At 45.3% G+C, this 72,089-nt stretch overlaps 3 protein-coding genes and 1 pseudogene across 3 annotated transcripts in view; 2 read left to right on the top strand and 2 right to left on the bottom strand.

Annotated features, from left to right (window-relative positions):
- LOC125535236 (ruBisCO large subunit-binding protein subunit alpha, chloroplastic) overlaps positions 1-199 on the bottom strand; it is a 4,492-nt gene extending 4,293 nt beyond the window's left edge. The window contains exon 1 of the mRNA XM_048698289.2: positions 1-199. This exon is cut by the window's left edge and continues 2 nt beyond it. Coding sequence (XP_048554246.1) covers positions 1-55 — 55 coding nt within the window. The 5' untranslated portion in view covers positions 56-199.
- Positions 200-901: 702 nt separating this feature from the next.
- On the bottom strand, positions 902-2,133 carry LOC147983156 (uncharacterized). The gene is made up of 2 exons (XM_087540661.1): positions 1,285-2,133; positions 902-1,216 (listed from the first exon to the last, which is right to left on the bottom strand). The coding sequence occupies exons 1-2, from the start codon at positions 2,131-2,133 to the stop codon at positions 902-904; spliced, it is 1,164 nt and encodes a 387-aa protein (XP_087396787.1).
- Positions 2,134-29,716: 27,583 nt separating this feature from the next.
- LOC125540721 (mitogen-activated protein kinase 4-like) lies at positions 29,717-32,093 on the top strand (annotated as a pseudogene).
- A 5,184-nt stretch (positions 32,094-37,277) lies between these two features.
- Positions 37,278-38,078, top strand: LOC125521203 (transcription factor PCF1-like). Its single transcript, XM_048686263.2, has one exon. It carries the CDS (start codon positions 37,278-37,280, stop codon positions 37,767-37,769), a length of 492 nt encoding a protein of 163 aa, XP_048542220.2. The 3' UTR covers positions 37,770-38,078.
- Positions 38,079-72,089: the final 34,011 nt, after the last annotated feature.

Raw genomic sequence — 72,089 nt, 5'->3', positions numbered from 1 at the left:
GGGAGGAGAAGGAGCGGAGGAGGGAGGCGGTGGAGATGGCGTTGGCCGACGCCATTGGAGGCGGGGGCGCGGGAGCGGGAGCGGGTGCCGCGCTGAGGATAAGGTGGAGGCAGGGGGGAGGGGAGGGGCTTGATGAGGCAGAAGGGTGAGGCGGGTTTAGGGATGAGGTTGGTTGTGTGGCTTTATATGGAGTTCCAACGGAGGGAGGGGTTTGGGTTGGACTTTGGAGGGAGGGAAGAGGGGTTGAGGCGTCTCCAGAGTCTTCACCATGTTTTGTTAGATTGTTAGAGCATTTTCGGCCGTTCGGCCCATCAGGGCGTTAAAAAATAGTGGTCTGAGGGCGAACCGGCGCTAGTTCGGCCTCTGGAGGCGAACTAGCTCCCAGTCATGCCCCCAGGCGCCGTCCTCGGGACGCGGAAAATTCGAACTTGATCGTTCCCGCTCACAAAAGACGTCACACAAGTCCGACGATTGCAAGTCACAGTTCGGCGATGGGACAGGCGTACAAAAAATAGAGCGGCGGAAGTTCGCGTTCGCATCACTCGGCGGGCTCTGCCCCAGGCGTCGGCGGAGTTGGTGTGCGCGGGCTTGACGGTGTCAGAGCTGCTTCTGCGCTGGGTGGTGTCAGCGCGGCATCGGTGCTGCTGGGCGTCGTGGAGGAGTCATCACGCGGGCTTGGCGGCGGCGGCGGCGTGGGCGTTGGCGTCGGCAGCGGTGTCGAGGGAAGCTGGTTCAGGATGAGGCCGCGCTCCGCCAAGTACCACGCCTTGCCCGCCTCGTCGGTGCTCTGGAGCATGTCCGCCCCGCCCAGCGGGAAAGCTAGGTCGGTGTTTCTCTTCTTCACGGCGACGTTGGTCCGGAGCAGGTCGAGCTTGACGGCGCTGCTCGACATCAACGCCGATCACCGCGCGTCGGTCTTCTCTTCACGAAGGACGGCCAGGGCCTGCACGTCGGCGAGGCAGTGCTTGATGGACTCGTGCACTCGAGCGGTAGCCGCGTCAGCGTGTTTCCCCTTCTTGGCACCTTTGTTGCCGTCCGGCCACCCTTCCGATGCGCCAGGAGTCGGCGCATCCGGCTTGTAGGTCTCCTTGGCCTTGTCGAGGGTGCGCCGAACTTCCGCCCACTTCTCGCACTTGTCAATACGCTTGTAAACGTGGAGGTACTTGAATTCGGCGTTGCTGTTGCTTTGCCGGTACAGGGCGAACATGCGCAGCAACTGCGCGGAGGAACAAACAGTTGGCAGGCGTACACGGCGAAAAGAGGCGGGAGACCGGCGTGGCATACCTGATCCTCAACGCCGGCGCCGCTCTCCGGGCGAGCCGCGACCTCCTCGACGACCCCATGCCATTTGTTGCACGCCCCCTGGATACGCCCCCAATAGTTCGCCATCGCCTTCGAGCCGCGCTGCATGTAGACGCCTTTGAAGTAGGGGTCGACGAGGTTGCGCTCGTCGAACTCGGCCTTAATGCGGTCCCAGTACGTCTCGATGCTCTGGTTCGTGTCGGTGGTCGGGTCGAGGCAGACGACTTTCCATGCTTCGGCGAGGCATTCCTCCTCCTTGGACGCCCACTTGATGCGCGGCTCGCCTGACCTGGCCGCCCGCTTCTTCTTCTTGCGCCCCTTCACCGGAACAGGCGTCGGCTCCTCCTCCTCCTCCTTGTCCTCCTCCTCCTGCTCCTGCTCCTCCTGCTTGTCCTCGCCGTAGACGTAGCCGAACTCGCCGTCCATGCCGCCGCTGAGATCCATCGTCTTGTCCTGGGTGACAAATCCGAGAGACGCGGCGGCCACGGCCGAACCTGCCGTGATGATGTCGTCCATGTCGCCCTCGGTCTCGTCGGTGTCGTCGAGGTGCGAGAAGGGCAGCGCGCAACGGCGTAGATGGGGCGTCGGGGAGGACGCGTAGGCGGGCGGCGAGTAGTTGTATGAAGGGTACTGCACGCCGGCGAAGGCGGGCGAGGGCGTGTGCTGGGCCGGGTGTCCATGGGGAAAGGTGATGTTTGGGTTGAACCCACCGTGCGCGTCCCCGTCGGCGTAGCTCGGCGAGGGCGATCCCCATGGCTGCAGCGACGGAGAGCCGACGCTTTGCTGGCCCCAGGGAGCGTACCGGGCGTGGCTGCCGGGTGGGTTCATCATCCCCGCGCGAGTCGCCTTGGCCTCGGCTTGGTCTGCCGAAGCGGCAGCCGTAGCCGCGCGCGCCGCGTTGTCGCGGGCATTCTTGGTGATGGCCCTGTTGTGCTGGTTGGTGGTGACAGCCTCCCGTCGCTAAACTTCCGCCCTCCACTCGGCATTTGTCATGCCCGGTGGCTTGGACGGCGGCGCCCTTGGCTTCCTCTGCTTCGGCTGGGTGACAGAGGCGGTCGCGGTTACCGCCGCGCGGGGGGGCGACGTACTTCTTCGGTGGCATGGCGGTCGGCTGGGAGGCGAGCAGGAGGGAGATTGGCGGGAGGAAAGGAGAAAATGGGAGGGAAGTGAGGGAAAAGCGGGAAGAAACGGCGGGAATAGGCGCTGGACTCGCCGACAGGGCGGACCCACGCGCCCTTTTCGCTTGTGTCGGTGCCCCAGGCGCCCCCCAGGGCGCCGGGTTCTGCCTGGGTCCGCCGGCACCAGTTTCGGCCCGAGCCGGCGAAAAACGGACTTCTGGGGGTGACTGGGTCGTTTTTTCGGCGCCGGCACGGCAAGAACGCCTGGGGAGGGCCTATTGGGGGCGCGGCTGGAGATGCTCTTAGAGGGGGTATTTTTTGTCATGTGTGCAGATGAAAATGGTGCGGATTTAGAATTTGTTTTTGAACTAGTAAGATGTTCGTGTATTGCACGGAACACCAAGATTGAGGGTGGACGGTGCCGGCAGCGGCCATCACACCAGATTGTTCCATGGCTTTCTGGATGTGGTGGGAAAGAGATAAGGTTGATTGTGAGAGACAAGGAGTTGTTTGTAAATATGAAAACGGGCTTGGACATCTTTTGCAAAACTACAACAGTTTGCTTTTTATGCGTCGGATTTAGATCCGACGGCTATTGGTGAAAGATAGAAGGCACACCATCATCACCAACTCAGATTTTTATAGAATATTTTTGAAAATGATTTTTGTCATGAATATGGACATGTAAATTTGTATCCGCAAAGAAGATGATGCAGAGCTCTCCCTTTTTTTGAACAAAAATGATAGGGAACCCCCCCCCCCCCTCCTACCGTGTCATTTTCATTTATAACCAGATATGGTAATGCACAATAGGGTTGATAGTTTAAAGTGTTCCAAACCAGCTACTCATACATCGTCTATCCAGGACAACATGCCCTTCTTGGGATTAGGCTTAGCTCTAAGCATAGCCAAATTAAAATTATGCTTGAAGACGTCGTCTCTCACACAGACGTGAGATTTGTGAAGTCGCCCGCGAGGGTTTCATGAGCAGAAGTAACCGCCGCCCCCACCGTCATCCACCAGGGAACTTTGGGTCCCCTCATCGCCAGCTGCCATCTAGGCTTTAAGAGGTGGTGTGACCTAGGGTCTTCACGAGTTCTACGTTCTTTGTCAACATCTAGTGATTATCGTATTTTGCGAGAATAAAATTACTCTCGTTCTATTGACAGTGACTTGAGGTCGGAGAGTTTTCTGTCCTCGCAAATCCAATTATTTGGATCTGATGAGTTTATGTTGGTGTGTGAAGCTTTTTTTTTGTTGGTTTGATTCTTTGTGGAGGTGAAATCTTTCATCGATATCATGGTGAAAATATTGTGATTCGATGACATGCATTTCTAGGGGATCATCCTAACTCAAGTACGTTCATCAACATCATTGCTCCGGTCCAATTGTAGCCTCTTTACCGAAGTCTTTGTAGTATTTCTTCTAGCAAAGATTAGTTCCGCGAAGATGTTTTCAAGAGATTTCATTGTAATTCTTAGTCATAGGAATTACTTTGTATTTTCTTGGTTCTTATATCCAAATCTGTGTACATGTAATTGCCATGAATATGAATAAAACTACAGGTGTTTCTCAAAAAACAAATGCTTGAAGACATGCATACATGTCTGAATGGATGCATACATGTCTGAATGGTGCATGGGATGTGCTCAAAAAGCAAACCGTTCCTTTGATTCCAGATACTCCAACAACCAATATTCATAATTTTCATTAAAAAAAATCAAAATGGATATCTATTCTTGGCATCAATGATCATGTCATAAATATTGATATTAAGCCAATACCCACCAAAAGCCTTGAGTGAATGGGTAGTCAAAGAAAAGATGCATTATGTCTTCCATATGGCAGTCATGGCAAAGGACACATATTGTGGAATCAAGATGAATCTTTTCCTGATTAATAGCTCGCATTTGTTGACTCTGTCATTGAAGAGCAGACAACAAAAATATTTGTGCTTGGGAAGACAACATGTTTGCATATCCACTTAATAGACTGGGGAGTAGCAATCAGAGTAGAGTATACCTTTTTAGTGCATTATTTTTCATCTCCCCACAAGAATCTTCATGCATCATAATTATAATTATCCAGTGATCTCACATTGTCCAAGAGGGCTGAAAGGTTATGGAATTGCTGCTGGGCAGTGATGGACAAGGTTATAGTAATCCTTGAATATTTCTACCATTACAGCTGGACAAAATTATCAACCAATGCAAAAGAATGTAGTTTAGGTAAAGATCTCAGTATGATGTCACCCTTCTTATCTTTCCAGAGCAGAACAATATCTCCTTTTCCCATAATACAAGAGATAAGCCCACTGTATAATTCAGTCAAACTGAGGCAATACCACCACCAGAAGGATCCTCTAGGGCTACAACATGTGACATACAACTGTGGAGTAATGAGCCTACCAGATTAATTTAACCCAAGGGACGCTAGTAGGAAAATGCATTTCCGGACGGTTGGCGCTATTCTGGGTGTTGGTGCTATTCTGGAAAAATAGCACCGACGTGGAAAGTACGTGATGTGTCGCTGACGTGAGCACATTACAGGCGTGCGAGTTGCATCAGACGTCAGTAGTCTGTGGACCCTAGCAGACATAAATAGTACTAACATTGGAGCACGCCAATGTCATTAACATACCAAGAGGACCGTGTGATGCCCATGATCAAAGAGCGCATTATTAATCTTGTGGGAGGGATTGCATACCTGTGTTGGATCTGGTGGCTAGAGATAGGTTGTCGAATGGTACAAGGAGAATGTTATAGAGGTAGTTATGAACTTATGGTACTACCATCCTTTTTTTGTTCAGTGTGTTACAGTTACAAGAATTCTTTTGGTTTTCCATATGTTGCATTGCCAGTAATGCATTACTTGAATAGATACGACCTTTGACAATTAGAAAATTGCAATTCCAAAAGGAGGCTCAAACTGCCTGCCTCAATTAAATAGATTCAATGATTTATACCTTTGTTTGGTAATTCACAAATGCAAGCGCTTCTGACCGGTGAAGTTCGCAATTCAGAGAAAGAGGGAGCAAAGCACTCCTTAATTAGTTGTAGTTCAGATCATAGGCTTGCTATGATTCTCTTTTATGATTCAAAATTTTAGTCGAGGAATCCTTGGCTTCTTGTTGGGTCTCTACCGTTATGTTCAGTGGTTATTATTCACCCTCCTCGCGTGATGATTTCATTTTATGGATGCTTGAGTTTACAAAATTTAGTGAGTGCTGTTCATATAAGCCTATTAATTATAGGACTTTTATAACTACCAGACATTCGGATTTTAGCAATAGGCAAGAATGGTCCTTACTTCACACTAATTACATACATGCATACATTAGAATGACCAATTTTCCTTCCACGTGCACTTCTTCCTCCAATTACATGCATATATGCACTAAAGAACGAAAGCTGGTGTCATCCTAGATTCTTTTTTTTCAAACTTCAAAATGTTTTGTAGCTCAAACCGTCGCTCCGATTGAAAATCCATTTTCACATAAAAAAATCGTCGCGACGAGATCTTCGAAACGAGATCATATGTTGGTATGTTTCGGCGATATTTTTTTTCCGGTCCAAAGTTACCACACCTGGAGTAAGTAAGCTATCACCACTGCAGTACGTAACTTATCATAGTGTTTGCGCTGAAGTTATCACAGGGACGTTTCAACTACTTTATCCATGCGTCGAAGTTATCATCGGGTCTACGGTTCATACATACCTTATTTACACATAAGTATCGGATATATTTTTTCAGCAATTCTGTCCCCTCCTCACTTTCGGTCAAAGTTCTTATTTTAAACACAATACAAACATACACACATATACTAAACCCTATAAACGCACACACAGACACACTACCCTCATGAGCATCCGAGAGACTAGGCCGACAGTTCATCTTGAGATTGACAAAAGTCACCACAGATGCCTTTGTAGTTAACACGTAGTTTTGTACTTAACAGGTCTGCGGTGTGTATATTGTCATGTTATTTACACCCAAGTTATCAGGGGTATGTTTTTCAATAATTTTTTTCTCTCGGGTCAAAGTTACCATGGTGATTGTACCTAGGTTAGAAGGTCCATGGTACGGAAGTTACCACGCTACTTACATAGAAATTATCGGAGTATGCTTCAACGGTTTTCTCTTTGGGTCAAAGTTAAACACAATGTTTGTACGTAATCTACCAGGTCCGTAGTGCGTATAGTACCATCATATACATAGAAATTACCGGTGATATGTTTTCAAACAAAAAAACTCCCGGGTCAAAAGTTACCACGGTGTTTCTAGGTAAGTTATGAGGGATGTTGTGCATAAATTACCATGCTCTTTGAAAAGAAATTATCGGGTTATGTTTCATACTTTTCCCCTTGGGTCAAAGTTACCATGCTAAGGGTATGTAAGTTATCAGGTCAGCGTGTGAAAATTACCATGATAATGGCACAAAAGTTATCGTTGTATGTTTTAACAAACTCCCCTCCCCCATGAAAGTTACCTGACCCGAGGTACATAAGTTATCAGATTTGCGGTGTGTAAATTACCATGCTATTCACACAGAAGTTACCGGTGTATATTTTATCAACTTTTTTCCTGATGAATAAAAGATTATCGCGGTGTTGGCATGTAAGTTATCAAGTATGCGATTCCTAAACTACCATGCTATCAGTAAAAAAAGGTTACCGCGGTGTTGCCCCGTAAGTTATCGGATCTTATATTTTAACGACAAAAAATCTGGGTCAAAAAAATTGTTGCGGTGTTTGTGTGTAAATTACCAGGTTTGGTGTGTACATTATCATACTATCTAACGTATATTTCAAAATGATTTTTTTCCTCGGGTTTACACATGAAGGAGTTCGAATTCTACACGAAGAGAAACATTCATTTCTCTATAATTGCTCATCGAGAGGTACAAACACAATGCATCGATTCTTGAAATAACTTGGTCCATGGGTCTGCCCTCTCGTCAAAATTATTGTTGTTTTTTCTCGCTATCAAACAGAGTATAAAAGTCGGCTAACCTGAATCAAAAACACAAAAGTAGGCTTAGGCCGGGTGGTAGCACACCTGCTCTTCAACTAGCAGGTCGCGGTTCAACTCTAAGGGGCGCTTTTTTTTTCTCCGCGAAATCTTCGCGCCCGTCAGAAGCTCATGCAATAGTGCGCGCGAGAACTGGTCGTTCGGATTTAAAGACAAAATCCAAACGTTCGGAAATTACATATGTCGTTAATTATATCGTTGATTTAAATACGGCCACCTTACCGGCATTGCAAATGCACGCCTCTCAGGATATGCTACCGCTTTCATTCCTCGTTTCAGCAAATGTATTAGACTAGAAAAACCGGCACTCATTTGGACTGTGTAAACACGTTAACAACTGCATCAGCAAGATTAGTATGCACAGTCACGCGCCTGCGCCCTTGACACCCCAACCACTAGTATATGGACAAAGTGGAATTACCTGAGTTGATCTCGGTAGCAGCCTGGTACTTATGATGGGAGAGAAGATCGATGGTCCATTAGGAACCTTTACAAGTACAACCTCCGCCGCGGACGAGCCAGGCGATTCAAGCGCTGGCCTTAAATTTTGCGCACCAGTGACAGCACCACGCCTGAACCAGTGGAGGAAACCATTACAGAATCAATTGACGTTGAATGTCGATGCTGCTTGTTCAGAGGACACAAACTTCGGGCCGTGAGGCGCCATCCTTGGGGATAACAGTGGATTATGAGCTCGTAGCAGCTTCTGACTGCAAAATTAGATCATGCCGCTGATGTTTTATCTGCTGAAGCTGCAGCCCTGGTTGAAGGCCTAAAGCTTGCAAGTACTGTGGGAGGTAATTCTCTTTTGGTGCAGTCCGATTGCTTCATTTTAGTTGAGGCTCTCAAAAACATTTCTGGACACTCAACAGTGGCAGCTCCAATTCTCCAAGAGTGTCGGTTACTTTATTTGTTTTCGGAAAGGTCGTGATAGAGCATTGTAATCGCGAATCTAATAAGGTAGCTCATGTGTTAGTGCAAAATGGACGTGTCGATCCACCAGGATGTGTTCAGTTAGAGGAATATGCTAGGATGGTTATGGGTCTGGCAGTGGAAGAGTTCCCCCTCACCCCCCCCCCCCCCGACCCCCACGTCGTCCTCCCTGGGCGACTCGGGCGAGCCAAACCCTAGCGCCGCCAGGTCCATCCCCACTTTCCTCCTCCCTCGCTGCCGCCGTCGGCCTGCTCGCGGCGGCGGCGGGGCTCCCCCGCAACCTTCGCTCCCCTTCCTCCCTCCTCACTCGAGTTTTCCCTCCCGTGGAGATGCGCCAAGATTGGATCTCGCCTTCGTCGCGACCTGCGCAGCCATGGTGTTTGCCTGATGCCGGCGTGCATCCCTGGTGCTGGAGGTGCAGGATGCGACAAGGGCGTCGTCTCCAGCCGCTCCTCGTGCTGCTGGATCGGGGTTGGGGCCCCGTGCAGCCTATCCAAGATTACATCTTGGTACAGCCGGCAAATGCTTTCTCTCTTCGCCGCCGTGGCTGGAGGCCTCTCGATGCGGTGGCTTCCCGTCGATTTCTTCTTGGGGCCCTGGCTCCTGCGACCTGATGTGGATCTGGATCAGTGCATTTCTTCTCAGGTGGTTTGACTCCAAATGTGAACAGGTTGATGGGGGAGCAGCTCGAGCGTCGTAGGTGGGGTGGCTACCTGAGCGCTTGGGGCTTGTCATCCTTGTGATGGCTGGCAAGGTTGGTCTTTGGGTGCTGGGGCGGCGGCCCCGGGCGGTGAGCGGCGTCGACTCTGCGGCGAGTGGCGTCCGTTGGTGCTGGCCAACACCTGTGGCCGTGTGGACGGCATGGGTTGCTCGGCTTGCGTGGCGCGCGGTGACAGGTTCTTCTCGCCGGACCTGGCGTCTGATCTGAAGAAACCCAACCCCACCTCCGTGCAACCTGTCTTGTCCCATCTGGTTCTTGCCGATGGGGATGGGTAAAGGAAATATGCCCTAGAGGCAATAATAAAGTTATTATTTATGTCCTTATATCATGATAAATGTTTATTATTCATGCTAGAATTGTATTAACCGGAAACATAATACATGTGTGAATACATAGACAAACAGACTGTCACTAGTATGCCTCTACTTGACTAGCTCGTTGATCAAAGATGGTTATGTTTCCTAACCATAGACATGAGTTGTCATTTGATTAATGGGGTCACATCATTAGGAGAATGATGTGATTGACTTGACCCATTCCGTTAGCATAGCACTTGATCGTTTAGTTTGTTGCTATTGCTTTCTTCATGACTTATACATGTTCATATGACTATGAGATTATGCAACTCCCGTTTACCGGAGGAACACTTTGTGTGCTACCAAACGTCACAATGTAACTGGGTGATTATAAAGGTGCTCTATAGGTGTCTCCGAAGGTACTTGTTGGGTTGGCGTATTTCGAGATTAGGATTTGTCACTCCGATTGTCGGAAAGGTATCTCTGGGCCCTCTCGGTAATGCACATCACCTAAGCCTTGCAAGCATTGCAACTAATGAGTTAGTTGCGGGATGATGTATTACGGAACGAGTAAAGAGACTTGTCGGTAACGAGATTGAACTAGGTATTGAGATGCCGACGATCGAATCTCGGGCAAATAACATACCGATGGCAAAGGGAACAACGTATGTTGTTATGCGGTTTGACCGATAAAGAACTTCGTAGAATATGTAGGAGCCAATATGAGCATCCAGGTTCCGCTATTGGTTATTGACCGGAGACATGTCTCGGTCATGTCTACATAGTTCTCGAACCCGTAGGGTCCGCACGCTTAACACTACGATGACAGTTATATTATGAGTTTATATGTTTTGATGTACCGAAGGAGTTCGGAGTCCCGGATGAGATCGGGGACATGACGAGGAGTCTCGAAATGGTCGAGAGTAAAGATCGATATATTGGACGACTATATTCGGACTTCGGAAAGGTTCCGAGTGATTCGGGTATTTTTTGGAGTACCGGAGAGTTACGGAAATTCGCCGGGGAGTATATGGGCCTTATTGGGCCATACGGGAATAGAGGAGATAGGCCAAAAGGAAGGAGGCCTGTGCCCCCCCTCTGGTCCGAATTGGACAAGGGGTGCAGCCCCCTTTTCCTTCTCCCTCTCCTCCTCTTTCCTTCTCTCCTACTCCAACAAGGAAAGGAGGAGTCCTACTCCCGGTGGGAGTAGGACTCCCCCCCTTGGCGCGCCCTCCTCCTAGGCCGGCCGCCTCCCCCCTTGCTCCTTTATATACGGGGGCAGGGGCACCTCTAGACACACAAGTTGATCAAGTTGATCGTCTCTTAGCCGTGTGCGGTGCCCCCCTCCACCATAGTCCACCTCGATCATATTGTAGTGGTGCTTAGGTGAAGCCCTGCGTGGGTAGAACATCATCATCGTCACCACGCCGTCGTGCTGATGAAACTCTCCCTCAACACTCAGCTGGATCGGAGTTCGAGGGACGACATCGAGTTGAACGTGTGCAGAACTCGGAGGTGCCGTGCGTTTGGTACTTGATCGGTCGGATCGTGAAGACGTACGACTACATCAACTGCGTTGTGCTAACGCTTCCGCTTTCGATCTACGAGGGTACGTGGACAAAACTCTCCCCTCTCGTTGCTATGCATCACCATGATCTTGCGTGTGCGTAGGAATTTTTTTGAAATTACTACGTTCCCCAACAGTGGCATCCGACCCAGGTTTTATGCGTTGATGTAATATGCACGAGTAGAACACAAGTGAGTTGTGGGCGATATAAGTTATACTGCTTACCAGCATGTCATACTTTGGTTCGGCGGTATTGTTGGATGAAGCGGCCCGGACCGACATTACGCGTACGCTTACGCGAGACTGGTTCTACCGACATGCTTTGCACACAGGTGGCTGGCGGGTGTCAGTTTCTCCAACTTTAGTTGAACCGAGTGTGTCTACGCCCGGTCCTTGCGAAGGTTAAAACAGCACCAACTTGACAAACTATCAGTGTGGTTTTGATGCGTAGGTAAGAACGGTTCTTGCTCAGCCTATAGCAGTCACGTAAAACTTGCAACAACAAAGTAGAGGACGTCTAACTTGTTTTTGCAGGGCATATTGTGATGTGATATGGTCAAGACGTGATGTGATATAAGTTGTTGTATGAGATGATCATGTTTTGTTGAAGTTATCGGCAACAGGCAAAAGCCTTATGGTTATCTCTCTATTGCATAAGATGCAAGCACCAAATAATTGCTTTACTTTATCGCTATACGATAGCAATAGTTGCAAGAGCAATTGTTGGCGAGACAACCATGTGACGACACATTGATATAGATCAAGATGATGGAGATCATGGTGTCATTGTTGGAAATATGCCCTAGAGGCAATAGTAAATTAGTTATCATTATATCATATTTCATTGTTCATGATAATCGTTTATTATCCATGCTAGAATTGTATTGATAGGAAACTCAGATACATGTGTGGATACATAGACAACACCATGTCCCTAGTAAGCCTCTAGTTAACTAGCTCGTTGATCAATAGATGGTTACGGTTTCCTGACCATGAACATTGGATGTCGTTGATAACGGGATCACATCATTAGAAGAATGATGTGATGGACAAGACCCAATCCTAAGAGTAGCACAAGATCGTGTAGTTCGTTTGCTAAAGCTTTTCTAATGTTAAGTATCATTTCCTTAGACCATGAGATTGTGCAACTCCCGGATACCGTAGGAGTGCTTTGGGTGTGCCAAACGTCACAACGTAACTGGGTGGCTATAAAGGTACACTATAGGTATCTCCAAAAGTGTCTGTTGGGTTGGCACGAATCGAGACTGGGATTTGTCACTCCGTGTAAACGGAGAGGTATCTCTGGGCCCACTCGGTAGGACATCATCATAATGTGCACAATGTGACCAAGGAGTTGATCACGGGATGATGTGTTACGAAACGAGTAAAGAGACTTGCCGGTAACGAGATTGAACAAGGTATCGGGATACCAACGATCGAATCTCGGGCAAGTACAATACCGCTGGACAAAGGGAATTGTATACGGGATTGATTGAATCATCGGCATCGTGGTTCATCCGATGAGATCATCGTGGAACATGTGGGAGCCAACATGGGTATCCAGATCCCGTTGTTGGTTATTGGCCGGAGAGTTGTCTCGGTCATGTCTGCATGGTTCCCGAACCCGTAGGGTCTACACACTTAAGGTTCGGTGACGCTAGAGTTGTTATGGGAAATAGTATGTGGTTACCGAAGGTTGTTCGAAGTCCCGGACGAGATCCCGGACATGACGAGGAGCTCCGGAATGGTCCGGAGGTGAAGATCGGTATATTGGACGAAGGGTATTGGAGTCCGGTATTGTTCCGGGGGTACCAGGTGATGACCAGCGTGTCCGAAAGGGGTTTCGGAGGCCCCGGCAAGCGTTGGGGGGCCTTATGGGCCAAGGGGAGAGGGCACATCAGCCCACTAAGGGGCTGAGCGCCCCTCCCACCCCATCTCACGTAACCAGGAGAGGTGGGGGCACCACCCCTAGGGCAGCCGCCCCTCCCGGCTTGGGGGGCAAGTTTCCTAGGGGGTGGGGGCGCCCAAACCCATTTAGGGTTTCCCCTGTGGCCGCCGCCCCTCCCCTAGGGAACCCTAGGGCGCCTCCCCCTCCTCCCTTCCCCCTATATATAGTGAGGGAGAGAGAGGGCAGCCGCACCCTTCCCTTGGTGCAGCCCTCTTCCTCCTCCAACACCTCATCCTCCTCCGTAGTGCTTGGCGAAGCCCTGCCGGAGAACCACGAGCTCCATCACCACCACGCCGTCATGCTGTCAGAGTTTTTCCTCAACTTCTCTCACCTTGCTGGATCAAGAAGGAGGAGACTGTAACACCCTCAATGCGACTATAGCTCCCACGTGTCGAGGCACGACTTAGAGACATAATCGCATTGAAGGCATATGTCGCAAGTTAGGCAATCTTCACAACATCCCATGTAATATGATAATAAAAAGGGAGATAATATAGTTGGCTTACACTCGCCACGTCAATCAAGTGCATAAATAACATTACATCATCCAAACACTCATGGCCCGACTACGGCGCCAAAATAAAAGAGAACCCAACATGCGACACGGTCCCGTTCACCGCCAACTAGGCACCACTACTGATCATCGGGAAAGGAAACATAGTAACGTTGAGAGTCTTCGTCGAACTCCCACTTGAGCTCATACGCGTCTCCTGGAGCGGAATCATCAGGCCCTACATCTGGTGTAATAGTAATCTGTGAGCCACAGGGACTCAGCAATCTCGCACCCTCGCGATCAAGACTATTTAAGCTTATAGGTATGGCAAGGTAAATATATGGAGCTGCAGCAAGCGACTAGCAAGTATGGTGGCTAACTTATTCGCAAAAGAGGGCGAGAAGAGGAGGCAAAGCACGAGCGAGAAACTAGAGAGCAACCTGCGCAAACATTACTCCAACACCGTGTCCACTTCCCGGACTCCGCCGAGAAGAGGCCATCACGGTAACACACTCGGTTGATTCATTTTAATTTAATTAAGGTTCAAGTTATCTACAATCAAACATTAACAAATTCCCATCTGCCCATAACCGCGGGCACGGCTTTCGAAAGTTCAATCCCTGCAGGGGAATCCCAACTTAGCCCATGACAAGCTCTCATGGTCAATGAAGGAATAGACCTCCTCCCTAGACGTTCTGATCAGACTCGGTATCTCGGTAACTCAAGACACTTCGACAGGTTAAAACAAGACCAGCAACACCGCCCGAATGTGCCGACAAATCCCAATAGGAGCTGCACATATCTCTTTCTCAGGGCACACTCAGATGAGCGCTCCATACAACTAAAACCAAACCTTGAGTTTCCCCGAGGGGGCGCTGCACAGGACTCTAGTTTGGACCAACACTCAGAGGAGCACTGGCCCGGGGGGTTTAAAATAAGATGACCCGCGGGCTCCGGAAACCCGAGGGAAAAAGAGGCTAGGTGGCAAAGGGTAAGACCAATGTTGGGCATTGCTGAAAAAGCTTTAATCAAGGCGAAATATCAAGGGGTTCCCATTATAACCCAACCGCGTAAGGAACGCAAAATCCGGGAACATAACACCGATATGACGGAAACTAGGGCGGCAAGAGTGGAACAAAACACTAGGAGAGAGGCCGAGCCTTCCACCCTTTACCAAGTATATAGATGCATTAAGATAACATGGAAAAATAATGATATCCCAACAAGTAAATAAATGTTCCAACAAGGAACGGCCTCCAATCATCACCTGCAACTAGCAACGCTATAAGAGGGGCTGAGCAAGGCGGTAACATAGCCAATCAACAGTTTGCTAGGACAATGGTGGGTTAGAGGTTTGACATGGCAATTTAGGAGGCTTGCAAGTAAGTGGTAGGCATCGTAGCAATGGCATAGCAAAAGAGCGAGCAAACTAGCATAGCAAAGATAGTAGTGATTTCGAGGGTGTGATCATCTTGCCTGCACAGTTGTCAGAATTGACTGGATCCTCGAAAGCAAACTCAACGGGCTCCTCGTTAGCGAACTCGTCTCCCGGCTCTACCCAAACAAGACAAACAAGCAACAAGGATACAATCAACCACGTGCAAGGATCAAGCCATATGATGCAATGATGATATGCTATGCGGGACGCGATGCGGGATGCAAAATGCAAGATATGACAGGGAATGCATGAACCTGGCCTCAACTTGAAAAACCTAGTGTGCCACTGGAAAGATGAGATGAAATCGCTTGAAAACAATATAAAGAACGCCGGAATCGGAGTTCCGGTTTGGAAATGGCAAGCGATTCAAAAATGACATCGGTCTGCGATTTACAGCAAGTAGGCATCTAAATGCAATGAAATGAACATGCTACAGCAACCAAACATGACAACAAAATACATGGCAGGGATGCACACAAGATGCTTAATAAAAGTCTAGCACTGAGCTACGGCCAATTCATCCATTAATAGGTTCAAACAAGCATGGCAAAAATGCATATGACAAACAGATCTCAGACTTAGTGAAATTAACATTTGTCTGGAATTTCAGATCAGGTAGCCCTCTTCGGAGCAACAAAACTACATGCTACAGGACCTGAACATGGAAAAGTAAAGCATGGCATGGAGCTACTCAAAGAGCTTAACAAAAGTCCCTTAGTGACCTTGAGCCAAAAGGGATCAGAAAATACAATTGCAAGCACGTGAACATAGTAAAAATATAATCAGTTTTCATACTTAGTGAAAACTGGCACATGCTGAAATATAACTCAAGTAGGCATGTTTACGAGCTCGATGCACTCACTACGGTGCAAGTCATGGCAATACAAGCATACACCCATAAAGAAGGCACAAAATGCAAGCTAGACATGGCAAGAACAATAGCATAGCATGCACGGATCAACTACAACATCACCGGCAAAATTGCAAACAAGTTGACAATCTGCCCAGATTCACAAAGTAGCAAAAGTAGAGCTCGATTGACTCAAGCTAGGGTGCTCCATAATTGCAAACAAAGACATGGATGGATAGAGCACTACAAGATAAACAAAACATCCTTACTGATCATCCTCAAAAGAGGCACGGATCACTAGGAAACAACATGAACATATGGCATCATGAGATAAACAGCTCCAGGACTTAGTGAAATCACTAAGTCCCTGAAAACAGAATTAGCAAGTGCACCACTTTGCAAGCTTGCACAAGTCACCATACACATCACAAAAATACATGGGTTGCACCTCTGGAAAGATGACAAAACCCTTAACAAAACACATGTAGAGCATCAGGTCATAGCATGCACACATTAATCATGCCAAAAATGACAAAAGTGCTAAACGGAGTAGCAGATCTGACAATTAACTCAAGTAGCCCTCTTCTAACAGCATTTCGGGCATCAAGATGAGCTCAAATGAAAATGATGCAATGGAATAAAATGATGTACTCTCTGAGATGAACATTTTGATATGCTATATGCATGAATCGGAGCTACGGATGCAAAGTTACGGCAGGTCAAAGTATGCAACATGAGCTAGGGTTTTTGAGAAAAGTCCACCTCCGAATTTCCAGATCTGAGATTTGCATGCGGATCGAGGACGGCCGGCGAGGTACTGTTCACGCCGGAGTTCGCCGGGACGAAGAGGCAGCGGCCGGCGAGAGGAGGTGGCGGCAGGATCCGGTCGGGGCCGGGGCGGAGGCGGCGATGCGGAAGCCGAGGCGGCGGGGCGGCGACCGGCGCGCGGCAGCGGGCGGCCCGCTCGGGCGGCGGCGCGGAGGACGGCGCCGGTGATGGGGCGCGACATCACCGGCCGGCGAAGGGCGGCGCTCGGGGAAGAGGAGCCGGACGCGGGCGCGACGTGGGAGGAGGGCGGCGGCCGGCGCGGGCTCGCGGGGGCCCTCCCTGGGCCTGGCGGGCCGCGACGGTGGAGGCGGTGGCGTTGCCACGTGGCACGACGGGAGTGGGCGGCGGCGACGTCCGGCGCGGTGCGGACAATGTCCGGCGCGCGGAGATGATTTTAGGGTTTCGGAGGTAGGAGGAGATCCGAAAATCGGGGGGGCCTTTAAATAGGCATAGAGGGAGCTAGGAAAGTCCAAATGAGGTGCGATTTTCGGCCACGCGATCGTGATCGAACGCTCTAGATGATGGAGCAGAGTTAGGTGGATTTTTGGGCCAAATTGGAGGGGTGTTGGGCTGCAACACACACGAGGCCTTTTCGGTCCCTCGGTTAACCGTTGGAGTATCAAACGAAGTCCAAATGATACGAAACTTGACAGGAGGTCTACGGGTAGTAAATCAAGGCCGCTTGGCAAGTCTCGGTCCAATCCAGAAATGTTTAATCCCCACACACGAAAGAAAGCCAGAAATGACCACCGGAGGAGAACGGAGCGCCGGAATGCAAAACGGACAACGGGGAAAATGCTCGAATGCATGAGACGAACACGTATGCAAATGCAATGCACATGATGACATGATATGAGATGCATGACAATTACAACAACACACGGAGACAAAAACCCGAACCCGAGAAAATAAATATAACTTAACGCCGGAAACGGCAAGAGTTGGAGTACAAATAGGGAAAGTTACATCCGGGGTGTTACAGAGACGTCTCCCAACCGTACGTGTGTTGAACACGGAGGTGCCGTCCGTTCGGTGCTAGGATCATCGGTGATTTGGATCACGACGAGTACGACTCCATCAACCCCGTTCACTTGAACGCTTCTGCTTAGCGATCTACAAGGGTATGTAGATGCACTCTCCTTCCCCTCGTTGCTAGATTACTCCATAGATTGATCTTGGTGATGCATAGAAAATTTTAAATTTCTGCTACGATCCCCAATAGTCATGCCGGTGACAATGGAGATCATGACGATACTTTGGAGATGGAGATCAAAGGCACAAGATGATGATGGCCATATCATGTCACATATTTTGATTGCATGTGATGTTTATCTTTTATACATCTTATTTTGCTTAGTTCGACGGTAGCTTTATAAGATGATCTCTCACTAATTATCAAGGTACAAGTGTTCTCCCTGAGTATGCACCGTTGCGAAAGTTCTTCGTGCTGAGACACCACGTGATGATCGGGTGTGATAGGCTCTACGTTCAAATACAACGGGTGCAAAACAGTTGCACACGCGAAATACTCAGGTTAAACTTGACGAGCCTAGAATATAACAGATATGGCCTCGGAACACGGAGACCGAAAGGTCGAGCATGAATCATATAGTAGATATGATCAACATAGTGATGTTCACCATTGAAACTACTCGATCTCACGTGATGATCAGACATGGTTTAGTTGATATGGATCACGTGATCACTTAGAAGATTAGAGGGATGTCTGTCTAAGTGGGAGTTCTTAAGTAATATGATTAATTGAACTTTAATTTATCATGAACTTAGTCCTGGTAGTATTAGCATATCTATGTTGTAGATCAATAGCTCGCGATGTTGCTCCCAATTTTTTTTATATGTTCTTAGAGAAAACTAAGTTGAAAGATGTTAGTAGCAATGATACGGATTGGATCCGTGATCTGAGGTTTATCCTCATTGCTGCACATAAGAATTATGTCCTTGATGCACCGCTAGGTGACAGACCTATTGCAGGAGCAGATACAGACATTATGAACGTTTGGCTAGCTCAATATGATGACTACTTGATAGTTTAGTGCACCATGCTTAACGCTTAGAATCAGGACTTCAAAGACATTTTGAACGTCATGGACCATATGAGATGTTCCAGGAGTTGAAGTTAATATTTCAAGTAAAATACCCGAGTTGAGAGATATGAAGTCTCCAACAAGTTCTATAGCTAAAAGATGGAGGAGAATAGCTCAAGCAGTGAGCATGTGCTCAGATTGTCTGGGTACTACAATCGCTTGAATCAAGTGGGAGTTAATCTTCCAGATAAAATAGTGATTGACAGAATTCTCTAGTCACCATCACCAAGTTAGTAGAACTTCGTGATGAACTATAATATGCAAGAGATGACGAAAGTAATTTCCAAGCTCTTCGTGATGCTGAAATCGACGAAGGTAGAAATCAAGAAAAACATCAAGTGCTGATGGTTAACAAGACCACTACTTTTAAGAAAAGGGCAAAGAGAAAGAAAGGGAACTTCAAGAAGAACGGCAAGCAAGTTGCTACTCAAGTGAAGAAGCCCAAGTCTGGACCTAAGTCTGAGACTAAGTGCTTCCACTGCAAAGGGACTGGTCACTAGAAGCGGAACTACCCCAAGTAATTGGCGGATAAGAAGGATGGCAAAGTGAACATAGGTATATTTGATATACATGTTATTGATGTGTACTTTACTAGTGTTTATAGCAACCCCTCAGTATTTGATACTAGTTCAGTTGCTAAGAATAGTAACTCGAAACAGGAGTTGCAGAATGAACAGAGACTAGTTAAGGGTGAAGTGACGATGTGTATTGAAAATGGTTCCAAGATTGATATGATCATCATCGCACAGTCCCTATACTTTCGGGATTAGTGTTGAACCTAAATGAGTGTTATTTGGTGTTTGCATTGAGAATAAATATGATTTGATCATGTTTATTGCAATACGGTTATTCATTTAAGTAAGAGAATAAATTGTTGTTCTGTTTACATATATGGGTACACATCCAATGGAAATGGTTCGTTGGATCTCGATCGTAGTGATACACATATTCATAATATTGAAACCAAAAGATGAAAAGTTAATAATGATAGTGTAACTTATTTGTGGCACTGCTGTTTAGGTCATATTGGTGTAAAGTGCATGAAAAAACTCCATGCTGATGGACTTTTGGAACCACTTGATTATGAATCAGTTGATGCTTGCGAACCATGCCTCATGGGCAAGATGACTAAGACTCCGTTCTCCGGAACAATGCAGCAAGCAACAGATTTGTTGGAAATCAAGCATACTGATGTATGTGGTCCGATGAATATTGAAGCTCGCGGCAGGTATCATTATTTTATGATCTTCACAGATGATTTGAGCAGATATGAGTATATCTACTTGATGAAACACAAGTCTGAAACATTTGAAAAGTTCAAAGAATTTCAGAGTGAAGTGGAGAATCATCGTAACAAAATAAAAGTTTCTACGATATGATCGCAGAAGTAAAATATTTGAGTTACGAGTTTGGCCTTCAGTTAAAACAATGTGAAATAGTTTCACTACTCACGCCACCCGGAACACCACAGTGTAATGGTGTGTCCGAACGTCGTAACCGTGCTTTATTAGATATGGTGCGATCTATGACGTCTCTTACTGATTTACCGCTATCATTTTGGGGTTATGCATTAGAGACAGCTACATTCACGTTAAATAGGGCACCATCTAAATCTGTTGAGACGACACCGTATGAACTATGGTTTGGCAAGAAACCTAAGCTGTCGTTTCTTAAAGTTTGAGGTTTGCAATGCTTATGTGAAAAAGTTTCAACCTGGTAAGCTCAAACCTAAATCGGAGAAGTGCATCTTCATAGAATACCCAAAAGAAAATGTTGGGTACACCTTCTATCACAGATCCGAAGGCAAGATATTCGTTGCTGAGAATGGATCCTTTCTAGAGAAGGAGTTTCTCTCGAAAGAAGTGAGTGGGAGGAAAGTAAAACTTGATGAGGTAACTGTACCTGCACCCTTATTGGAAAGTAGTTCATCACAGAAATCTGTTCCTGTGACTACTACACCAATTAGTGAGGAAGCTAATGATGATGATCATGTAACTTCAGATCAAGTTACTACCGAACCTCGTAGGTAAACCAGAGTGATATCCACACTAGAGTGGTACGGTAATCCTGTTCTAGAGGTCATGTTACTTGACCATGACGAGCCTACGAACTATGAGGAAGCGATGATGAGCCCAGATTCCGTGAAATGGCTTGAGGCCATGAAATCTGAGATGAGATCCATGTATGAGAACAAAGTATGGACTTTGGTTGACTTTCCCATTGATCGGCAAGCCATTAAGATTAAATGGATCTTCAAGAGGAAGACGGACGCTGATAGTAGTGTTACTATCTACAAAGCTAGAATTGTCGCAAAAAGGTTTTCGACAAGTTCAAGGTGTTGACCACGATGAGAATTTCTCACTCGTATCTATGCTTAAGTCTCTCCGAATCATGTTAGCAATTGCCGCATTTTATGAAATCTGGCAAATGGATAAACAAAACTGCATTCCTTAATAGGATTTATTAAAGAAGTTGTATATGATGCAACCAGAAGGTTTTGTCAATCCTAAAGGTACTAACAAAATATGCAAGCTCCAGCGATCCATCTATGGACTGGTGCAAGCATCTTGAAGTTGGAATATACACTTTGATAAGTTGATCAAAGCATATAGTTTTGTACAGACTTGCGGTGAAGCCTGTATTTATAAGAAAGTGAGTAGGAGCACTACAGCATTTCTGATAAGTATATGTGAATGACATATTGTTGATCGGAAATAATGTAGAATTATTCTGCAAAGCATAAAGGAATATTTGAAAGGAGTTTTTCAAAGAAAGACATCGGTGAAGCTGCTTACATATTGAGCATCAAGATCTATAGAGATAGATCGAGACGCTTGATAAGTTTTTCAATGAGTACATACCTTGACAAGATTTTGAAGTAGTTCAAAATGGAACAGTCAAAGAAGGAGTTCTTGCCTGTGTTACAAGGTGTGAAGTTGAGTAAGACTCAAAACCCGACCACGGTAGAAGATAGAGAGAGAATGAAAGTCATTCCCTATGCCTCAGCCATAGATTCTATAAAGTATGACATGCTGTGTACCAGACCTATTGTATACCCTGCCCTGAGTTTAGCAAGGGAGTATAATAGTGATCTAGGAGTAGATCACTAGACATTGGTCAAAATTATCCTTATGGATTAAGGATATTATTCTCGATTATGGAAGTGACAAAAGGTTCGTCGTAAAGGGTTACGTCGATGCAAATTTTGACACTGATCCAGATGACTCTAAATATTAATCTGGATACATATTGAAAGTGGGAGCAATTAGCTAGAGTAGCTCCGTGCAGAGCATTGTTGACATAGAAATTTGCAAAATACTTACGGATCTGAATGTGGCAGACCCGTTGACTAAACTTCCCTCACAAGCAAAACATGATCACACCTTAGTACTCTTTGGGTGTTAATCACATAGCGATGTGAACTAGATTATTGACTCTAGTAAACCCTTTGGGTGTTGGTCACATGTCGATGTGAACTATGAGTGTTAATCACATGGTGATGTGAACTATTGGTATTAAATCACATGGCAATGTGAACTAGATTATTGACTCTAGTGCAAGTGGGAGACTAAAGGAAATATGCCCTAGAGGCAATAATAAAGTTATTATTTATTTCCTTATATCATGATAAATATTTATTATTCATGCTAGAATTGTATTAACCGGAAACATAATACATGTGTGAATACATAGACAAACAGAGTGTCACTAGTATGCCTCTACTTGACTAGCTCGTTGATCAAAGATGGTTATGTTTCCTAACCATAGACATGAGTTGTCATTTGATTAACGGGATCACATCATTAGGAGAATGATGTGATTGACTTGACCCATTCCGTTAGCATAGCACTTGATCGTTTAGTTTGTTGCTATTGCTTTCTTCATGACTTATACATGTTCCTATGACTATGAGATTATGCAACTCCTGTTTATCGGAGGAACACTTTGTGTGCTACCAAACGTCACAACATAACTGGGTGATTATAAAGGTGCTCTACAGGTGTCTCCGAAGGTACTTGTTGGGTTGGCGTAATTCAAGATTAGGATTTTTCACTCCGATTGTCGGAGAGGTATCTCTGGGCCCTCTCGGTAATGCACATCACCTAAGCCTTGCAAGCATTGCAACTAATGAGTTAGTTGCGAGATGATGTATTACGGAACGAGTAAAGAGACTTGCCGGTAATGAGATTGAACTAGGTATTGAGATGCCGACGATCGAATCTCGGGCAAGTAACATACCGATGACAAAGGAAACAACGTATGTTGTTATGCGGTTTAACCGATAAAGATCTTCGTAGAATATGTAGGAGCCAATATGAGCATCCAGGTTCCGCTATTGGTTATTGACCGGAGACATGTCTCGGTCATGTCTACATAGTTCTCGAACCCGTAGGGTCCGCATGCTTAACACTACGATGACAGTTATATTATGAGTTTATATGTTTTGATGTACCGAAGGAGTTCGGAGACCCGGATGAGATCGGGGACATGACGAGGAGTCTCGAAATGGTCGAGATGTAAAGATCGATATATTGGACGACTATATTCGGACTTCGGAAAGGTTCCGAGTGATTCGGGTATTTTTCGGAGTACCGGAGAGTTACGGGAATTCGCCGGGGAGTATATGAGCCTTATTGGGCCATACAGGAATAGAGGAGATAGGCCAAAAGGAAGGAGGCCTGCGCCCCCCCCCCCCCCTCTGGTTCGAATTGGACAAGGGGTGCAGCCCCCTTTTCCTTCTCCCTCTCCTCCTCTTTCCTTCTCTCCTACTCCAACAAGGAAAGGAGGAGTCCTACTCCCGGTGGGAGTAGGACTCCCCCCTTGGCGCGCCCTCCTCCTAGGCCGGCCGCCTCCCCCCTTGCTCCTTTATATATGGGGGCAGGGGGCACCTCTAGACACACAAGTTGATCAAGTTGATCGTCTCTTAGCCGTGTGCGGTGCCCCCCTCCACCATAGTCCACCTCGATCATATCGTAGCGGTGCTTAGGCGAAGCCCTGCGTCGGTAGAACATCATCATCGTCACCATGCCGTCGTGCTGACGAAACTCTCCCTCAACACTCGGCTGGATCGGAGTTCGAGGGACGTCATCGAGTTGAACGTGTGTAGAACTCGGAGGTGCCGTGCGTTCGGTACTTGATCGGTCGGATCGTGAAAACGTACGACTACATCAACTGCGTTGTGCTAACGCTTCCGCTTTTAGTCTACGAGGGTACGTGGACAACACTCTCCCCTCTTGTTGCTATGCATCACCATGATCTTGCGTGTGCGTAGGAATTTTTTTGAAATTACTACGTTCCCCAACAGTGGGTGGTGTGGGGGTGAGAGCGGGGGAAACCCTTGACCGGCGAGTTGGTCACGACGATGTCGACGCCGCTGGTGCCGATCCCCTCCATGGAGGCTTCGTCGAGGTCCTTTCCGCTCACCCATTCCCTTACTTTCGGATGAAAATCCTAGTCCCCTGTTTTGGGCGACGGTGGCACTCCATGTCACTCCCCTTCTTGAAGGCGTCGCTTGGGGACTGCGAGGAGGCCTGTTGCTGTATGTGGTTGGTGGTGGTGCCATGGTTCTCTTCGTTCGCGTCCACGTTCAACCGCTCTTGTCTTGCCATGTGGTTGTTCCATGTGCGGCAGTAGTGTTCTTGGGATGACCTATGGTTGTTGTTTCCCAATCCTTTTCTGTTGTCAGCCCGATCCACTTTGGTTATCCGTGTTCTCGGGGGAACCATTCCGCCTGCCGTCAGTGCGACGCCCTTCGATCCTGGGCGAGAGGCTAGGGGCCCTCTACACAGGTGGAGACGGATGACTTGGAGATCTCGCTTGGCCTCTGAGAGTGGATAGCACATTTCCGATGGTAGTTCAAGACATTTGCTTCCTCCCTGGTGGCGGTCATGTTGGTACACAATGGCATCGGCGCTGCAAGCTGTGCTTCATTTTCCTTCGGCTGGTGTGCTTGTTTTGCTGCTGCCTGTGAGCTGTTGTAGCAGCACTTTGTATCTGCTGTTTTTTCTTTCTTGTGTGTGGTTTATTCAATGTAACTCTTGGCCGGTTGATGGCTTTATTAATTCAAAGCCGGGCTCTTCTTAAGTCTTCGGTTTAAAAAAAAAATCCCATTCAGCTGGCTAGGATAGCTATTTTTTCAGTTGACTAAATTATAGTTGGGATAACCATTTTTTTTTCATATTTTGCTATCAAAATACTCTCTTCTCGTCCTATCTCTCTAACATCAATTAGGGCATATGCAACTCCGAGCACCACGCAGCTCACGAACACATCACACACCATGTACAACATCGGCCGGCCGCGTACACCGTATACAGGAGATACAACGTCGGTCGCCCACGTACACACACAGAATACACCATGCCAAAATAAAAAACCGTACATAGAATACAGCCGCCGCCACGTACACTGCGTACAAACGTACCACCACCCTCCTGATTTATTGATCTCTTCGTTAGTGTCAAATTTTGAACACAGATTTAACTAATAAAATGATAATGCATGTCATAAAAAATCACACCATTAAAAACTATGCTAAAATACGAATCCAATAATATAATTTTTTAGACATGCATTAATATTTTATTATCAAATATATGGCTAAAATTTAACATAAATTATAAAGAAGACTAATAAACAAGAACGGAGGCAGTACACACAGAACACATCAACGGCCACCCGCGTATAGTGTACACCACGGCAGGCTGCCTACACGCATCTCACCCACACAGGGGACACGCACGCTAGCTCACTCGCACCACGTACAGGTACACGGACACCCATGCACTGCTTTCGGGGAGGTCAGTGCCCCAGCGGGAGAAACCATTTAGGCCTTCTTTGGTTCATAGGATTGAAAAATCATAGGAATATGAAAGTCATAGGAAATAAGATGACATGCATCTCAAATCCTATGCATAGGAATAGAAAAGGAGATGCCCTTTGATTCACACCATAGGATTTTTTCCATTGAGTGTAGGCTAATATTTATTTTTCTATGAAATGTGAAGGATATGAAGAATTCCTCCATAGGAATAGGATTTCATTCCTACGACCAAAGAGCTATGAAGAAATTTTTCCCATAGAAATCCTATCCTATGAAAATCCTACAAAATTCCTCCAAACCAAAGGAGGCCTTAGTTCGCGCGTGCGGCTGGATGGGCTTGTGCGCGACATTTTCACGTGCGTGCCGAGCCGGATTTTCAAGCATATGGCTATTTTTATTTTATTTTATTTTTGAGTTGTTTGGATTGCTTACCATGTGTCACGTGATGGCTATCTCTATTCTACCTCATTTTAGCTCGTCCATAAACCAAACAACTGCCATCCAATAAAAAAAAGGCTATCCCCGTCTCTTGGGTGGCTATCCCATGAACCAAATTTGTGGCGCCTTTTATTTATAAACTTTTAAAGACGATGTGAGTGTTGTTTAAATTTTAATAAAGCTAGCCATGATGGCCTTTTCCTAATCAGATGATAATACTTCCTTCATCCCATAATTCTTTTCGCAAGTGTATAGTACATTTTTTTTGCATTTTACTCCTTCTACTTTCAAAGCTCTTGCAATAAAGCCTCCGTCTCCTTCCTTCCTCCTCCCGTCGCTCGCGTTGCCACGGCCAGCCGCCCATCGCCACGGCCAGCCCCCGCAGCCAGCTGTATCCAGGAGAAGGTCTTAAGCCGCCGACAAGCAGTTCCTAAGCCGCCGCCGAGCCCGTCCACGAACATGACCTCCGCCACCCACCGGCGCCACGCCGGTCCACTTCGCCCACGGATTTTGCCGCTCACCGTCGTCGCGTTGGTCCACTTTAGCCCGTCGGCTGGTTGTGGTAGTGGTGGTGGTGGTGGCGACGCCTCTACTGTCGCCGCTGTTGGTGGTGGGCGAGGCCAACGCCCTCCGATCCCCGCCCTTGACCCCCGAGGCCTCTGCCTCTGCCTCAGGTACTCCGCTTTGATCAGCAGGGAAATAGTCAATGTATACTACGACAGTCATCTAGTTGCTAATACCAGGGCCATTATAGAAGAAATGCAATAGAAGGGAGAAAGAAATTATCGGAAGATGAATTATGTAATCCTCGTGCTCCTTGTGTAATCTTGTATGATTGTATCAAGAGGGAACAAAGAGGCCCTTATGTCATGTCCTTGTTGGAATATATTTGGATTTGTTGGAATTTATTGAAATTATTTGATTTCATTTGAACTTATTTGAATCATTTGAATTTATTTGAATTTGTTGGGATTATTTGGATTTATTTGTGTTAGTTTGGATTTTATTTGAATTAATTTGAATTTTATTAGAATTTATTTGAATTCATTGGAATTATTTGAATTTATGGGCAAATAATCCAATATGGTAAGTAGGGCATTAATCATAGTACCTCTTTTCATAGGAAGGCAAAAATTTCAGCCCCATCCCTCCCCAGCAATGAGCAATTACAATTGAGCTTCTTCTTGATCAAGTCTGGTTACAAACATATGACAAAAAGTGAGATCAAACTAAAGGGAAAAGAGATGAACTCCAGGATCCAGGCTGGTTCCCAACAACCATTTCCAGATGAAAAGGACAAGAAAGGGACATCACTCATAGCCCACACCAGCAAACTTATCAGCACCACCACATACTAGAAGCACCATGGCTGGTTCCTCTGCATATTGCAGGAATTAACACCATGGTTTTGGATTCACAGAAGAAACCAACAGGGCAAGGAACAACCGGACAGATAGACATGCCATGGAAAGGAGAAAGAGTTTTACTGCCTCTACACACACATTCAAGGTTTCAAGATTTTGAGAGCTTTTCACAGGCTCTTGGACTTGGTACAGAATTTCTGGAGATAAACTAGAGACACAATAAAACACGCATAAGCAAAAAAAAAAAAACCTAGAGACACTATATTCAGGTTTCAAGATTTTTGCACTACTTGATGGAGTACCTTAACTAGAAATGTTTACTTACTCCAATTTCTGAACATTTATAACTGAAATTTCTGTACTGCCAAACATTTGAAGTACTGCCAAAAACAAATTTGAAGTACTCTTAGTTCTATCTGTATTCCAGAAATTGGCAGTTCTTGTAGGAATTGACAACAGCAACTTCTGTAATCTACTGTAAAATTGACAGTTCTTGATACAAAAAAAAATTTGTATCAAGAGGCGAACATCATAGAGACTGTAAAATTGTATCAACAGCAACACCAATCGGACTTCTTCTTCTCCAGCAGCGGCGTCTCGGCGACCCACACGGCGCGGTCCTTGCCGGAATGCGCGAACCCGACGCTGCGCCACCACACCTCTACGCACGGCAGGTTCTACACGTACAACGGCTTCTTCTTCTCAGGCAAACGCTCGAGCCACACCACCGCGTCCGCAAGCACTCCGGCAAGCAAATCGGGTGATGGGGGAAGACTAGATTTTTAGGTCGCGGGGAAGGAGCAGAGGAGCTGCGTGGGGGCGTGGTCGGATAGGAAGGTCGCCGGAGCTGCGCGGCGCGGCGTCGTGGCGCTCAGGCGAGCAAGCAGGGAGCACGGAGCAGAAGAGCACAGCGGGGGAGTGCGGATGAAATCGGAGGGTTGTTTTGTAAAATTGCCGGTGCGACAAGAATTACGGGACAGAGGGAATATTAGGCTATTAGCCATGCTCCAATCAGATGATAATACTAATCTGCCAGATCAGACGAGTATTAGCCCCTGCCAGACCACCGCAAACTAATCTGACAGGTGTCGAGCCGGGCGGAAACTTTATGCGGTTATACAATTCGCCCAACTGGCATCACATCGCGGAACAAGACCCCTGGCGTCACTCCACCGTGCCGTTGCTGCATTCGCGTCACACATGAAAAGCAACCCAACCGCTGCCTTGATTGGGGCTAATGATCAACCTTTTCATTTGCGCGCCCTTCTGGCCCCGTTAGGCGCTGGCCACGCGTGAGGCGTTGCTAGGAAGCAACAGCGGCGCCTCCCATCTCGGTGCCGAGGAGCCATGAAGAACGTATCAGATGAAACGAACCAACTTGTGTACCCAATGCACCACACCATTTGGAACTGTTAGATGAGAAAATGATGGACAAGATTGAGGCAAACTCGGGGCTGTGAACATATTTTGCAAACAAAATATTTTATTTCGTCAAAATTAACCTGCAGTTCAGTTTGCGCCGCAATTTCCTCCATTAGGTTGATTTCGGTGAATGAGCCAGACTACTTGGTGGAGTGCGGGTTGATTTGAACAAAATGCAAGGCCTGTTTTGCGAATACGCCAACAAGTCACATGTTATCAAATCGTGTCGGTTGGTTTAACATCCAAAGGCCCAAAATCGCATGGTGCATTGGGTGCACATATTTGTTCGTTTCACCTGATACGTTCTCCATGTGAGCTGGGTGTTGGGGCTCCTATATATAGGAGCTGCTCGGGAAGGTCCTCCTCAAGCCGACGTGAGTTCTTCCTCACAATTGCCACTCCTCTGTCAGCTCAAGCGCAGTGCTGGTACTGCTGTGTTATTGACGGTTCACATCTGTTGCTTCGTCCCGAGGTGAGTGATCGATCCCCTTTGGAAGCACACGGAGCTCCATCTCCTCCTTTTTTTCCTCGTACTTTTGCGAGGCATATCAAGAGCTTGTTTTTAATAAAGGGACCTTTGTTTACGCGTTATGCCGCATCCATCGATACAAACATAACGAACACACCGTATGATAGCACAAACTTATGAGGTGGCGAATTGGGTTTGCTTCCATTTCTTGGCTTCTGACCGCTGCTAGGATGTCAATGTGGAAGTGTGGGAAATTGAGTCGGGTTCGGCGTTGGATTGCAGCTTGCAGCTTTGGATTCCGGTGAGCCGGGGTTGGGGGCGGTGGATGGCTATGCTAATTCAGAAAGGAGCACTGGATAGGCTTTCAATGAAATTCAGTATTACACACTTATAAGGTTAGGGCGAGGATAAAGTTCTAGGTTGAAAACAGAGATCTATCAAAAAAAATGTATTCCACACTTTGCTAGGGTAATGATAGAACTCCAGGACGGAAACATAGATTCGAATACCATGGAAACACGTACGTCAAGCTTAGAAGACCTCAGCAACTTTAATTGGTGAAGGCTTAATAATAAACTTGTAAACATTTTTTTTGCTGTGCTTCTACTATTATTATCAATTATGGAATGTTAACTCTATTTTTTCCTTCTTCACGGTAGAAAAAGAAAATGGCGAAGATGGTACGTCCTCCGAATGGCAAGGGAAAGCATGGCAAGCATTACTACACTATGTGCCAGACAATGTTTGAGATCGACACAAAGTACGTGCCAATCAAGCCCATCAGAAGAGGATCTTACGGGATCGTTTGCTCATCGGTGAACAAGGATACGAACGAGCAAGTCGCGATAAAAAAGATAAACAATGTCTTTGACAACCGTGTGGATGCGTTGAGGATGCTGCGAGAGATGAAGCTTCTTCGGCACTTGCGCCATGAGAATGTCATTGCTTTGAAGGATATAATGATGCCAATACAGAAGAGGAGCTTCAAAGATGTCTACTTGGTCTCTGAACTGATGGACACAGATCTGGATCGGATCATCAACTCGTCTCAAACGCTTTCGAATGACCACTGTCAATATTTCCTTTTTCAGGTATGCGACTATCACCTCTGTTTTTTATTCTTTCTTTTGCTTGATACATGTCCAGCAATATTCCATCTGTTCACCATTCTGTCATAAGTTAGTTCATTCACACCTCACGCTCTATCCGCAAGTAATGCCTACGGGTTTGCTTTGCTAGGCATAGTCAATCTGAGTTATCTGAATATAATGACGATGGCTATTCTTCTTCCCAATACGAATCAAAGTAGGTCTGATAATTTCTAGAGCTTTCATGTAAGCTAAGAAGCTATGCCTAATTATTTAACTAGACATATATTGATGAGATCTTGTTTAATCGAGTTATGATGGTTGATTATTCCTGAAAAGGTTATTTTATTAGAATATAATTTTTTTAGTTCGATACCAATTTGTAGTTAGTTCATGTAAAGTTGTCTAGTTCTAACTTGTCAAGTTACCAGAGATTGATCGGCTAATTTCTCGAGGAAGCACTTGTTAATTTCAATATGTGTAGTAGTACTGTAGTAGCTTCTATAGCTGCTCCCAAATAGTGCTTGCGGGCTTAAGAACTGTATATGTTTAAAAACAGAACAACTTAATACAAATCTGATTTGCACAGGGTATTTGCATGAACATATGTTTGAAAACAGAACAACTTGATGCAAGGAAAGCTATTTATGCACTGGACATGAGCATCTTGACCAAGACTTAACTGATAGACTTGTCTTACAAATTAGTACTTTCATTTGTTATTGTGATATCTTTGAATTTCCTGTCGACCATTTACGATCTCTCCAATATTTGTCAATCTATCAATAGTCTAAGATGTCGCCTTTTGTTGACTGTAGCTGCTCCGAGGCCTGAAGTATCTTCATTCAGCAGGGATACTCCATAGAGACCTGAAACCACTCAACCTTCTAGTTGATGGAAACTGTGACCTGAAGATCTGTGACTTTGGTCTTGCCCGAACAAATAATACTGAAGATCAGTGTATGACTGAATATGTTGTCACCCGCTGGTATAGAGCTCCAGAGCTGCTGCTCTCCAACGACAACTATGGCACCTCCATAGATGTCTGGTCTGTTGGCTGCATCTTTGCCGAGCTTCTTGGCCGCAAGCCGATCTTCCCTGGAACCGACAGCCTAAATCAGCTTCAGCTTATAGTTAATGTTCTTGGCACCATGAACAATGCTGACCTTGAGTTTATTGATAATCCGAGAGTCCACAGTTACATCAAATCCCTTTCATACACCGCTGGGATTCCCCTCACCGGAATGTACCCACAAGCGCACCCGCTTGCCATTGACCTGTTGCAGAAGATGCTGGTCTTTAATCCTTCCAAAAGGATTAGTGTCACTGAGGCTCTGGAGCACCCCTATATGTCTAGGTTGTATGATCCGAGCGTAAGTCGTCCTGCTCAGGCGCCCATCAATCTTGATATAGATGAAAACCTCAGCGTGGAGATGCTCCGAGAAATGATGTGGCAGGAGATGCTCCAGTACCACTGAGGCTGCCATGATGGTGAATATGTGACAAGCATGAATGGACATGTGAAGAGCTATTTGCCACACACCCACAGTAGGGTCCTCGCATGTTCGTTTTTATATAAAGCTTACAGTGATTATTGCAGCTATAAAGTACTCAAGTTACAGTGAAAGTCTGGTGACCTGTTATGAATAGGTGCCGCAATATATAAGACTGCCTATGGATTTTTCTGGCTATGGGTTACTACTTGTATATATGGACTACTGTGTTTGTAGAATCTGAGTTTGGTTTATAAGGACTCAGTTAAGAAGACGCTTGTATAAAATGCAATCCTACTTTCTTACCTGATTTTAAGTTGTAATCTTAATTAGATGTTGATCTATGTATGGAGGTCTCAACTTTCAAGTGGCATTGGTTTTCGTCTGTTTGCTTGAGAGTGATTACCTTTAAGATCTGACTTTGTTTTCTTCAAGAGCTATAAATTGCAGTGTTTCTATGTTGCCAAAAACGTATGAATTCTAAAGCTCTCTGTAAATTGCAATGCAGTACAAGCATGTTAATGTACATGGTGAACGTGTTTATACTATGGCGGTCAAAGATATTAGTCCCATTACCATGGGCGTGTCTCTCTCCAGTAATCCACTCCACACTCGGTTGACGTTGGCCGGCGACATACCCAACAACGGGAGCCCGTATCAGCACGCGCTCCTCCCGTTGCAATTAGTTCAGCTAATTAGTTGAATGCATTGTGACCGGGGACGGCGTGTTTGCACGTCTGTGATAAGGGCCAACCAAATTTAGGTTTTGTGTTTTCTTTTATGAGAAAACTAGCAATGTGGCCGGCGTATTTGCACGTCTGGACTTACTATATGTTTTAATACCTTTTCATGATAATATGTGTATCTTTTGTATCATCATAAGAATCATCTTACAAGTCACGTACACATCCACCTGACAAAACTGAAAAGATAGCAGAACGCTAGTCTTTACACAAAGGAACAGTAGCCACGAAGGGAAATATACAATCAAGACCGAAGAACCCTCTGAACGTGACACCAACGCCCGTCACCTGCATCTAGCACCACCACAGCAGCCACCAAACAAAAAAATAATGGATCACCGCTGAACGAATCAGACCCGGGCAACACCCCAGACATACCATCAAACTCCAGATCTGGCACCCTCGCACGATTAAGACGTTGGGGTAGGAAACCATACCTGCCATCCATAAGCCACAAACCAAGCACACCGTCTTTTATATGTCGTCGATGAAGAGCACAATCCGCATCCGCAACAACGGAGCCCGAGGACACAGGTCCACCACGAGAAAGCCGCCGCCACGCCATCCTTACTTGAACAGACTAGTTTCCAAATACATCCAACTCGTGTCCCTTTGTTTGATTAGCCGCTAGATGAGTATTTATATAGATAGATTATATCTGAAATGTGTGTATTCAGAAAACATGATTAAACATTTGATCCCATTGAAATTCGCTACAAACTTCATGATCTGTATAAGTCATTGCACTACATGATTAAACATTTCACTTATGTCACATAAAACCTTTTTTCGTACGGAAAATGTCCTGTTAACATTTTTCGGCCATCACCCTCATCGTCATTCAAGCACCTTCACAGAAAATAAAATTTTGATGGTACCACTTTCTCCGTCACGCAAAATCATGTCTTGGATGACGAACCCAAATTCGTCACCGAAGCTACCTTCTTTGATGGCCAAAAAATGCCACTAGAGTTGTCACCATAGACGACTTGCCCATCCCTCATCGTAGTTTTCAGCGACAATACATCCATCACTAATAACCGACCAATCATGTTTGACTAGTCAACATTTCTGACATACGGGCCCATAATATGCTGATGTGGCACCTTACAACTGGACCCGGCCAAGGTTTTATCACTGACTCAGTAACAACCAGATTTGACTGGTCAAAGATCCTGACTTCCCCATCGAGTCAAAGACGATATCACTAGATCATTAGTAAAGATAAAGAGCTAATGAATGAGTTGTGGGAAGACACTTTTTTTTTTCTTCGATGGGTGGGGGGCGTCGACGCTCACAACCTTCACACTGGGGACCAAAAAGTTAACACTTGACACATATATTAGTCCCTATTTGGTCGTCATGAAAATCAAAGTCCACTTCGGGGCATATATGTTATTTCAATGAGAAAGTGTAGAAACCGAAATCCACATAATAGAAGACATTATAAGACTGTAGAACACCGGATAAGAAAGAGTATGCATTTGTCGTGTTCATATGATTTTTTTGGCAATACTAGTAAGATGCTCGTGCTACGCTACGGAACCACATGAAAGTAGAGTAGAGTGAAGTTTATCCTCGTTGGATTATTGAAAAAAATCCAATCAAAATATACCGAAGATACACAAGAAAAAAATTATTTCCTTTCTTATTGTATGTAGTAATCTTGGACATTTCTACTGATGCCACTGTACATAGCGTCGTTCTTCTTTGCAAGGTAGTGAAAACACTAATGATATTTTGCTTCTTGCATATCAGACCATCATTTTATCTTTGTCATATGTTTCTAATGTCGAAGTTTAGAAGTATGTTCAATAGGTTACAAGAATAACATTTGAGATCTCCACATTTTACTGTATCCAATTTAGAATTGTATGCCACATTAACAACATTCTTAAAATCCCACACTTAAAGATTTTGAGCAGACTTGTAATCAATATAAGCCAAGCTACAGCCTACCAAAAAGATATCCGAATGTAGTTAAAAGAAATAAAAAATGGGCAACATGAGGTAGTAAGCATTGTTTCGTAAACATATTCAGTGCTCAATGTTGACGTATAATGTGTTGCCTAGTCTCTTCCATTAGATCAGTCTTTTGGTTGCATTGGCTAGAGCATGCACTTCTACATGGTAGTGTTGACGTATAATGTGATGTCTAGTCTCTTCCATCAGATCGGTCTTTTGGTTGTATTGGCTAGAGCATGCACTTCTACATGGTATCGGAGCCATGAGGTCTTGAGTTCAAGACCCGGCTGGCGCAATTAAATTGCAGCCCACTTTCGGTCCACGTTTAGGCTCGAGGGAGCCACACGTGAGGGGGAGTGTTGACGTATAATGTGTTGCCTAGTCTCTTCCATTAGATCGGTCTTTTGGTTGCATTAGCTAAAGCATGCACTTCTACACTCAACATAATGTGTCGGACCACTTGCCCCTAGGCTGCACAAAACCTGAAAAAACATTAATTAATTCACAAAATGTTCCTGCTTGGTCCATATGTTTCTCCCTCGCTGGTTGAACCTTCTAGAAGAATTCCTCCGGTTTTTTGGGTCAGATTTCTCTATTTTTAACTCTTCTTTTGCCGGTTTTCTAGCCAATTTTTTGTTTTCAAATAAAAAACATGTTTTTTTCTAAAAAGAACATATACATTCTTTATAAGTCATGATTTTTCTGAAGAAGTGACCTTTTTAAATTTCCAAGCATTATTTTTAATTTTGTGAATATTTATTTGAATTTGCGAATTTTTTATATCTTATAACATTTTTAAAATTCATGCATTTTTAAATCCATGGCCATTTTTTGCAGGATAATCCATGACCATTTTTTGAACTCATGATTTTTTCAAGTTCATGTTTTTTCAAAAAATCTTGAATATTTACAAATATTTTTTCAAATTGACGAACTTCTTAAATTAATTTTTTTTCATTGGAACTATTTTCCATTGGGATAGCAGAAAAAATCCAAACAACTGGCCGAGAGAGAGAACAGGCGATCTGGGCCCCTCCGCGCTGGACGCCTTTAAAATTGAAGGACTCATGGCAGGTTCAAAATTTGAAAAACCAGAAGACGTATGAATGTTCTCCATTTCGCTTTGTGGAGAGCAGGCTGGAGGATTGCGATTGGTGGAGAGTAGCAGTTGACGAAGGAGCAGGGATGGCTAGGTGGAGATTGTCGTATGGAATGTTCTCCGTTTTGCTTTGTATTTTAGTATGGTAGGTCCCACAAAGGGGGGGGGGGTTGAATGGGTGAGTGAACTCACCGCCAACTCAAAACTTTAGAAATAGGAAAGATATATAATTTCTTATTGTAGTGCTATGCATAATTAGATGAATAATTTCACCAATTGACAAAAAATGTGAAGATTGTAAGAATGTCACTAGATATAGTGAAACTCTCGCCACACCACATTTGTGTGTGAGGAATATGGTTTATTTTCATGAAATGGTGGGTTACGCTAATATCGCTAGACCAACTAGTTTCAACACGAAAATGTTCAGAACAGTCAAGCAAAAATTAAACATTTGGCACTTACAGAATGTGAGCTTGTGAAAACTTTTTTGGCACTGGAGATTGGAAAATGTAGAGTCCCAAATATCGCTCAATATCCCCACTATTGTATTTCTAAGTCAAACTCTTATCTATTTGCAATATTATGCACGTGATGTGACTTTTGGTGATAAAGTAAATGCTTCAATATTCATGCATATATATAATGTTCATGTTTTTATTAGTGTTTATTTCGTATCTATTTGCAATATTATATACATGTTGGGACTTTCCTGTGCCAAATAATTCAACCAAAAGTGTGAGTAGTAGTTTATATTGTTTAAGAGAAGAGTATGTGTTTATTTATAAATAAGCCCAACTTTTTTTAGAAGTAATTTTAACACAAATTCTATTAAAATGTCATATTTGCAGTTGCGCTTTTTCCCCCATAAGGTACCAGATCATGTATACAACTACAAGTCACACTTTTCCATTTGGTTGTACCATTTGTTTGGTGCACCTTTTTTCTTCTTATCCTTGTGACTACCAAGAATGTAGTGCAAGTTTCTATGTCATTATGAAACATTGTATGAAATCTTACATGCACAGCCCAAGAGCAAATACATGAGCAATTTCTATTAGTAAAAGAATTATATCGCATTCAAAATAAAATCAAAGAGTACTTACGAGACATTACATACAATTAAGAGGCCATAAATATACGCGTAATTATAGGATGATACAAAAATTGGCTAGAACCATTAGATGGATAATCATGAATTCGAATAAAAGTCAGACTACCAAGGAAAAACCATCCCAATCTTAATCCATTTTTCGTAATCGATCCATATAATCTATTTAAACATAGGAGGTCATAATTACATGCTCCCTCCATTCACTATTATAAGATGATCTAACTCTTTTTTGAATCAGATGTATGTAGACGCGTTTTAGTGTCTTTGTTCACTTATTTCAGCCCGTACGCGGTCCAGATTGAAATATCGAAAACATCTTATAATTCCGAAGGAAAAGAGTACTAACAAATGCAAAATGATAGTAGGATCATTGTGTAGGTATAAATTTGTTTTTTTGAGGGATATAAATTTGTTTTTACTTGAAAAACAGAATTTGTTTTTGAGATTTATATTTAGGGAAGAGATTTATTTTGAGATGGAAAATGGAAATGGAAACAAGTGAAACGGCCCAATCCACCACCACCACCCTATAAAGCCACCCCGTAGCCCCACCACGGCCGTGCACCCCACCACCGCTGGCCGACCCCACCTTGCAGAACCCACCCACCCACCCCCACCCCCCAGACCCAATGATGTCCACCGCACCCTCCGAACTCGTCCTCTACAACCTCGTCCCCGCCCAAACCCTAAACCCCAGCCCCTCCCCCGCCGCCGCCGCCCCCCTCGCCGCCGACGGCTCCTCCGCCCCCGCCTCCGCGCGCCGGGCGCGCCCGCGCCGGCCCTCGGACCGCCACGCCAAGGTCGCCGGCCGCGGCCGCCGGGTCCGCATCCCGGCCATGGTCGCCGCGCGCGTCTTCCAGCTCACCCGCGAGCTCGGCCACCGCACCGACGGCGAGACCATCGAGTGGCTGCTCCGCCAGGCCGAGCCCTCCATCATCGCCGCCACCGGCACCGGCGTCACCCCGCAGGAGGCGCCCCCCGCCGCCGTCCCCGTCGCCGGCCACGCCCCATTCGTGCAGGTGCCCTACTACACCGCGCTCCTCATGCAGCCGCCCAGCGCCGACGAGCCGCCCCTCGCGTCCGCGCCGCCCGCTGACGCCGCAGGCAAGGAGAACAAGTAATTGGCACAGGGGAGGCTAGGGTTAGGGGCTTGTTAGTCTTAGAGTGTTGAGGGGCCTATTGGGCTCTGTAGTATCAGTCTTCCCCTCCCGAATAATTGAAACTTATTGCCACGGCACGGGTTAGGGCCTTTAGATGGGCGATTCGAGTGATCAGGGGAGGGAGATTGAGATCATAGAATTATTAGTGGCTTAAAAAAGGGCAGATTTCTGTCAGTGTTTGTTGAGCGAGTGCTCTTGATGTTGGAAACAATGTCCAAGTTCTTGTGAATGGTTCGGTGCTCATTTTAATTTAAATGGTGCTTAGCCTTTTATGGCAATGTCCTATTTTCTGCATGTTTTTGGCGGTATTTGGCCTTCTGAACGATACCTGATTTGAACCTGCAGCAGAAGTTTGGCATAATACTTCCTTCATGCTTATTATCAGATCGGCCTGTGATAGTCGAAATTGGAGATCAACCTGTGGCAGACGAGATTGCTGTTGGTTGGATTGATCATTATAACTGTTTGCTTAATTGTGTCTGTTCTGAACTCTTGCAAATAGTGAAGGAAAGCGTTTTTCTTCACACCAATCTGCATGTCGGTTTGTAGTCAGGTCATATGTTCCATGTGATTGCGTACCGTTGCATTTGGAAGGCCAGGACAGTATGAATATACCATGCATGCTTTGCCTATTTTTGGTAGCATGGAAGTCAGGTAAGACATTTCTTTTTTTTCCGGTAGTTAACAAACTTTTCGTAATACACTTTATGGTTAGCTCAAGGATCAGGTTTCTTTAGATAGTATATCTACCACCATGAGTTCTGTCTTTCATTTGCCATGATGAGAACTTTTTTTCCGGTAGTTAATAAACCTTTCTGGTAGTCCTATATTTTCTGTTTTAAGTTTCGCCATGATGAGAACTCAAAATGATGGTCATATTTATTTCTCTCCAAACACATTTTTGATCAACAGCAATGTAGGATTGCACTCAATGTGCCCCTGAAGCCCAGTCAATTTTGACCCAAATGCTTGGAAAAGATCATGCACTTCTACTAACTACTATGGCTGCGAATCCAGGTATGAATGTACTGCTATTTTACTTTTTTGGAAGTGCTTTTTGGCACGATGTTCTATGCTGTATTGTCATGCTGCAGACCAAGAGTAGTAGTATGATATACTCCCTCTGTTCCAAAATATAAGTACGGTCTATTATTTTTTTCAGAATCTGTTCCAAAATTAAATTGTATTAATTTTTTTCCTATAAACTAATATGCCTTATATTTTGGAAGAGAGGGGAGTACTGTTACAATTTTACCTAGAAGTTATAAGTTTACCCACAAGTTATAATCATTGATAACAGAAACATATACATACCTATATTTGTACTGAATGACAAGTAATGGAATTGCATGTATCTGATATGAACAGAGGTGAAACTGAAAATCTCACATATTAAGCAAGGACCTATTTAGAAGTGATACTATTCTTAGCCATGTCTGTAGTTAATTATACATGATCAGGAAAACTACTGTTTGGTCCTAACAGAGGTGATATGGTCCCTTAGATCGTAACAGGGGGATCATAACAGGGTACATAGTACATACTGCCCAGAGGACAGTTTTATCAAACTAGCTTCTTTAGGGAGGAGAGACTAAACTACCAAAGTTGAGACATAATATATATATATATATATATATATATATAGGACTCAATCTCCATAGATTAATTTTTTCTCGAATTACACCAAAATGCGTAACCCTTTTCCTGTTTTTTTTCATTGTTTCCCTAGTTGTAGTCCCTTGATGTAAAGCATGATTGTAAAGAAGGTATAAAAAAAAACTAGCAAACTTTTTCTGAAATTCGAATTGTTAATAGAATATTGTTTGTCACTGTTCCAAGATATTGCATATGATTGTTTTCTGTCAGGAATGGCTCCATAACTAGCAATGACCATAAATAACCTAGCAAACTACAGAAAACATCTTGTGAAATTTGATTAGTTTGCCAATGCTCCATTTTGTAATGTTTCTTAAGAGGACGTTTTGTGTTATTTTGGAGAACACTTGAGCTGTTTCAAAATTTCTGGTTCTTTTCCTGAAATTCTGGCTCACCAAATCTCCATTTTGTAGTGTTGGTTAATAGAACGTTGTTGTTGTGTTATTCTGGACAACACTAGCTTTGTAAACTTTCTGGTTGTCGTATGTTGTCAATATCATTAGATTTATGATTATTTTGTTTTAGAAATTCTGTTTTCAGTGTAATGTAGGAAAACATGGAATCCATCATTCAGAACTTCACTTTCTTCCTTGTAATATAATCTTTTACTGCAGTTGAATCAACAAGAGTTACCTGTAATGTCATGGAAAAACGCTCTGCTTTTGGCATGTAATGTTATGGAAAAACGCTCTGCTTTTGGCATGTCTGGAGCATGACAGATGCTTTGCAGGGTTTGTTCATGTGACAATAGAGTTTTTTTAGACGAATAGTCGAATACTAGTGTCTTGATTGCACTTAACATATTTCCATTTCTGCGACAAGTAATTCGCGACGGAGGGAGTATGTAATTTCTGAAAGCTAATATTTCGCAGTTGTACTGTTTTGCCGATACCTTTGTTCATTAAAGATTTTGTATTAGAAATGAGATACCTAAATGTTCAGGCTCATGTGAATGCCATTCTTTGGCTGATACATGCTGTGGCAGTATATTTTCAGAGAAACCCTTGAGATGCTCGTGATGAAAATCCGGTTGTGGAGATGATAGTGACGATGTTCTAGTCCCGCTCCTGCAAGGACATCACCGGTACTATAAGATTTTGGTTTACCAAGTCACCTGCCAAGCCAGCATTTCGGCGATCGAAGCCTGTCTGTCTGTGAAGGTCGCAAGGAGGGGAGCTGCAGGTTTGTATGATACTTTCAGTATAACTGAATGAATGCGGTTGTGTGTTCTGGCATCGAACTGAAAGTAGTTCTTATCAACTTTTAAGCCAAACAGAGATTGTATTACTGCTTGTTTTCCTGCACAATGGTACATTACAATATAATAAGGGATTGAAGAGGCACCTGCATTGAACTGATTTTGTTTGATGAAATAACTCACTGAATCAAATGGCACATGTCTGTCCTCTGATTTCTTCTTCGTCCGTCCTATGCTTTCTTTTTTACTTTTGAGAGATTTGTAGATACTTTGCACATCTTTTCATCAAGCAAGAGAATTTATGGCAGCCATGTGGTGGCTTTTTAGATTATGAAAGATGAAGAGGGAAAGTTACACCTAACAAGCCAACAGAAGTTAGTACTAGAGCAGGAGCTAATAACATATCATGACTACGTTGTTTCTGCTTTGGATTTAATTCTTTCTGAACTCATAGTGGGAACATCATCAGTACACATTTCCTCCTTATTCTTTTCAAAACTTCTAATTAAGATCAATGGACGACTATGATTAAATTCTTATCTTACTTTCCTTTTTAGAAAGTTCACATTTTTCATCTAAAAACTTTTGAACATGTAACTTACTGTAACGAAGATGAATTACTGCAGTAGGTGAACAATTTAATAATTGATGAATAATCGTGTATAAGTAATGAAGGAAATGGGTTCTGGGTTCGAACCAGCCTCCTTGCAGAATATTATGCAAGGGTAAGGCTGTCTAGAAATTCCCTTCCCCAACCCCACCTTGTGTGGGAGCTTTCAGCACTGGGTACGCCTTTATAATCGTGTATAAGTGATGTACGACAGGGTCCATCCTCTTTTCTGCCCACATAAATAACAAACGCGGATCAGACCGAGCAGCTAGTCTCTGAGGCTTGATGTTTTTCATGAAGATACCCAAGTTATTCAGCAAGAAAGCCACACCATTGCCTGTCGTCAGGCATGTGAGGTATCGGGATATTTTCCATAACAAGGGTGGATCGCTGGGTGGCCAAAAGTAGAGATCGACTGGGGTATAACGACAGTTCGACAGGGGGACGCGATCTCATTGAATCCGGGATGATCAGCCGCGGTTGATCAATTTGATCCTTTATGTAGTCATGAATCATGTGGAAAGTAAAAAAACAAATCAATGAAATAGAACAATATCTTTCAAGTAAAGATCAGAAATCCTGCTGCATATAAAGGACTGTAGTTATTATATGTTGTTTCTCTTTCTCCGCTACAGCTAAGCAGCTGCTTCTCCCGTCTTGCCGCGGTGTCCTAGTACACGCAGCATCCAGTTGGTGTTGACTCACATATCTCCGGCCATTATAACGCGAAGACTCAAATACCCTTTTCATTTGCAAGGGGGGGGGGGGGGGGGGGTACCGATGCTGATACCTTATTCATTAGAGATTGTTGGTGACTGTTTCTCCAGTTCTTTTTTAGCATTGACAGAACATCAGTAAACATGGGATACCTATATGTTCAGGCTAATGTGGAATGGCATTTTTCGCCATCGTTTGGCTGATCTATGTTTTGACGATATATTTTCAGAGGAACCCTTGAGGTGCTGGTGATGAAGATCCGGTTCTGGAGTCGATAGTGTTGATGTTCTGGTCCCACTGCTGGAAGAAACATTGCTGCAACTCTTAAGATTATAGCTTTATCAGGTCACCTGCCAAGCCAGCAGTTATCGAAGCCTGTTTCCCTGTGAAGTTCGGGTGTAGGGGAGCTGCAGGTTTGTATAAAGTTACTTTCAGTACAACTGAATGAATGCAGTTGTGTGTTCTGTCATCGAACTGGAAGGAGTTCTTAACTTTTAAGCCAAATATAAGAGCATAACTGTTTGTTTTTTCCTGCACAATGGTACTTCAGAAGATACCGGATTGAAGGGGCATCTTCATTGAACTGATTTCATTTGATGAAATAACTCACTGAATCAACTATCACATGTCTGACCTCCGATTTCTTTTTCTTCATTCATGCGCTTTCTTTTTCTTCATTCATGCGCTTTCTTTTTAGAGATGTTTAGATACTCTCTGCATATTTTCGTTAAGATGGAAGACAAGAGAATTTACTGAGTTCTGCCATGTTGAGGCTTTTGGCATTATGAAATATGAAGTGGGAAAGAGCACAATCAGAAGCTCACCTAACAATCAGAAGCTCACCTAACGAACACATAAAGAATCTTGACTTGAGCATGAGCTAATAGTAGATCATGAAAACTTGCATCTGAGGTGAAATAAGATGCTCATTACAGAGATGAAACCCCAACCAACTTTATCAGCACACTCCTTTTTCCGGGAACTCCTAAACAATATACTTTATGTTTACATTGTCGATGGATGGCTAAGATAATATTCTTGTTTCTACTAACTATAGGAGGCAAGTCTCTTGTTAAAAAAGCTCAGATTTTTCATTTCAATTACTTTGAATGGAGTGGTGAAGATCAAGTAGAGCAGCAGTAGGTGAACCATTGAATAATCATGAATAATTGTGTATAATCAAGTCATAAATGTACCACAGGGTCCATCCTATTTTCTGCCCACATAACAAACACGGGTCGACCGAGCAGCCAGTCTATGAGTCTTGATTCATGGAGATACCAGTCATTTAGCGTGAAGGTTCGCTCCATTGGTTACTCGTCAGGCATGTGAGGTATTGGGATTTTATGTTTTCCGTAACAACGGTAGACATTTGTAGAGTGTTGGCTCCGTCAAGAGTGTTGTTGCTTTTGTCCACACCACTAGAGAAGCTGCTCCTTGAACTGAGCCTCCAGGCATCCTGCTACTGTCACATCTGTATGGAGTCAAAAGCTTTTTAGTGTCCAGCTCGAGCAGAAGACATGTCGGTCCAGCCTGTGGAGTCAATGCGGGTAGTTTCTGGTTGAAATGTAGTCCCATCGCATGGAGTCGAAAGCTTTTTTGATGCCCAGCTTGAGCAGAAGAGATGGCTTTTTAGGCTGTAGAGCCACTGCTCATAGTTTCAGACGAACATTAAGTTTTGGTTTTCTTCCTTTAACAATTTTTTTACTGCAATGGTATCGACAAGAGTTGGCATGTAATAATGTTAGAGAGATGCTGTGCATGTGGCACTTCAGGAGCATGGCGTTCTTGACAGAGTTTGTTCATGTGATAATTGAGCATGTCTTTATCAGTACTAGTGTTTTATTTACATCACGGATATGTATTTTCTGAAATCAAATCTTTCCTACCATTGAAGATTGGCGAGGTATCCAGTGAAAACTCCAGTCCTAGGCCACTGGATCAGTAAGGAACAACACAGATCAAATATGGGATCACCACCAGCCACTTAAATGTCATTTTTCAGATGCATCTTATTTCACCTCGTATTTAGAAATGATGTAACTAATAAGCTGTAGTTTCTGTGTTCTACCATCCTGTTGGTGACTGTTTTCTCAAGTTCTTTTTTTCCAGAACTTAAACAAACATAGGATACCTAAATGTTCATGCTAATGTGAACGCCAATCTCTTGCTGATTCATGCTGTGGCAATATAGTTTCAGAGAAGCCCTTGAGATGTTGGTGATGGAAGATCTGGTTGCGGAGATGATTGTGATTATGTTCTAGGTCTGCTCTTGCAAGAATATCACTGCTGTTCTAAGATTTTTTGTTAACCAGGTCGCCTGCCAAGCCTGCAGTTTGGTGGTTTATCAATTCGCCTGCTAAGCCGTCAGTTTGGCTATCGAAGCCTGTTTGCCCGTGATGGTTGCCAGGACGGGCGCTGCAGGTTTGTCTAACATAGTTCCAGTATAACTGAGTGAGGGCAGTTTCTAACATCAAATTCGAAGGATGTCTTGTCAACATTTAAGCCAAATATATACCATCACTGTTTGTTTTTTCCTGAACAATGGTACTTCAGAAGATACAGGATTGAAGGGGTATCTTCAATTTTTTTTGGAGATAGAGGCATTTTCATTGAACTGTTTCCATTTGATGAATTCTGAATCAAATAACACATGTCTGACTTCTGAATTCTTTTTCTTCAGGCCCGCGCATTCAGAGAGAGTAATAGCATGTTTTCATGAAGCATGAGAGTAAGAAATTTTGGCAGTTCCGCCACGTGGTGCCTTTTTAGTTTTGAAATATGAAGAGGAAAGAGCCCGACCAAAAATACACCTAACCGACACACAAGAATCGTGACTAGAGCAGTAGCTGATAACATGCCATGACTGCATTGTTTCTGCTTTGGATTTAATTCTTTCTATACTCGCTGCGAGAACTTGCATGCAGGGTGAAATAGGATGCTCATTATAGGGATGACCCGATGAGTATTATTTTTACTAAATGGCCCTGGAGAAACTTAATACGCCCTCTCACCCCCCCAAAAATCTTATTTCGGGATCTGACCCCCCTCATACATGCCTAACAAACAGGCGTGTAATGTACATGTGAATAAGCCTTACGCGAAGACACGTTTGACCACGGCTAATTCTGGCGTCATGATCTGTCATCAGTGTGAAATTTTCTTTAGCATCCTCACCATTGGAGGATCAGGCGCATGCTCAACGATTCTGTGGGCACTTGAGCCAGGTGGTGCCTGGCACACCATTTTGAACTTCAGTGGCGCAGTAAAATAATTCTGGCAGTTACTAGTAAACTAGCAAACGTTTATTTTGCCTCATGGCAGTAACTTGGGAGCCGGTGATGTAGTCCTGTTTAGGTGAGTTCTTTCTACAGCTTTGTAACCCCTTTCCCGACTGCAGTCCCTGGGATGCCTGTGTGAGCGTCTCAACTGGCTGTGACCCTGGTGACTGTGTTCCTGTTCTGCCAGCTTAAATTGGTGCCCCCAGTCGTACAGTTAGTTTGCTTTCTTTGTATAGCAGGGCTTTAATAAAGACCGTAAAAAGAAAAAAAAACTAGCATACCAAAAAAATTCTGCAGCTGTGTGATTCAAATCCCTACGAGGTCAAGGTCCACAGAGTGATGGTTTTGTCGCCAGTGTTGCTTTTGTTCACAATTCAGGTTGCAGGAATCAAGAAAAGCGTGGGACAAGATAAGCGGGACCAATCAGCCCATCCCACTTAGACACTTTAGTGGGTTTCCATTGGACAACCAAAAAAATTAACCGGGTTGTCCCATCTGGCCCATCTGAACCCACCTTTACCCTTTACCCTGCTAGACAATGAAAACGCCCCACGCCGCCCGTTGTTCACCCGCCGCCGTAGTCGGTACGCCCAGGCCGCCGGCAGCCGGTAGTCCAGCCCCAACCTACAGTTGACATATATGAAGGAAACTGTGATTTGAGAAGGGATTCCATGGTTTTGGTAGAATATGACAAACCTCCAGAGATTTGACCATGTCTGTCACTCCACCTTCACAAGTGATTTGACCATGTGTGTCACTCCACCTTCGGAGGTGGCGTCTGTTAGTAACTTCAGGTGTCCATTAGTAGAGTCAGGTCGCAAGAAGAGGTTAGATGCATGTGGTTTCATTGGATAATTCCAGCATCATGATCTGTCGTCAGTGAGCAACTTCTTGATTATCCTCACCTTTGGGGGATCTGGCGCATGCTTAACGACTGTTGTCGACTGAGCCAGGCCTTGCACACTCCATTTTGAATTTAAGTCGAGCAGTAAAAAAATGATGGTGGTTACTAGCAAACTAGCAAACGTTTACTTTGCCTCATGGCAGGAACTTGGGAGCTGCTGATGTAGTTTGTTTAAGGGATTTCTTTCTACAGATTTGTAGTCCTTTCCTGGCTTATTTCATCGTTTTCCTAGATGTAGACTCGTTTTAGTAGAATCCACAAGACATAACAGTGAATTTCCATTTATTTTCTATGCTCGGCCATATATTTGTTGTATACATGGTTACCACTTCTTATCATGGTTTCTGTTCGGCCATGTTTGCGAAAACCAAAACATATGTTCATTTTTGTATCATTGTGTTGTGTCCTCCCCTCATCTCCTTTCCCTACATTCCACTTATCTTCTCTTAATGGGGTAACTATGATAATGGTGAACTACTGTGGTAGGTGAACCATCTGGTAATTGTGCATAATTAATCATAAATGTAAGGTAGGACCGATCTTGTTTTTAGCCCATATACATAACACACACCAATGGAGCAGCCAGTTTAGGTACCCTACAGTTTCCATGCAGTTACCACCGTCCTGAGTGTCAGCGTGGTGAATCAGTTAGCAACAAGGTCACATCGCTGGCAGTCGTCGGGCATGGGAAGCATTGGGATCACTTTAGTAAGAATGAGCAGATGGTGAAGGATTCAGATTCTAACGAGATCAAGCTTCTTAGAGTGATGGTTCAGTATCTACTGTCCATCCTGTGCATCATTCTAACGAGATCAAGCTTCTTATCTGATCCCGTGGCATATATCTAACATCCTGTGCATTGAAGATTCTAACGAGATCAAGCTTCTTAGAGTGATGATTCAGATTCTAACGAGATCAAGCTTCTTAGAGTGATGGTTGCCACGTCATCGCTTACAGTGGGACCTACCAGTCAGTTTTAGAGTCAGCAAGTGTTTATCTGAACCATCATTCTAACGACATCCAGTTTTGGTAAATTTAGTGCCGCGGGATCAGGAACGCTCAAGCATATATCTAATTCCCTTCCTACAGAAGCATCTTCAATGCTATATGGAGTCAACACATAAGTTCTAATGGGATGCAACTTTGTCATCTTCGAATGTACTCTGTGCAACTAAGCAGTTGGTATCGACTCTCGAGTGAAGGTTACACTCTCCAGGAGGGCAAAGAAGCACCCCCCCCCCCCTCTACCCCCTCCTCAGGTTTCCATTGTCAAAATGAAACCAAGGTTCACAATTTTCTCCAGGTACAAAAAGGGTACTATAGTCAAATAGGAAGGAAAAAAGTCTATTTATAATATTTATAATATTTTCTCAGGTTTCCATTGTTGTAAAACTGAATGTATGTCCGAGTTCCTGTGATTATGCGGTGCATACTATTTATAATAGTGGGCCGAACCCACGTGGCGGGCGCAGGCGACACCAGCCGCCCACAAGAGTGTCGCAAGCACCTCAAACCTCCGTGAAGGAAGGCGTGCACGGCCACCGAGCCGGCTCCGGTGCCGGTAGTGCCCCGCCACTCGTGGACAGGGCACATAGATGGCCGGGACGAGGCAGTCCAGGCGCGTGACAACTGCTCAATGAAATGCCTATAAGCCATTGGATGAAAAACGAAAGCGAGAGAGAGAGAGAGAAATATTGCCAGGTGGGCCAAGACCAGTCAAAATCTCTCTGGATCAGCTTTGGAACAGTGTCGGCTAGATTGATAAACTAAATTTGTCGGGTTTGAAAACATAAGCGAAAAAATGACATGGCACAACATTTAAGGAAGGGAAGAGAGCATTTTGGTGACCCCAGAAAGAACCAACGCCAAACACAAGAACCTAGGCAAACCACTTAAATGAAACAATTTAACCAATGCATGAAAGACTTTAGGTGCAAACTCATTAAATAAAGTGTGCTTAGCAACAACAAGTTAAGCACCTATGCATTGAGGAGTTGAGTTGTTAAGGTATTTAATTCACTTAGCACCTCATTTAAGCACCTTTGCATTGGAAGAGGTCTTATCTACAGTGGAGGGATGAAATTTGCAGTACTTTGCAATTAATTGAGGTTCCAAAAGTAGACTTTTCTCCCCAAACAATAATTATGTGTGATTCATGTGTTTTTCCATTTCTGTAAATCCAGAAAAGGTACTCCATGTCATCTTCAAAAATGAAAAAAATCCAGAAAAAGTGCCTGGCATATGAGTAACACCATTATATGGCTACCACCCTCTAACAGTAGGCCATTATACATGTTGTAACATGGCTACCACCCCCTAAAAAAAGGCTGCCACTACACTACAGATTTATGTTCGGCGATGTTTCAAACAACCAAAAGATATTTTTATTTTCATATCATTGTCGTACTCAGAAGTCCTTCACGCATCTCCTTTCTCAGCATTCCATTTAACTTTTTCATTGAATTGGGTAACTATGATAAAGATGGACCACTGTGGTTGGTTGACCTAGGTAATTGTGCATGATGAACTCGTAAATATAAGGGAGGACTAGTCCTGTTTTCAGCCCATATACATAGCAATAGCAGTATAGCACACACCAATGGAGTAGCCAGTATGGGTGACTTGATTATTTTCATGTAGTTACCATTCTGAATCATATAGGAACAAAGCCACATCATTGCAGTCGTTGGGCATGCGAGGTATTAGGATCACTTCGTTAAGGACATGGAGAATGCGAAGTATCCAGATTCCAGCGAGATCAAGCTTTGTAGAGTGATGGTTCAGTTTCTCATAAGGATTATGTGCACATAGATGTGTGCAAATCCAGTTTTTCCTTTAGTGCCCCACTGACGGGAGCAGAAGCACATATCTCTAGTTCTCTAACCGCAGTAGCATCTGCAATGCTATATGCAATCAACACATGAGCTCTGATGGGATGCAACCTTGTCATCTTCAAAATGTACTCCACGGAACTGACGTTGTTGGTCCCGACTCTAGAGTGAAGATTACAGTCTAGCACCATTTTATTTCACTCCCTCCGTTCCTAATTATAAGATGTTTTAGATATTTTGAGGTGGACTAAGTAGGGACCGAAATGGATGAACATACACACTTAAACATGTCTATATATATACATGTGAATTGAAAAAAAACATCTTATATTTAGAAACAAATGGAGTAGATCATGAGGGCAACAAAGCCTGTTGGGATTCACCCTCAGAATCGATCACATCAAAATACGATGAACACGGAAACGCAAAAAACTGATAGCCAAGGACCTTTGTCATGCCCTTATTTTTTCTTTATTTTCTTTTTTTCTTCTAAACTTGATACATAAAAATTGCAGCCGTGGTCATCTATATACTTCCTCCGTTCCTAAATATATGTATTTTTTTCAGATATTTCAATATAGATTACATACGAATGTATATAGACGTATTCTAGGGACATGGAGTATGCGAGCTCGAGCTCACATGCACCATTTGTTACAGTAAAATCAGAAAAATATTTAAAAAATTCAAACAAATCTGAATTTTTTGGCAACAAACATTGATTGATGTGTGTTTCACATGCATGCCAATTTTCGTGATGAAATGACATTTGTTGAGGCCTCGGCAAAAAAGACAAAATCATGCTCGAAAAAAAAAACTGTTTTCGAAAGCATTTTGGAGCATCGATTTTGTCTTTTACACCAAGACCTGCATGAATGTCATTTTTTCATGAAATTTTGCACGCATGTGAAAAGGACATCAATGTTTGTTGTCAAAAAAATTCAGAATTTTTTTGACTTTTTAATATTTTTTTCATTTTACTGTAGCAAAAGGTGCATGTAAGCTCGAGCTCACAAGAGCACTTTCGCGTACTCTAGACTAGATTCACTCATTTTACTCTGTCTGTAATCCATATTGAAATATCTAAAAAACTTATATTTAGGAACGGAGGAAGTATATACATGACCAGAACCGACCTATAGCTAACCTACACGTAGTACAAATACTAACCGAACACTTAGGGTGTGTTTGATTTCAGTAATGTACTGGAATGTCATAGGTTGGACCCGTTCCTGGGCCTGGTTCTCATGTTTGGTACATACACGGAACGGTGACCAACTCATTCCCATGGACCGAATATTCGGCCCAGATGCGGAACGAGGTGAGACCTTGAAATCGAGCGGACCGCGTGGAACCGTCTCCCCCCTCGTCTCACTCTCGCCCGACAAACCTTCTCCCTCACGGCCGTCTATCCTCTCTTATCTCTCCCTCAGGCCGGCGACTCTCCTCTCTCGTCTCTCCCTCAGGCCGGCGACTCTCCTCTCGTCTCTCCCTCACGCCGGCGACTTTGGGCCGTCAACCCCCTCGTCCCTGCTGGCGGCGGCGGCGCCACACCACAGATCTGGCCGAGGGTTGGTGCGTCGAAGCGGCGGTCGCGTCGGAGCAGCAGGCAAGTAGAGGATTGGCGTCGTATTCATCTCTGCATGCCTCGTCGTCGTTTCCTACAGCAGGCACGTCCTTCCTTGCTGGAGGGTTGCCACGGGCAAGTGCAGCGACGATGCGGTCTCCCTGTTGGAATTGGCAGGAGCCACTCCCAATTCTTCCTCTAATCTGATGCGGTCTTCCTCTAAAATTCCGAATTTAGTGATTAGAGTCAGCTAGTTATTCTTTTGACTGTAGGTATGCTCAGATGCAGAAGAGATAACTGTATATTTACCAGACTAAGCAGTGTATGTCTCATCTGCAAATCACTGTAAATGCTCAAGAAAATTTGGATTGCAATGAACTTTTGAGATATGGGCTACTCTATTATATTTGTGAGTGAATGTATAAATTATTTGTCCTACAAATACAATTGAAATGCCATATAATTTGTTATTGCAAATATAAAACTATAATGTCACCGCTTCGTTCCATCTCGCCAACCAAACACAAAACTGTCACCGTTCCATTCCACCTATCTTCCTCAACTAAACACAAAAACGGAACCGACCCATTCCATTCCGTTCCACTTCGTTTCTCAACCAAACACACCCTTAGCCAAATAGAACACCAACTACTAACTTGCCATGACCAGGGCAAGATTACTCTAACAAAGGCCCCCTACCGTTCCATTATCACAATGAAACTAAAGTTCACAGGTTTCTCCAGGCACAAAAAATACCACAGTAAGAGCATCTCCAATGGCCGCACAAAAATTTGGCGCCCAATAAAAGTTATAGCGTGTCACTTTAGCACTTTTAGTGCGTCGGGACCAACATCCCTTTTGCAGACGCCCAAAAACGCGCGCACAAAAAGCACACAATGCAAATTATGAAGTGCGCGCAATACGGAGCCTAAAATATGCTGCGCGCGATAATGTTTTTCAGCGCGCGCCCAAAAACTTTTAGCGCTACAACATCTACTGGAGCTGTGCGGCGCCCAAAAAAACAAAATTTTAGTGCGCGGAGCTCTTTTTAGACGCATGTTGTAGATGCTCTAAAATAGAAAGGCCAAAGTCTTGGTAGCGCACAACACACAGCTCGCAGCAGCTCATTCCAGTAATTACTGTACATGATAACAGCCAGAACACCAAAACACTATAAACCGAGCTTCCTCTCTAAAATATCAGATGGCATCCATCCACCCTAAGCTTGCCAGGACCTGGGCCCCCACTCCATCGCTCCCTCATCATCTCCTCCTCCCCCGATCCAAGAAACCTAGCGCCGCCGCCAGGCCCCCGCTTCCTCGCTTCGCCGCCGCTGGAGGGGCCGCCGGCGAAGTCCGCGCATGCCCCAAGGAAGGTGGCGGCGGGGCTGTTTCTCCCCTCTCAGCGGCGTTGTGCGCGCGCTGTCTGCATCGGCATGAGTGCGGGCGAGATGCAGGGCTGCGGGAGCAGCGTCAGCGCGGGTTGAGGCTGGATCTTGGTCGGGCTTGGCTAGATCTAGCTTCTCCGCCCTCGTTGGCCCTCGATGTGGTGCGTGCCGCGTCGGCGGGCAGTGCTCGGCGGCTCTATGGTGGAGTCGCGGACGCTGGTTTGCGGCGGGCGGTGTGCGACGACGAGGTGGGGCTCAGTGGCTCCGTGGTGGGGCTGCGAGCTCCGGCGGGCAGCGAGGGCTGGATCCCGGGGTGGCGGCCCTGGAAGGTGATGGCGGGTGAAGCTCGGGCTTCCCGCGGCGGCATGGCGTGGTGTAGTCCCTGTCCAAGGCGGATCTGCGCGGTGATCTCGTGGTTTTTTCCGCGGATTGGTTCAGATCAGAGACGGTGGCGAGCGTGCAGGATCCATCTCGGCGGTTCTCGTGGTTTGGCGAGGTGGGGTGGGAGCCCTCCTCCAGGCTCCAATGGTGGCACACTCAGGTAGTGGCCAGTACGCCAGGGCTCCTACGGTGGCACTGCTGTTGCGGTTGATCGCCGGATCTAGATGGCTAGATCTGGGGCTTTGAAGGCGGTCGAGACAGTGCACATCTTGTCGGGTGGATTTTCTTGGAACAGATCCGGGTGAAAACTTGGTCTTCGGTCGTTGGCCGGAGCCGGTGATGACGATGCCCTACTCATCGTTTCCTTCATGAATGCATCATCGAGGTTAAGCTCCCAACCCCACTTAATACCTCTGGGGAAACCCTAGATCAGTTGATCGGATGATGGCAGCAATCATGTGTCGTTACCCCCTTGGGGGCGGCATTCTTGGATATGCACTCGGTCTCGAGGGACCAGCGGACGGCTTCTTCAGTGGAGCGGTGTTTATTTCTACATATTCAAGGCGACGGTTCTCAGCAGTATGGAGCAGTGGAGGCTTGGCGTCAGATGTGTGACGATGGATGCACGCTGGAGGTCGACGTTGTCTGGCGTAATGGTGGCATCGATGGCAGAGAGGCCTGACAAGGTTGATGCGTCAGTATATGCTTTGAGGATGGATCGATGGAAGACGGAGGTGACTGCCCTTTGCAGAGTGTGCGTGTGGTACTCACTGAGAGTGCGCCGGTCCGGAGTGTTACCCACTCCCGCCTATGTGGCTTGGATGGGGCATCCGGCATTAGATGTTAGGCTTTCGTGCGATGTCTGTTTGGTATTTGGCCCGGACATTCGACGCACCTTTATCAAGAGGATAGGAGTAGCGACAAGTGTCGTCTAGATGGTGACCTCGGGCTTACTGTTTATTATCTTGAAAGGTCTTTGTGAATAATAAAAAAAATGATCACATGCATCTACCAGATATAGAGGCCGGGGGTGCTTCCTCTTTTTCCAAAAAAAAAACCTTGCCAGGACCTCGGTTGATGGCAGTACTAGGCACTCCAGCTTCGTCTGTTAGGAAATCAGATTATAGTCTAGCGCCAAGCCATTAGGAGCTATGCCTCAGGAAATAAAATACTCTCTCTGTTCAGAATTACTTATCAAAGAAATGGATATATTTAGACATATTTTAGTTCTAAATACAATCATTTTTATCAACTTTTGCGATAAGTAATTCCTGACAGAGGGAGTATTAGCTATATGTTGCATTTGATGTAGTAATACTGAATGCATGCTGAGGTCCTGTAATTATGCGGCACGCACTTTAGCTGCGCATGGATTCAAACTGAGGAATGACAATTGGCTAGGCAGTTTACAATGAACACCATAATTGGCGATTTAGCCAGCGCATCATGGTAATGGAAGGCAATGTGTTCCTTTAAAAAAGTACTTCCTCCGATCCGAAAAAAGTGACAGATATTTTTGCAAACAAGCCCTTGAGCCTCTTCACTCTCTGCTAGCCCATTCTCTCTGCCCTTTCTGCGAACCTCTATGCTCGAGCTCATTTCTCTCGCCGCTATCTCTCTTCCCCCTCTCTGCTCGCCCCATCGCCATGCTCCCTCCCCTCGCAGCCGCGCTCCGCTCTTCTCCACCTTCATTTGCCTCGCCTCTACCTTTTCGTCACAGAAGCTGACGAATCGCCGGTGAGAGCCTCGATAAACACATACAAATAGCAGTCAAACTGCCGTCTGCCCCCGCGTCGCCTAACCTAGGCGACACGGGGGGGGGGGGGGGGGGCATCTGCCGCCGCCGGCCCAAAGGCCTCCTCCCACGTCCTCTCTCTCCTGCCGCCTCCGGAGGCCACGCCCGTAGCCTGGCCGGTGATGGCGGTGGAGGGGCTTCCCCCCTCACGTGGTGGCTGAGTCTTCTCCTGGCGACGGCGGCACACGGAATTGCGGGGCACCGGCGGCGTGGAGCGGTGGGTTCCCGGCGGCAAGTGTGACATCGGCGTCAGCGCAGGAGCGATACCGCGGCAGAGGAGCCCCTGTGGCGGCGGCCCAGATCGTGGATCTCGCCGTACCCAGATGGGCTTTGATGGGCCGGCAAATCTGGTGAGCGTCTACAGGCGGGCATGATGGGCCTGACGACGCTGGCCTAGGTGCCATGGTGGTGCCATGGCCGGTCAGGCGGCGGCGGCCTGGATTATCCGTCCAATCCCCGACAGCGATGGCGGCGGTTCATGTACAAGTTGCTTGATGGAGGTCCTCTATTCAGATCCGGGCGAAAACCTGGCTAAGGCTGGCGGTGAAGGCATTGGTATGCGGCGTTTCCTTCTTGAAGGCATCGCTAAGGAGAAGTTCAAGACAGCTATCTGCTACCTCTGGGGGAAACCCTAGACCAGTACATCGGATGACGGCGGCGCGTTGGTGTCGTTTCCTCCTTGGGGGCGTCATTCTTGAAGGCATACACGGGATCGAGGGACCAGTGGGCGGCTTTCTTGGTGGAGCGGTGCTTCATCCTACATATTGATGACGGCGGATCTCGGCGGCGTGGCGTGATAACCCACAAGTATAGGGGATCGCAACAGTTTTTGATAAGTAAGAGTGTCGAACCCAATGAGGAGCTAAAGGTAGAACAAATATTCCCTCAAGTTCTATCGACCACTGATACAACTCTACACACGCTTGACGTTCGCTTTACCTAGAACAAGTATGAAACTAGAAGTACTTTGTAGGTGTGATAGGATAGGTTTGCAAGATAATAAAGAGCACACAAGTAAAAAATAGGGGCTGTTTAGATAAAGACACAACTAAGTTAGTTTTAGTAAAGAGCTTTTTGTTACGAGAAAATTATTTGTCTCTAGGTAATCGATAACTAGACCGGTAATCATTATTGCAATTTTATATGAGGGAGAGGCATAAGCTAATATACTTTCTCTACTTGGATCATATGCACTTATGATTGGAACTCTAGCAAGCATCCAGTTAGCACTGAATAACAAACACGGATCAAACCGAGTAGCTAGTCTCCGAGGCTTGATGTTTTTCATGAAGATACCCGAGTTATTCAGCAAGAAAGCCACACCATTGCCTGCAGGGGCGGAGCCAGAAAATTTAGCCAATGGGTTCATTTCGTTGATTATTCTGAGGATTTGGTCTAGTTAATTGAGTGCAAAGTCTAATTTTGCACTAAGTGTTGGGGAACATTGCAGAAAACAAAAATTTTCCTACGGTTTCACCAAGATCCATCTAAGAGTTCATCTAGCAACGAGTGATCGGATTGCATCTACATACCTTTGTAAATCACGCGCGGAAGCGTTCAAAGAATGGGGATGAGGAAGGCGTACTCGACGTGATCCAAATCCACTAGTAGAAAAATGGTCAAACGTGAAGCACATTAGTGCCGGTTTGTATTTGAGCCGGCACTAATGTATACATTAGTGCCGGTTCCAACGGATAGCCGGGCCGCTTTCGTTAGTACCGGTTCGTGGCGAACCTTTAGCACCGGTTCGTGCCACGAACCGGTACTAATGAGAGTGGTGGCAGGATGTTGTCAGAGTGGGGCCCCTCCAGCACCTTTAGTACCGGTTCGTGCCACGAACCGGTACTAAAGGTCGTCCTATATAAACCCTTCGTCCACCAGCACTCTGTTCTTCCCCCTTTCCCCTCTCCGGCCCTCTCCTCTGTTCTTCCCTTCTTCCTCTCGAGTTCATCACAAAATTTGCCCAAAATTTGTCAAGATTTGAAGGCCCTCATCCATTCAAATGATCACAAAGGTTAGCAACTTTGTCCTTTCATCTCTCATTGCTAGATTAGCTCTTGCATTGGTTTATATAGTGATTAATTTGTGAGTTTAGTAATTTGGGAGGATATATATATATATATATATATGTGCTAGTATTTGATTTATATGCAATTTGAGGTCAAAAATAACACTTAGTTTGCATATGTAGGTGTGGTTTACTTAGTGCCTTCTAAATCTCCATCGTAGCCACCGTCGATCGCCCGCACCGTCCCGTCGCCGGCACCACCTTGTGGTGAGCCTCTTGTTCATGAAATTTTATATAAAAATTGATGTTTGTGTGATTTGGATATATAGTTACTCATATAATTATCTTACCCGTACGTTATTTGTTATACATATAGTGCCATGGTTTTGATATCCGTCCCCGTCGGCCCTAGTCCTTGTTATGATTCGGATGTGGTATGTATATTCTCTTTTAAAACTAGTTGCATTTCGTGTTTATGACAAATTATGCCCATCAAGTTGACATAGAAATTTTTTCTAGGAGGTATCTGAACCGGAAATTCCAACCGACCCTATTGCCGAGAGGTTAAATTTAGTTGAAAGAGAAAACGAGTACTTGAAAGAAAAATTGAAAAGAATTGAGGGGGAGAAGATGGAATTGGAGTTGCATGTTGCCGATGTCGTCGATGATCACAAGATCAAGATGGAGAAAATGCGCTTGAAGATTAGAAAGATTAGAAAATATGCCATCGATAGTGAGGCTTGGTATCATTATGCTGTTGGATCCATTGTTACCTTAGTTGCGATCTTTATCGTATTTGTTGTTGCATTTAAATGCTTTAGCTAGAGAGTTATTTGTTTGTTGCATTTAAGTGTTGTATGAACTTTATGTATGAACTTGTATTAATTTGGTCTACTCGGTGTTGTGTAATGAAGATGAGCCGGCAATGGATGTACGATGACCGATGCTCTCCCCAGTTCGTTGAGGGCGTGCGTACTTTTCTGCTTGCGGCTGAGGCAAACAAGCGGGCGGATGGTTTTATGCCTTGTCCATGTGCTCGCTGTAAGAATGGTCACAATTACTCTACGTCAAGAACCATTCACGTCCACCTGTTTAAGACCGGTTTCATGCCCCATTATAATGTTTGGACCAAGCACGGAGAAAGAGGGGTTATGATGGAAGACAATGAAGAAGAAGAGGACGACGACAGCTATCCTGGCCATGGGTTCCCTTAATACGATGATACAACAATGGGGGAAGAAGCTGAGCCGGTAATGCGGGAAGAAGCTGAGCCGGCAATGCGGGAAGAAGCTGAAGAAGAGGCATCAGATGAGCCCATTGATGATCTAGGTCGGGCCATTGCCGATGCAAAGAGAAACTGCGCAAGTGATTTGGAGAAGAAGAAGTTGCAGCGCATGTTAGAGGATCACAAAAAAATGTTGTACCCGAATTGCGTAGGTGACAAGAAAAAGCTGGGCACCACACTGGAATTGCTGCAATGGAAGGCAGAGAATGGTGTATCTGACAAGGGATTTGGAAAGTTGCTGGTAATGATAAAGGATATGCTTCCAAAGGACAACGAATTGCCCGAGAGTACGTACGAAGCAAATAAGGTTGTCTGCCCTCTAGGGTTAGAGGTGGAGAAGATACATGCATGCCCTAATGATTGCATCCTCTACCGCGGTGAGTACGAGGATTTGAACGCTTGCCCGGTATGTGGTGCATTGCGCTATAAGATCTGCCGCGATGACCCTGGTGATGTCGAGGGCCGGCGCCCCAGGAAGAAGATTCCTGCCAAGGTGATGTGGTATGCTCCTATAATACCACGGTTGAAACGTTTGTTCCAAAACAAAGAGCATGCCAAGGCGATGCGATGGCACAGAGAAGACCGTAAGAAACACGGAAAGTTGAGAGTACCCGCTGACGGGTCGCAGTGGAGAAAAATCGAAAGAAAGTACGAGAAGGAGTTTGCAGATGACGCAAGGAGCGTATGGTTTGGTCTAAGCGCAGATGGCATTAATCCTTTTGGGGAGCAGAGCAGCAACCATAGCACCTGGCCTGTGACTCTATGTTTGTATAACCTTCCTCCTTGGTTGTGCATGAAGCGGAAGTTCATTATGATGCCAGTGCTCATCCAAGGCCCTAAGCAACCCGGCAACGACATTGATGTGTACCTAAGGCCATTAGTTGAAGAACTCTTACAACTGTGGAATGGAACAGGTGTACGTACGTGGGATGAGCACATGGGGGAAGAATTTGACCTAAAGGCGTTGCTGTTCGTGACCATCAATGATTGGCCTGCTCTCAGTAACCTTTCAGGACAGACAAACAAGGGATACCGCGCATGCATGCACTGTTTGGACGGTACTGACAGTATATATTTGGCTAATAAGAATGTGTACCTGGGACATCATCGATTTCTTCCGAGCAGGCATCCCGTAAGAAAGAAAGGCAAGCATTTCAAAGGTGAGGCGGATCACCGGACGAAGCCTCGCCACTGTACTGGTGCTGATGTACATGATATGGTCAAGGATTTGAAGGTGGTCTTTGGAAAGGGTCCTGGTGGACAACCTGTTCCGAATGACGCTGACGGACGCGCACCCATGTGGAAGAAGAAATCTATATTTTGGGACCTGCCCTATTGGAAAGACCTCGAGGTCCGCTCCGCAATCGACGTGATGCACGTGACGAAGAATCTTTGTGTGACCCTGCTTGGCTTCTTGGGCGTGTATGGGAAGACAAAAGATACACCTGAGGCACGGGAGGACCAGAAACGTATGCACGGAAAAGACGGCATACATCAGGGTCATGCAAGCTACGCTCTTACCAAAGAAGAGAAGGAAATCTTCTTTGAATGCCTACTCAGTATTAAGGTACCGTCTGGCTTCTCGTCGAATATAAAGGGAATAATAAACATGGCAGAGAAAAAGTTCCAGAACCTAAAGTCTCATGACTGCCACGTGATTATGACGCAACTGCTTCCGGTTGCATTGAGGGGGCTTCTACCGGAAAACGTTCGATTAGCCATTGTGAAGCTATGTGCATTTCTCAATGCAATCTCTCAGAAGGTAATCGATCCAGAAATCATACCAAGGTTACAGAATGATTTGGTGCAATGTCTTGTCAGTTTCGAGTTGGTGTTCCCACCATCCTTCTTCAACATCATGACGCACGTCCTAGTTCACCTATGCGAAGAGATTAACGTTTTGGGTCCTGTATTTCTACACAATATGTTCCCCTTTGAGAGGTTCATGGGAGTCTTAAAGAAATATGTTCATAACCGTGCTAGGACAGAAGGAAGCATCTCCAAGGGCCGTCAAAATGAGGAGGTCATTGAGTTTTGTATTGACTTTATTCCTGACCTTAAGCCGATTGGTGTTCCTGAATCGCGGCATAAGGGCAGACTGGATGGAAAAGGCACGCTAGGAGGGGAACAAATAATATGTATGGACGGACATTCTCTCACTGAAGCACACTACACAGTTCTACAGAATTCCGCCTTGGTGGCTCCGTATATGGATGAACACAAGAATTTGCTACGCTCCAAACACCCGGAGCGGTCTGATGAATGGATTACACGTGAACAAACCAGGAGTTTCGCCAGCTGGTTGCAAGCACGTACCATGCATGACACCTCTATTGAAGATGACCTGTACTTGCTGTCCCAGTTACCATCTTCGAATATAATGACTTTCAAAGGGTACGAGATAAATGGTAATACATTTTACATGATCGCCCAAGATAAGAAGAGCACCAACCAAAACAGTGGTGTCCGCTTTGATGCAGAAACCAAGACGGGAAAGGAAACATATTATGGTTATATACAGGACATATGGGAACTTGACTATCGACGTGGTTTGTGTTGGAAATATGCCCTAGAGGCAATAATAAAAGTATTATTATTATATTTCTTTGTTCATGATAATTGTCTTTATTCATGCTATAACTGTATTATCCGGAAATCGTAATACACGTGTGAATACATAGACCATAATATGTCCCTGGTAAGCCTCTAGTTGACTAGCTCGTTGATCAACAGATAGTCATGGTTTCCTGGCTATGGACATTGGATGTCATTGATAACGGGATCACATCATTAGGAGAATGATGTGATGGACAAGACCCAATCCTAAGCATAGCACAAAGATCGTGTAGTTCGTTTGCTAGAGCTTTTCCAATGTCAAGTATCTTTTCCTTTGACCATGAGATCGTGTAACTCCCGGATACCGTAGGAGTGCTTTGGGTGTATCAAACGTCACAACGTAACTGGGTGACTATAAAGGTGCATTACAGGTATCTCCGAAAGTGTTTGTTGGGTTGACACGGATCGAGACTGGGATTTGTCACTCCATATAACGGAGAGGTATCACTGGGCCCACTCGGTAATGCATCATCATTATGAGCTCAAGGTGACCAAGTGGTTGGTCACGGGATCATGCGTTACGGCACGAGTAAAGTGACTTGCCGGTAACGAGATTGAACAAGGTATTGGGATACCGACGATCGAGTCTCGGGCAAGTAACATACCGATTGACAAAGGGAATTGTATACGGGGTTGATTAATCCTCGACATCGTGGTTCATCCGATGAGATCATCGTGGAGCATGTGGGAGCCATCATGGGTATCCAGATCCCGCTGTTGGTTATTGACCGGAGAGTCGTCTCGGTCATGTTTGCTTGTCTCCCGAACCCGTAGGGTCTACACACTTAAGGTTCGGTGACGCTAGGGTTATGAAGATATGTATATGCAGTAATCCGAATGTTGTTCGGAGTCCCGGATGAGATCCCGGACGTCACGAGGAGTTCCGGAATGGTCCGGAGGTAAAGAATTATATATAGGAAGTGCTGTTTCGGCCATCGGGACAAGTTTCGGGGTTATCGGTATTGTACCGGGACCACCGGAGGGGTCCCGGGGGCCCACCGGGTGGGGCCACCTGTCCCGGGGGGGGCACATGGGCTGTAGGGGGTGCGCCTTGGCCTATATGGGCCAAGGCACCAGCCCTACTAGGCCCATGCGCCTAGGGTTTCCACCACGGAGGAGTCCAAGTGGTGGAAGGCTCCCCGAGGTGCCTTGGGGGGGAGGGAAACCCTCCCCTGGCCGCCGCACCTAGGAGATTGGATCTCCTAGGCTGCGCACCACCCCCCCTTGGCCCTCCTATATATAGTGGGGGAGAGGAGGGATTTCATACCTCAGCCTTTGGTGCTTCCTCTCTCCCCGTTACGTCTCTCTCTCGCAGTATAGGCGAAGCCCTGCTACTGTGACGCCCTGCATCCACCACCACGCCGTCGTGTTGCTGGATCTTCATCAACCTCTCTTCCCCCCTTGCTGGATCAAGAAAGGAGGAGACGTCATCCGTTCTGTACGTGTGTTGAACGCGGAGGCACCGTCCGTTCGGTGCTAAGATCATCGGTGATTTGAGTCACGTCGTGTTCGACTACATCATCCCCGTTCTTTGAACGCTTCCGCTCGCGATCTACAAGGTACGTAGATGCATCTAATCACTCGTTGCTAGATGAACTCCTAGATGGATCTTGGTGAAACCGTAGGAAAATTTTTGTTTTCTGCAACGTTCCCCAACAGTGGCATCATGAGCTAGGTCTATGCGTAGTTCTCTTGCACGAGTAGAACACAAAGTAGTTGTGGGCGTTGATTTTGTTCAATATGCTTGCCGTTACTAGTCTTATCTTGATTCGGCGGCATCGTGGGATGAAGCGGCCCGGACCGACCTTACACGTACTCTTACGTGAGACAGGTTCCACCGACTGACATGCACTAGTTGCATAAGGTGGCTAGCGGGTGTCTGTCTCTCCTACTTTAGTCGGATCGGATTCGATGAAAAGGGTCCTTATGAAGGGTAAATAGCAATTAGCATATCACGTTGTGGTCATTGCGTAGGTAAGAAACGTTCTTGCTAGAAACCCATAGCAGCCACGTAAAACATGCAAACAACAATTAGAGGACGTCTAACTTGTTTTTGCAAGGGTATGCTATGTGATGTGATATGGCCAAAAGGATGTGATGAATGATATATGTGATGTATGAGATTGATCATGTTCTTGTACAAGGAATCACGACTTACATGTCGATGAGTATGACGATCTACAATGATGATCATGGAGCCCCAAGATGGAGATCAAAGGAGCTATGTGATATTGGCCATATCATGTCACTATTATTATTTGATTACATGTGATGTTTATCATGTTTTGCATCTTGTTTACTTAAAACGACGGTAGTAAATAAGATGATCCCTTACAACAATTTCAAGAAGTGTTCTCCCCTAACTGTGCACCGTTGCTACAGTTCGTCGCTTCGAAGCACCACGTGTTAATCGGGTGTGATAGATCCTTTCGTTCACATACAACGGGTGTAAGAAGTTTTACACATGCAAAAACACTTAGGGTTAACTTGACGAGCCTAGCATGTGAAGACATGGCCTCGGAACACAGAGACCGAAAGGTCGAACACGAGTCGTATGGAAGATACGATCAACATGGAGATGTTCACCGACGATGACTAGTCCGTCTCACGTGTTAATCGGACACGGCTTAGTTGACTTGGATCGTGTAACACTTAGATGACTAGAGGGATGTCTAATCTGAGTGGGAGTTCATTAATAATTTGATTAGATGAACTTAATTATCATGAACTTAGTCTAAAATCTTTACAATATGTCCTGTAGATCAAATGGCCAACGTTGTATTCAATTTCAATGCGTTCCTAGAGAAAACCAAGCTGAAAGACGATGGCAGCAACTATACGGACTGGGTCCGGAACCTGAGGATCATCCTCATAGCTGCCAAGAAAGATTATGTCCTACAAGCACCGCTAGGTGATCCACCCGTCCCACAGAACCAAGACGCTATGAACGCTTGGCAGACACGTACTGATGACTACTCCCTCGTTCAGTGCGGCATGCTTTACAGCTTAGAACCGGGGCTCCAAAAGCGTTTTGAGAGACATGGAGCATATGAGATGTTCGAAGAGCTAAAAATGGTTTTTCAAGCTCATGCCCGGATCGAGAGATATGAAGTCTCCGATAAGTTCTTCAGCTGTAAGATGGAGGAAAATAGTTCTGTCAGTGAGCACATACTCACTATGTCTGGGTTACATAACCGCTTGACTCAGCTGGGAGTTAATCTCCCGGATGACGCGGTCATTGACAGAATCCTCCAGTCGCTTCCACCAAGCTACAAGAGCTTTGTGATGAACTTCAATATGCAGGGGATGGTAAAGACCATTCCTGAAGTATTTGCTATGCTGAAATCAGCAGAGGTAGAAGTCAGGAAGGAACATCAAGTGTTGATGATGAATAAAACCACTAAGTTCAAGAAGGGCAAGGGTAAAAAGAACTTCAAGAAGGACGGCAAGGAAGTTGCTGCGCCCGGCAAGCAAGCTGTCGGGAAGAAGTCAAAGAATGGACCCAAGCCTGAGACAGAGTGCTTTTATTGCAAAGGGAAGGGTCACTGGAAGCGGAACTGCCCCAAATACTTAGCGGACAAGAAGGCCGGCAACACCAAAGGTATATTTGATATACATGTAATTGATGTGTACCTTACCAGTACTCGTAGTAACTCCTGGGTATTTGATACCGGTGCCGTTGCTCATATTTGTAACTCACCACAGGAGCTGCGGAATAAACGGAAACTGGAAAGGGACGAGGTGACGATGCGCGTCGGGAATGGTTCCAAGGTCGATGTGATCGCCGTCGGCACGCTACCTCTACATTTACCTACGGGATTAGTTATAAACCTCAATAATTGTTATTTAGTGCCATGTCTGAGCATGAACATTGTATCAGGATCTCGTTTAATACGAGATGGCTACTCATTTAAATCCGAGAATAATGGTTGTTCTATTTATATGAGAGATATGTTTTATGGTCATGCTCCGATAGTCAATGGTTTATTCTTAATGAATCTCGAGCGTATTACTACACATGTTCATAGTGTGAGTACCAAAAGATGTAAGGTTGATAATGATAGTCCCACATACTTGTGGCACTGCCGCCTTGGTCACATAGGTGTCAAACGCATGAAGAAGCTCCATGCAGATGGACTTTTAGAGTCTCTTGATTATGAATCATTTGACACGTGCGAACCATGCCTCATGGGAAAAATGACCAAGACTGCGTTCTCAGGAACAATGGAGCGAGCAACCAACTTATTGGAAATCATACATACTGATGTGTGCGGTCCAATGAGTGTTGAGGCTTGCGGAGGCTATCGTTATGTTCTCACCCTCACTGATGACTTGAGTAGATATGGGTATGTCTACTTAATGAAACACAAATCTGAAACCTTTGAAAAGTTCAAAGAATTTCAGAGTGAGGTTGAGAATCAACGTGACAGGAAAATCAAGTTTCTATGATCAGATCGTGGAGGAGAATACTTGAGTCACGAATTTGGCACACACTTAAGAAAATGTGGAATAGTTTCACAACTCACGCCGCCTGGAACACCTCAGCGTAACGGTGTGTCCGAACGTCGTAATCGCACTCTATTAGATATGGTGCGATCTATGATGTCTCTTGCCGATTTACCGCTATCTTTTTGGGGCTATGCTTTAGAGACTGCCGCATTCACTTTAAATAGGGCTTCGTCGAAATCCGTTGAGACGACACCGTACGAATTATGGTTTGGGAAGAAACCTAAGCTGTCGTTTCTAAAAGTTTGGGGATGCGATGCTTATGTCAAGAAACTTCAGCCTGAAAAGCTCGAACCCAAGTCGGAAAAATGCATCTTCATAGGATACCCTAAAGAAACTTATGGGTATACCTTCTACCTCAGATCCGAAGGCAAGATCTTTGTTGCCAAGAATGGGTCCTTTCTAGAGAAAGAGTTTCTCTCGAAAGAAGTAAGTGGGAAGAAAGTAGAACTTGATGAAGTATTGCCTCTTGAACCGGTAAATGGCACAACTCAAGAAAATGTTCCTGAGGTGCCTGCACCGACTAGAGAGGAAGTTATTGATGATGATCAAGATACTTCTGATCAAGCTCCTACTGAAATTCGAAGGTCCACAAGGACACGTTCCGCACCAGAGTGGTACGGCAACCCTGTCTTGGAAATCATGTTGTTAGACAACAGTGAACCTACGAACTATGAAGAAGCGATGGCGGGCCCGGATTCCAAAAAATGGTTGGAAGCCATGAAATCCGAGATAGGATCCATGTATGAAAACGAAGTATGGACTTTGACTGACTTGCCCATTGAACGGCGAGCCATAGAAAATAAATGGATCTTTAAGAAGAAGACAGACGCGGATGGTAATGTGACCATCTATAAAGCTCGGCTTGTCGCTAAGGGTTATCGACAAGTTCAAGGGGTTGACTACGATGAGACTTTCTCACCGGTAGCGAAGCTGAAGTCCGTCCGAATCATGTTAGCGATTGCCGCATTCTATGATTATGAAATATGGCAAGTGGACGTCAAAATGGGATTCCTTAATGGTTTCCTTAAGGAAGAGTTGTATATGATGCAGCCGGAAGGTTTTGTCGATCCTAAGAATGCTGACAAGTTGTGCAAGCTCCAACGCTCGATTTATGGGCTGGTGCAAGCATCTCGGAGTTGGAACATTCGCTTTGATGAGATGATCAAAGCGTTTGGGTTTACGCAGACTTATGGAGAAGCCTGCGTTTACAAGAAAGTGAGTGGGAGCTTTGTAGCATTTCTCATACTATATGTAGATGACATACTTTTGATGGGAAATGATATAGAACTCTTGGACAGCATCAAGGCCTACTTGAATAAGAGTTTTTCAATGAAGGACCTTGGAGAAGCTGCTTATATATTAGGCATCAAGATCTATAGAGATAGATCAAGATGCCTCATAGGTCTTTCACAAAGCACATACCTTGATAAGATTTTGAAGAAGTTCAAAATGGATCAGTCCAAGAAAGGGTTCTTGCCTGTTTTGCAAGGTGTGAGATTGAGTTCAACTCAATGCCCGACCACGGCAGAAGAGATAGAAGAGATGAGTATCATCCCTATGCCTCAGCCATAGGTTCTATTATGTATGCCATGCTGTGTACCAGACCTGATGTAAACCTTGCCGTAAGTTTGGTAGGAAGGTACCAAAGTAATCCCGGCAAGGAACACTGGACAGCGGTCAAGAATATCCTGAAGTACCTGAAAAGGACAAAGGACATGTTTCTCGTTTATGGAGGTGACGAAGAGCTCGTCGTAAAGGGTTACGTCGACGCTAGCTTCGACACAGATCTGGATGACTCTAAGTCACAAACCGGATACGTGTATATGTTGAATGGTGGAGCAGTGAGCTGGTGCAGCTGCAAACTGAGCGTCGTGGCGGGATCTACATGTGAAGTAGAGTACATGGCAGCCTCGGAGGCAGCACATGAAGCAATATGGGTGAAGGAGTTCATCACCGACCTAGGAGTCATACCCAATGCGTCGGGGCCAATCAAACTCTTTTGTGACAACACTGGAGCTATTGCACTTGCCAAGGAGCCCAGGTTTCACAAGAAGACAAGGCACATCAAGCGTCGCTTCAACTCCATTCGTGAAAATGTTCAAAATGGAGACATAGAGATTTGTAAAGTACATACGGACCTGAATGTAGCGGATCCGTTGACTAAACCTCTCCCTAGGGAAAAACATGATCAACACCAGAATTCCATGGGTGTTCGATTCATCATAGTGTAACTAGATTATTGACTCTAGTGCAAGTGGGAGACTGTTGGAAATATGCCCTAGAGGCAATAATAAAAGTATTATTATTATATTTCTTTGTTCATGATAATTGTCTTTATTCATGCTATAACTGTATTATCCGGAAATCGTAATACACGTGTGAATACATAGACCATAATATGTCCCTGGTAAGCCTCTAGTTGACTAGCTCGTTGATCAACAGATAGTCATGGTTTCCTGGCTATGGACATTGGATGTCATTGATAACGGGATCACATCATTAGGAGAATGATGTGATGGACAAGACCTAATCCTAAGCATAGCACAAAGATCGTGTAGTTCGTTTGCTAGAGCTTTTCCAATGTCAAGTATCTTTTCCTTTGACCATGAGATCGTGTAACTCCCGGATACCGTAGGAGTGCTTTGGGTGTATCAAACGTCACAACGTAACTGGGTGACTATAAAGGTGCATTACAGGTATCTCCGAAAGTGTCTGTTGGGTTGACACGGATCGAGACTGGGATTTGTCACTCCATATAACGGAGAGGTATCACTGGGCCCACTCGGTAATGCATCATCATTATGAGCTCAAGGTGACCAAGTGGTTGGTCACGGGATCATGCGTTACGGCACGAGTAAAGTGACTTGCCGGTAACGAGATTGAACAAGGTATTGGGATACCGACGATCGAGTCTCGGGCAAGTAACATACCGATTGACAAAGGGAATTGTATACGGGGTTGATTAATCCTCGACATCGTGGTTCATCCGATGAGATCATCGTGGAGCATGTGGGAGCCATCATGGGTATCCAGATCCCGCTGTTGGTTATTGACCGGAGAGTCGTCTCGGTCATGTCTGCTTGTCTCCCGAACCCGTAGGGTCTACACACTTAAGGTTCGGTGACGCTAGGGTTATGAAGATATGTATATGCAGTAATCCGAATGTTGTTCGGAGTCCCGGATGAGATCCCGGACGTCACGAGGAGTTCCGGAATGGTCCGGAGGTAAAGAATTATATATAGGAAGTGCTGTTTCGGCCATCGGGACAAGTTTCGGGGTTATCGGTATTGTACCGGGACCACCGGAGGGGTCCCGGGGGCCCACCGGGTGGGTCCACCTGTCCCGGGGGGCCACATGGGCTGTAGGGGGTGCGCCTTGGCCTATATGGGCCAAGGGCACCAGCCCTACTAGGCCCATGCGCCTAGGGTTTCCACCACGGAGGAGTCCAAGTGGTGGAAGGCTCCCCGAGGTGCCTTGGGGGGGAGGGAAACCCTCCCCTGGCCGCCGCACCTAGGAGATTGGATCTCCTAGGCTGCGCACCACCCCCCCTTGGCCCTCCTATATATAGTGGGGGAGAGGAGGGATTTCATACCTCAGCCTTTGGTGCTTCCTCTCTCCCCGTTACGTCTCTCTCTCGCAGTATAGGCGAAGCCCTGCTACTGTGACGCCCTGCATCCACCACCACGCCGTCGTGTTGCTGGATCTTCATCAACCTCTCTTCCCCCCTTGCTGGATCAAGAAAGGAGGAGACGTCATCCGTTCTGTACGTGTGTTGAACGCGGAGGCACCGTCCGTTCGGTGCTAAGATCATCGGTGATTTGAATCACGCCGTGTTCGACTACATCATCCCCGTTCTTTGAACGCTTCCGCTCGCGATCTACAAGGTACGTAGATGCATCTAATCACTCGTTGCTAGATGAACTCCTAGATGGATCTTGGTGAAACCGTAGGAAAATTTTTGTTTTCTGCAACGTTCCCCAACAGTTTGAAGGTCCCTTTGTTTCGGTGCAAATGGGTCAATATGACACGAGGCGGGGTAACGGAAGACCCGCAGTACGGAATGACAACAATGGATCTCAACAATCTTGCGTATGCAGACGAACCATTCGTCCTAGCCAATGATGTGGCACAGGTTTTCTATGTGAAGGACATGTCTACCAAGCCAAGAAAAAGAAAAGATAAGGAAGCGAATGCATCGTACGATGAGTCAAAGCGGCACATAGTTCTTTCTGGGAAGAGAAACATCGTGGGAGTGGATGACAAGACAGACAAGTCAGAAGATTATGAAAAGTTTGATGAAATTGCTCCATTCACAGTGAATATTGACCCGAGCATCCCGTTAAATGATGAAGATTTTCCATGGCTACGACGCAAAGGGACACACGCGAGGAAAAAGTTTCACACCCAAAGATCTGGGATGTGATCGGCTTAACTATCATCACTTTCTTCTGTGTTTCACACCCAGGAGGGAATCTCTGTAATAGTTAGGGTAGCTAGTTATGTGTTTTGGCATTTGAAACGCGAAGAAATTTTATGTGCAAGCAAATTCTTTCATGCATTTATTGATTTTTTCAGCTAAATGACCCTGAAATTGAAAAGCATTTCAAATGAACTTAGAAAAGGATGAAAGTTGGCATGGTATCATAATTTCACCCACATAGCATGTGCAAAAAAGTAGAGAGGGTTACCGCAAAAACTGGATGCACTTCGTGTACAAAATGGACAATCTGTTTCGAAGTATCAGGGTTTCGGACGAAAACTCATCCGTTACAAAGGCATTTCATTTTTAAATAACTTAAGCATTACCAAATTGAATATAATGATAAAAGACACTAATATTAAACATAAGAAAAAAGAATCACTGGAAAATGTATTTTTAAAGTTAAGTTATTCACAAACTAGTGATTCACACAAATTTCAAATAATTCAAAATTTAAACTATTCAAATTTAAAAACTACCGGCACTAACTGAAAGTTTCTAAAAACTATCAAAAATATTCACAAAGAAACTCTAAATACAGCAAAAAACAACTAAAAATAAATAAAACAAAATAAATAAAGCAGAAAAGAAAAAACTAAATGAGAAAAGCCCACCTACCGGGCCACAGCGGCCTGCATACGACTAAAAACCCAACCTGTTGTTGGGCCAGGATGCAGGCCCGCAAGCCCAATAGGCTCCACAGGGCAGAGTAGCAGAGGTAGGCCCAGAAGGCCTGCTTTAGAGAGAAGCTCGAGACAGCAGCGGCGGCGGGGCTTATAAGCAGGTGTGAGCGCCCTTCGGCTAGCGAGGTGGGACTAAACTTCTGCGCCCCTCGCCTGGCAGCGCACCCCCTTTAGTACCGGGTCGTGGAACCAACCGGTACTAAAGGGGGGGCCTTTAGTACCGGTTGGAGCCAGGAACCGGTACTAAAGAGGGGTGCTTCCCCCCGCTTGGCCTAGCCAAAACAGGCCTTTAGTACCGGTTGTTGGCTCCAACCGGTACTAAAGGTGTCCCCTATATAAGAAACACTTCGAAAATTTTCAGTTTCTCATCTCCCACTTCTCTCTGCCGCCGCCCCGTCCCGCGCCGTCGCCGCCCCCGTCACGCCGTCCCCGTCGACTCCGCGACGCCCCCGTCCTCGTCGCGTCGTCCCCGGCGCCTCCACGGCACCCCTGTCGCCGTCCCGGTCGCCGATCCCCTCGCTTCGCCGTCGCCGTCGCCTTTGGATCGACCTCGCCTCGCCGTCGCCGTCGCCTCGACCTTGCCCGCGCGCGCTGTGAGCCCCTCCCCCGGCCCCTCTCCTCCCTCCAATCGATCGTAGCGCACACCGGCGCCGGCGCCGGCGCCGACCGTAGCGCACACACACGCGCGCGCGCACACACACACTACATGCACACACACACACACACACCACACACACACTAGACGCGCACACACACACAATTTTTCTGTTTTTAGCTTTTAGTTTTTTCTGTTTTTCTGTTGTTCATACAAAGTTTTGGATGAATTAATTAATTAGATTAGATTAATGTCAAATAGTATGTAGAAATGTTAGTTATAATATATATAATGTCAAATGTTATAGAAATGTTAGTTATATAGAAATGTTAGAAATTTTGGAAATGTTACTTTTAGCTAGCTAGATGAATTAGATTAATTTCAAATTGTTAGACGATGATCGATGTTTTTTTAGTTTCTTATATTTTTAGTTATAAAATTTAGAATTTGCATATATGAAATCATCACAATCCATCATTTAAAAAATGTTACTTTACTTTTGCGGCATATAGTATTTTGTTGTCGACGATGCCCGGCCCGCATCCTCGCCGTCGACACGTCCGCTACGATGTCCTGCTTCAGAGGACCCATGTCCGGGACTGGGCTCCGCCGGGCTGGCACTGGGAGGTGCTACCTTCAGGGGCGCGACGCTTGGTGAGGAACCCGGCCCCGGGTCCTGTCGTCGACCCTCATCTCCTTTGGTGGCATTCGCGTGGGCCACTTTCGGTGCGGAGGGAGCCGGCCCCGCCGGAGGTGGTACGTCGCCGTGTCAGGGAGGAGGACGAGCACGTCCATCGCTACATGGCTGCTATGGACGTCAGGTTCTCCAATACCTGGCAGGTTCTTTGGGGAGATCACCCGAGCTATGATCCAGTGATGGTTCCTTCTCTTTGGGTGTCCACCGCCCGCACCTCAGGAACCGCGAGTGGCCTAGATTACTCTGTAGTATTCGATCTTTATTAGCTTGCTAGCTAGCTAGCTAGTGATGTATTCAATATTATATCTATTATTCGAGACAATGTATTCGAGATTATATCTATTATTCGAGATTATACTAAATTGTTTTATATTTCTTTTGGCATAGTTAAATAAAAGCTATGGCGGACAATACCGACAGAGAGAGAGAACAGACCATGTTCGATATCATACGCGGGCCAGATGATGATCAGAATGAAGAAGATTTTGACGGCTCCGAATTTCTAAACAACACCGGAGAGGGTGATATGATATTCGATCGCGACGACCGAGAAGATGAAGTCATGAACTACGACGAAGAACATGTTGATCCTGAAACAACAAACACCGGCGAGGTATATATATTTATATAAGCAGGAATCTGGTGATCATCGCATGTTTTAAATGAGTTGAAGATATATTAACGAATCGATCTTTCTTCTTTCAGCCATCCGGATCGAGCAAATCTTCAGGAAAAAGGACGAAACGAGGCCCGAACAAAAAGTTGAAGGAGGGTGAAAAGTACAATATCGAGGCATTCAAACCTAATGGCGAACCATTAGCGCCTAAGAAGATTGCGGACAAGTTCGTTCGTCAGTGCGGAGTTCTTGTGAAGGACCAACTCCCGATCTCCCTTCAAGAATGGAGAAAGCCAGCAAATCCACGTCCAGATGTTACTTTTGTCGACGAGAATCAAAAAAATCTGCTTTGGGATACTCTCATGGAACATTTCACCCTACCAAATAATTTCAAAGAAGCAGATGTGCGGAAAGTCAAGGACGCTGCTTTTAGGAAGATGGCGGTTGCATTCAAGAACCACAAGA

The sequence above is a fragment of the Triticum urartu genome, chromosome 2A (genome assembly GCF_056163025.1).
Source record: "Triticum urartu cultivar PI428250 chromosome 2A, HENAU_Tu73, whole genome shotgun sequence".
Taxonomy (NCBI): Eukaryota; Viridiplantae; Streptophyta; class Magnoliopsida; order Poales; family Poaceae; genus Triticum; species Triticum urartu.
The sequence above is the reverse complement of the archived record's forward strand: the minus strand, read 5'-3'. Positions and strand labels throughout refer to the sequence as shown.

Bases quoted from the DNA above. Each gene is read 5' to 3' on its own strand.
- LOC147983156 (XM_087540661.1), bottom strand. From the start codon at position 2,133: ATGATGAACCCACCCGGCAGCCACGCCCGGTACGCTCCCTGGGGCCAG. The intron at 1,217-1,284 runs GTATGCCACGCC...TCCTCCGCGCAG, and splicing joins GCGCCGGCGTTGAGGATCAG to TTGCTGCGCATGTTCGCCCT.
- LOC125521203 (XM_048686263.2), top strand. From the start codon at position 37,278: ATGATGTCCACCGCACCCTCCGAACTCGTCCTCTACAACCTCGTCCCC.